Source organism: Cetorhinus maximus, chromosome 1 (assembly GCF_964194155.1).
Source record: "Cetorhinus maximus chromosome 1, sCetMax3.hap1.1, whole genome shotgun sequence".
NCBI lineage: Eukaryota > Metazoa > Chordata > Chondrichthyes > Lamniformes > Cetorhinidae > Cetorhinus > Cetorhinus maximus.
The window spans coordinates 88,629,436-88,701,524 of NC_135879.1; the positions used below are offsets into that span (position 1 = coordinate 88,629,436).

The 72,089-nt window shown below is 44.3% G+C and overlaps 1 protein-coding gene across 2 annotated transcripts; it reads right to left on the reverse strand.

Annotated features, from left to right (window-relative positions):
• Positions 1-24,222: 24,222 nt before the first annotated feature.
• Positions 24,223-54,359, reverse strand: LOC144685245 (interleukin-8-like). Of its 2 annotated transcripts, none has more exons than XM_078549756.1 (4): positions 54,166-54,359; positions 53,778-53,901; positions 53,487-53,566; positions 24,223-24,550 (listed from the first exon to the last, which is right to left on the reverse strand). In XM_078549756.1, the coding sequence occupies exons 1-4, from the start codon at positions 54,224-54,226 to the stop codon at positions 24,531-24,533; spliced, it is 285 nt and encodes a 94-aa protein (XP_078405882.1). In that variant the 5' UTR covers positions 54,227-54,359; the 3' UTR covers positions 24,223-24,530. The 2 variants fall into 2 exon arrangements, with proteins under 2 accessions (XP_078405882.1, XP_078405827.1); XM_078549701.1 differs by lacking the exon at positions 24,223-24,550 and adding an exon at positions 51,725-52,700.
• Between the last annotated feature and the right edge of the window lie 17,730 nt (positions 54,360-72,089).

Sequence of the window (72,089 nt, forward strand, 5' to 3'; positions counted from 1 at the left end):
GCATATCTATCCTGAATTCCAGTGTGATTCCAGAACTCGAAGGTCTACAATTGAATGATCTTCTCAGTCTGGCAGCTGCAAAAGAAATGCTGTGAGACAAGGAGACCACTATATATTGTCTTCATTGATCTCACCAAGGCATTCAACCATGTCAGTAGAGGCAGTCTGTTTAAGCTGCTGGAGAAAACTGGCTGCCTGCCAAAGCTGCTCAATGTGACCTCCTCTTTCCATAACAATGTGATGGGTATAAAGTCAGCTATGACAGGGCAACATTGGAACCCTTTGAGATCTGTACTGGGGTCAAACAGCGTTGTGTCCTGGCATCAACATTCTTTGGCATAGCCTTTTGTTTGCTGCTGTCACATGCCTTCAGGTCATGTACAGAGGGTGCCTACTTACATGCCAGAACTGACAGATACCTATTCAGCCTTGCTCGCCTGATGTCCAAGACAAAGGTGCATTAAGTCCCTATGAGAGATTTGCCCTAAGGAAATGATGCCACACTAACATTCCATACTGAGGGGCACCTCAGCAGCAAATGGACAGACTCTCTCATGCCTGTAAAGAGTTTGGTTTGACCATCAGCATCAGGAAAACAAATGTAATGGTCCAGGATGTTGCCATACCACCATCTATCAGCATTGACAATGTGACACTAGAGGTTGTTGATAGCTTCACATATCTAAGCTCCACAATCACCAGCAATCTGTCACTTGATGCTGAAATCAGCATACGTATCAGAAAAGCTGGAGTTGTTATGTTCAAGCTGAGTAACAGAGTGTGGAACAACAGAAACCTGACTGAGAACACCAAACTGTGAGTCTACAAAGCCTGCATCCTCAGCGCGCTCCTCTATAGTGGTGGGTCTTGGGCAACATATGCTAGGCAGGTGAAAAAGCTGAACAGCTTCCACCTTCGCTGTCTCAGACATTTCCTCAGTATTTCTTGGCAGGACAAGGTCACCAACTCAGAGGTCCTGGAGCATGTTATTCCATTAGCATACACTCATTGTTAAGACAACGATGTCTGCATTGGCTTGGCCATGTTCATCAGCTGGACGACAGCGTATATACAAAGACCTCCTGTGCAGGTAATTGGCCATTGGATCATGATGAGGCGGAGGTAGGGACGGGATGGGGGTTGGGATGTTACTGCCTCATTAACACCAGGCGAAGGCACTCAAACTAAACCCAGTCTGCGCTAGCAGAGAGAAGGTTTGGTTTCACTGAATTTTGTGAGTCAATTCTGTTGATTTAAAATGACACAGGGAGTTTAATCAGCAGCATGGTTTGCACTGGCTGTGGGAAATCTGATGATGTAATAGCCCTGAAAGCTATTGACCATTAAAATGGATGGGGAGATTTTGTTGTGGTGAAATTTATATTTGCAAGAAAAGAACATCAGACACCTGCAAGAATAGCTGAGCACAATCCCAAACTATCTGGAAACCCAAATGTGAGGAGACCTTCCCTTGCACACACATATCCCTATGTGCGAAGTACTTAAGGAGATTTCTGAGTGACATTAAACTCTTGATTCTGCAAACCTTCATCCGACAGAGCTTACTGTTTTGGAAATTCCACAGGGGCGTGACACTGACTCCTGTCCCTCCTCCTCACTAACCTCCTGCCTCATCTCCCACTGGGTATCTCAATTAGCCCAATCTCATGCACCCCCTCTCAACCCAGCAGATCTACAACCTCCATTCGCACTAAGCTTCAGGATCCCCCTCTCAGTGCTGATTCCAGGACCACTCTGCTAGTCGTTCCAAGCCGTAGAGATTTAGTGCTCCCTAGTTCTACCCAGGCAATGAAATGACCTCAGGAATTTCTATTTTTTACATCCCCTAGTTCCACTCCAGTGTTGCATGAGCCATCATGCTCCTCACACCTGGGACCCTGCATCCCAGTGCTGACTGAGCCAAGTGAGCAAATCACCACATTCCCAGAGTCGTGGACATTAGCACAATGCTGTCAAAAATCTGCCAACTTAATTCAGCACCCCACTGCATCCAGACCCTCTTACATTCACGGTATCCCATGCAGTTGCATACACAGCAACATATCACTTGATTGGCACCCCATCCACCACCTTCGACATTCATTCCCTCCACCACCGATGTACATTGGCAAGCAGTGTGTACCATCTGCAGGGTGCACTGTTGCAACTCACCAAGGCTCCTTCAACAGCACCTTCCAAACCCTTGACCTCTACCACCTAGTAGGACAAGGGTAGCAAGATGCATGGGAACACCATACAGCAACCTGACTTGGACCGAAATCACCAATCTTTCACTGTCATTGGGTCAAATTCCTGGAACTCCCTCCCTAAAAACACTGCAGCGGTTCAAGAAGGAGGCCTAACAGCAGCTTCTCAAGGGCAATTAGGGATTGGCAATAAATGCTGGCCCAGCCAGTGATGCCCACATCCCATGAAATAATGAGAAGAAACAGTGTTAGCCACCTCTGCGTGCTGTCAGAACCTGGAATCATTTCTATTTCTGGATCTCCCTGAAATAATCTAGAATCTAGTACTCTCCCCAGCCTGCCAGTTCCAAGTATTGGTGAGGAGGGAATGAGGTGATCCCTTGAGTACTGTGAGTATGGTCGAGTAAGTATTTATTACTTTTATCGCTTATAGTTTTTAAGGTCTTATTTTGTGGTTCATTGTTTGTAAGGGCTATATTCTGTAACAACAAGGAGCAGGAAAGAAGGGCCCTAGAGTAATTGATATTATTTGATATTAAGTATCTTCCAAAATAATAATTTTATTTAAAGGGGTAAGTCATGGCAGGAGAGCTCAAAGCCATGGTGTGCTCCTCCTGCTCTATGTGGGAAGCCGGGAACATTTCCAGTGCCCGGGGCCAGCATGTGTGTAGGAAGTGCCTTCAGCTGCAGCTCCTGGAAGCCTGGGTTTCGGAACTGGAGCAGCAGCTGGGGACACTGTGGAGCATCCGCGAAGCAGAGAGTATCGTGGATAGCACGTATAGCGAGGTGGTCACACCGCAGGTTAAGAGTCCACAGGCAGGAAGGGAATGGGTGACCACCAGGCAGAGCAAGAGGACTAGGCAGGCAGTGCAGGAATCTCCTGTGGCTATTCGCCTGCAAAACAGATATACCACTTTAGATACTGTTGGGGGGAATGGCCTCTCAGAGGAAAGCAGCAACAGCCAAATTCTTTGCACCACGGTTGGCTCTGCTGCACAGGGGAGGAGCAAAAAGTATGGGAATGCAATAGTTATAGGGGATTCAATTGTAAGGGGAATAGATAAGTGTTTCTGTGGCCACAAACGAGACTCCAGGATGGTATGTTGCCTCCCTGGTGCGAGGGTCAAGGATGTCTCAGAGCGGCTACAGGACATTCTGAAGGGGGAGGGTGAACAGCCAGTGGTCGTGGTGCACAATGGCACAAACAACATAGGTCCTAAAAGCAGGATATAGGGAGTTAGGAAGTAAGTTGAAAAGTAGGACCTCAAAGGTAGTGATCAGGATTACTACCAGTGCCACATACTAGTCAGAGTAGAAATAGTAGGATATATCGGATGAATATGTGACTGAAGAGATGATGTGAGGGGGAGGGTTTCAGATTCCTGGGACATTGGGACCGTTTCAGGGGGAGGTGGGACCAGCACAAACTGGATGGGTTACACCTGGGCAGGACCAGGGCTGATGTCCTAGGGGGAATATTTGCTAGAGTGGTTGGGGAGGGTTTAAACTAAAATGGCTGGGGGATGGGAACCTATGCAAGGAGTCAGAGGAGGGGGAATCAAGGACAAGGACAAAAAATAGAAAGGGGAATAAGAAAAGTGATAAGCAGAGAAATCAAGGGCAAGAATCAAACAGGGCCTCAGTGAAAAATAGTGGGACAAGTAATGTTAAAAAGACAAGTCTTAAGGCTTTGTGCCTTAATGCGAGCAGCATTCGCAATTAAGTGGATGAATTAACCATGCAAATAGATGTAAACAGGTATGATATAGTCGGGATTACGGAGACATGGTTGCAGGGTGACCAGGGATGGGAACTGAACATCCACGGCTATTCAGTATTTAGGAAGGACAGACAAAAAGGAAAAGGCGGTGGAGTTGCATTGCTGGTTAAAGAGAAAATTAACGCAATAGTGAGGAAAGATATTAGCTCTGACAATGTGGAATCTGTATGGGTAGAGCTGAGAAACACTAAGGGGCAAAAAACGTTAGTGGGGTTGTATATAGACCCCCAAACTGTAGTGGTGATGTTGGGAATGGCATTAAACAGGAAATTAGAGACATATGCAATAAAGGAACATCTGTAATTATGGGTGACTTTAACCTGCATATAGATTGGGCAAATTAAATTAGTAACAATACTGTAGAGGAGAATTCCTGGAGTGTATACGGGATGGTTTTCTGGAGTAATACGTTGAGGAACCAACTAGAGAACAGGCCATCCTAGACTGGGTATTGTGTAATGAGAAAGGAATAATTGGCAATCTAGTTGTGCGAGGCCCCTTGGGGATGAGCGACCATAATATGATTGAACTCTTCATCAAGATGGAGAGTGACGTTAGTTGATTCTGAGGCTAGGGTCCTGAATCTTAATAAAGGAAACTACGATGGTATGAGACGCGAGTTGGCTATGATGGATTGGGAAATGTTACTTAAAGGGATGACAGTGGATAGGCAATGGCAAACGTCCAAAGAGCGCATCGGTGAACTGCAACAATTGTTTATTCCTGTCTGGCACAAAAGTAAAATAGGAAAGGTGGCCAAACCATGGCTTACAAGGGAAATTAGAGATAGCATTAGATCCAAGGAAGAGGCATACTAATTGGCCAGAAAAAAACAACAGACTTGAGGATTGGGAGCGGTTTAGAATTCAGCAAAGGAGGACCAAGGGATTGATTAAGAAGGGGAAAATAGAGTACCAGAGCAAGCTTGCAGGGAACATAAAAACTGACTGTAAAAGTTTCTATAGATATGGAAAGAGAAAAAGATTGGTGAAGAAAAATGTAGGTCCCTTACAGCCAGAAACAGGGGAATTTATAATGGCGAACAAAGAAATGGCTGACCAACTAAATATATACTTTGGTTCTGTCTTCACAAAGGAGAACACAAATAACAAACCAGAAATGATGGGGAACACAGGGTTTAGTGAGAGGGAGGAGCTGAAAGAAATCAGTATTAGTAGGGAAATGGTGTTGGAGAAATTGATGGCCGATAAATCCCCAAGGCCTGATAATCTACATCCCAGACTACTTAAGAAAGAGGCTCTAGAAATAGTGGATGCATTGGTGGTCATCTTTCGAGATTCTATAGACTCTGGAACAGTTCCTACAGATTGGAGGGTAGCTAATGTAACCCCACTATTTAAAAAGGGAGGTAGAGAGAAAATAGGGAATTATAGACCAGTCAGCCTGACGTTGGTAGTGGGGAAAATTCTAGAGTCCGTTATTAAAGATTTAATAGCTGAGGAAAACAGTGGCAGAATCGGACAGAGTCAGCATGGATTTACGAAAGGGAAATCATGCTTGACAAATCCACTGGAATTTTTTGAGAATTTAACTAGTAGAGTTGATGAGGGAGGAACCAGTGGATGTGGTTTATTTGGACTTTCAGAAGGCTTTCGACAAAGTCCCACATGAAGGGTTCTCAAAATTCCCACATTTTTCATATCATCAACAAGGATATGACTTTTGGACTTTTACCTGAAGTCAGAAAACGAGAGGAGACAGAATAAGCATTCTTCCCTTTAAAACAACCAACACGAAACTAAAGCCCATCAAAATCTTGCATAAATAATCACTACTAACTACAGGGACAGAAAGACCACAATCAATGCAATTATGCAAACCCATCAATACTCCACACATACAATGGCTTTCAGTTCAAGACTAGTTACGGGGGCAGGAAGACAATGATCAACATCATGCGAGCCCATTAAAAACAATGAGACATCAATCACCTGGGGAAGCCCACCAAAATCAAACAAAGTACTAACCTTGATTTGGATTGAGATAAGAAACTCGAAAAAAACAGTATAACTGGGCCAGCAGATCTGAGTGTGAGCAGTTTTGAAAGCAGTTTTGGGCAGTGGGCAGGTTTTGAAAGCAGTTTTGGGCAGTGAGCAGTTGGCAGCGGTTTTGCAGAGTTTAAACAGGAAGCTGAGCCAAGCAGAGGAAGGAGATCTGGAGGTTTTCAGGCCCGCAGGCAACATCATGGCGAGGGGCACGGGGAGGCAGGTTCAACCGAAGACAACAAGGCCGCAACTGCAGCCCTCCACGAAGATCGATCACCCACAACCGCGCCCTCCACCCAACTGAAGAACCTTCGCAGATTCCACAGACCAGGACCACGTGGGGACGGCAGGCCCCAGAGGACACAAAGAGCGTACCCCAAAACTGCAACCGGCTTACCTGGCTGGATTTTGAACTGTCAAGGAACCCTGGTTGGTGAGCATGATCCCTGACCTCTCCTAGTTCAATTTAGTTAGGTTTTGGGGATGGGACAAGGGTAAGGGGATTAGTAGCGTGATTTTCCCTCGTTATGTCGTGTGTTCCCCATTCTTAACGAAGTGTACTTTGTAAATCTGTATAATCTCAGTGTAATCCTAATGTTATAAATTCATTTGTGACATCAATAAACTCAGTTTTTGTTTCTTGCACCAAAACCAGTTGTCTGCTGCACTTTGTCACAACCCCCAAATAAGTCTAAGGTCTAGAATCCAGGGAGTGGGAGCGATTCGAACCGCTCAGGAGTCAGAGGTGGAGCTGACACACACCACCACCACCCCCTACACACATAAGAGATTAACGTGTAAAATTAAAACACATGGGATTGAGGGTAGTGTATTGAGATGGATAGAAAACTGGTTGGCAGATAGGAAACAAAGTGTAGGAATAAACGGGCCTTTTTCCGAATGGCAGGCACTGACTAGTGGGGTACCGCAGGGATCGGTGCTGGGACCCCAGTTATTCACAATATATATTAATGATTTAGATGAGGGAGCTAAATGTAATATCTCCAAATTTGCAGATGATACAAAGCTGGGTGGGAGGGTGAGCTGTGAGGAGGATGCAGAGATGCTTCAGGGTGATTTGAACAAGCTGAGTGAGTGGGCAAATGCATGGCAGATGCAGTATAATGTGGATAAATGTGAGCTTATCCACTTTGGTAGCAAAAACAGGAAGGCAGATTATTATCTGAATGGCTATAAATTGAGAGAGGAAAATGTACAATGAGACCTGAGTGTCCTCGTACACCAGCCGCTGAAGGTAAGCATGCAGGTGCAGCGGGCGGTAAAGAAGGCAAATGGTATGTTGGCCTTCATAGTGAGAGGATTCGAGTACAGGAACAGGGGTGTCTTGCTGCAATTATACAGGGCCTTGGTGAGACCACACTTGGGAATAGTGTGTGCAGTTTTGGTCTCCTTATCTAAGGAAGGATGTTCTTGCTATAGAGGGAGTGCAGCGAAGGTTAACCAGGCAGATTCCTGGGATGGCAGGACTGACATATGAGGAGAGATTGAGTCGGTTAGGATTATATTCGCTGGAGTTCAGAAGAATGAGGGGGGATCTCATAGAAACCGATAAAATTCTAACAGGACTAGACAGGGTAGATGCAGGAAGAATGTTCCCGATGGTGGGGGAGTCCAGGACCAGGGGTCACAGTCTGAGGATATGGGGTGGACGATTTAGGACTGAGATGAGGAGAAATTTCTTTACCCAGAGAGTGGTGAGCCTGTGAAATTTGCTACCGCAGAAAATAGTTGAGGCCAAAACATTGTATGTTTTCAACAAGGAGTTAGATAAAGCTCTTGGGGCAAAAGGGGTCAAAGGATATGGGGAGAAAGTGGGAGCAGGCTATTGAGTTGGATGATCAGCAATGATCATAATGTATGGCGGAACAGGCTCGAAGGGCCGAATGGCCTACTCCTGCTCTTATTTTCTATGTTTCTGTTTTTAAGTATTCGCCTCCCATAGTGTTAACAGACACTAATACCTCCTCCCCTGTGCTTGTAGACCTTGGAACAAACCCCACTCTGCAGAGCGGTACTACCCTCTACGCCGAAACAGCTTCCGGACCCTGGGAATCACCTGCTAAACCAATCCCCACATTCTGCAATCCCACTGATACCAGCTCTAAGGTACCCCTCACCAATGTTTTCAGATCCAGGTCTTACAGCCCCCTCCCCCACCCAGCCATGGTAACCAGAGAAACACCACGAGAGATTGGCTACGGATGTATGAAAACTTTTGCAGGTATCATTCTTTTTGCTTCAATAAAAGTTCACCACAGTCACTGTTCACAGGAAAGTCAGTGATGAAATAAAAGCTTCAGTGGATTCTGGAACTGATTCAAGTTTCAGCTTATGATTTGGAAAGGGCTGAGGCTGCAGTTATGGTGACTCCTCCCCCTGGGTTTGTACAGTGGTTAAGTCCCAGGGTCAGATTTCATTCAAACAGCAGCCTCTGTTGTCGAATATATGTGAATTCCAGGAAATCAGATTATTTTATACTCCAAGTAACTCTTTGGGTGAATGTTTGAGCTTGCTCCAGTGTAGTAGTGGGCAAGGTGGAGTGAAGGGGGCCTTACACACAGCCAGAAGAGAAGCACTCTTTGTTAGTCTGTTATGAATTCAAATACTTTTGACTGATAATACTAATACTCTTGACTTGCCTCCCTAGATATGGTTGGGGGTGGGGCGGTGGGGGGAGGGGGTGCGAACTTGGGGAACTTTCTATTTTTGAAACTAAATACCGCGGCGAGCGGACTCCGCAGCACGTTTCCGGCTGGCCGGAGTGGCACGTATCTGTGCCCAATTCCACGCTTGGAAGCCCAGTAATTATGCACAGGCAAATATCTCACCGAATCATCGGGCAGATCGGAAGCTGATTTGTCTGCTTGCCGTTACCTATTGGGGCCGAAGGACCAGACCCCATATTTAAGCACCACTCGAGCACACACGTATCTCTCTCTCCAGCTGAGCAGGCTCCAGGAGACCTTCAGAGATGCCTGCCAACCAGGAGAAGGCTGCAAGCCAAAAGAAGAAGGCTGCCCCCTGCTTCTGCCCCGACACCATCCAGGCCTTTATCAGAGGAGCAGGACAGCATTATCGATGTGCTTTATCCCAGGGACGACTCCAAGAAGCTTCTCACCTCTCCAGCCTGGGAAGCTATAGCAGAGGAGGTCAGCATGGCTTGTCACCACACCCACAATGCCATCCAGTGCAGGAAGAGGATGAATGATCTCATGCGCTCTGCCAGGCTAAGTCAGCTTTCAACTCCCTCCAATATCAAACATTCATCATAGCATCATGTACTCAAAGGGCTACTGTCTTCAGGGATCTCACACATCCGTTAGCGGGGGACACATATCGCCACTGATTGTCTCACAGAATCTTTCACATCATCACCATCTCAGCTATCATGCTGCTCACACTCATCCTCAGCCCCTTCTGGAGGGCTCACAACACACAGGGGAAATTCATCTTTCCCAACCTCTGCTCCATCTCTTTTCATCACATTCCTTTCTTTTGTCTTCATCCAGGACAAGCTAGCCCGCAACAGACCGGAGGAGGGACGGCCAACATCATGCCCCTTGCCAAGTTTGAGAAAGATGCTGCCAAGCTGGCTAGAGAGCATAGGGATCACTCCTGTGGGGGAGGGGAAATCAGCTTGTCTCAGCAACCTAGTATGGATGACACCTCCATGAGTTCATCACATCCTGACATTCACAATGAGTGACAAGCATTCTTGTAACCTGCCTGCTCATGAACTAAAACTACCTTCTCTCGCTTATAGGCACCAGCAGATCTCGGCACAGCAGGAGGGCCAACGTAAGCCCAGCCCCAAACCAATCAGATGAAGAAGCTGAGGAAGCCACCAAGGAAGACACACATCTCGATGGGTCATAGCTCTAGGTTAGGCTCGGGGTCACCTAATGGAGAACACCTCACTAACACATCTCTGCAGCAGTCGGAGGCAGGGACAGCCCAGGTCTCCAGCACTCTGAGGGTTGTTGGAGATTAGCCACCCGCTGATTCCAAGTCAGATGATGAGCCTCTGCGTGTGGCCGCTGAGACAATGCTGGAGATGCAACGATAGGCAGGGGAACATCAGGCAGAGATTCGGAAGTCACTCAGGAGACTAGAGTGGATGATGGAGGAGCCTGTCCGTGTTTTGTCAGATGTCGTGGCTCCAACATGCGAGCTCCTTGAGGTCACCATGGGAATATTGACAACCACCATGTAGACCTTGGCCCGCAGCTTTTGGCAGATTTGCGCTCAGCCCTGGATTCCATGGCCACACGCACTGCTGGGCACCATCACTGTCTAGGTGAGAGGGGGACAAGGCTCCTTGACCTCCCTCCATGTGCCCCTTCTCCTCAAGGAGTCAGGGAGGGGCCTCTGACACACACAGAGAGGATGAGCATTAGCCGGACACCTGGGAGCCCCTACTCAGGACACTCCAAAGGTATCCAGCTGCTCTGAGTCCCCTCTGCCCATGACCCCATCCACTCCAGCTGCTCAAGCCGATGAGTGTGCATCTGCCCCTGAGCAAGAGACCCTTATGAGGCCGGTGCTATTCAGGCCTCAGGCCACCAGAGGACGTCCGCTAAGGTCATCACAGACATCAGGACGCAGCGGTCAGCTGGCTGCCTCCACCTCTGCTGCGGATGTTGGGGCTGCACCCAGGCATAGTGACGGGGTTAAAGGAGTTAAGAAATATTGAAATCACTTTTGGGTCACAGGTGTGCAATCACTGTAAAAATATTACACTTTTGTTAATACATTTGATGTTAATGTGATTAGCTTGGTCAACTGAAGGCATTGTGGTTATCTAAAAATGAATCCTCTTAGTTCAAGGTTAAGCTATCCTCCCATTCAGTGATCATCTCCCTTTCTAAGAATCATGTTAATGTGATGTCAACCTCACTGAAGATAGTTTCTGCACTCTTGTGTGATGTCATAGAGATGTGTTAAAATCGTTATTGGGAGTGTGTGATTAAAGCGCTTGTAACCTTGTTCCTCATGAAACAATGCTGTGTGAGGGCAGCTCAGCAGCCGTGAGGGATTAGCGGCAGTTGTGTCTCCTCAATGGCAGTGCCAAAGGACAAGACCTGGAAGGGAGTTTGATAACCCCAAACATGTCCTCATCTCACTGGCCGCTGTCGTTTCTCATGAATGTGGTGACAACTGCATCAAGTAAGTTGCCTCAGTGTTCTCACTGTTGTGTCAACTTTCACTTTCCAGAGCAAGCGCATACAGGGTGCACCACTGACCTTCTTAGAGACCATGGCCTGGTGAATCATAGGACCAGGAGGTGTAGGTCTGAATGCTGAACCTGCTCTCGATGTGACTGGTTGGACATCCCTTTCAATGGAATGGAATGACATTTAGGGCCAGGAGAAATGTGGCCAATTCCTGTTGCCTTCATTTTCCTCCTCCTGGAATCTGGTAGCAATTAAATTGGCACGGGCACATCTTCCACATCGTGCTTCCTCGATGCCATCGTCCCGTGGAAGCTGACCCGAATCACTCTCTTGAGGTTCCTGGGCCTCCTGCTCATCATCCTCTAAGGAGCTCTCATCCTCCTCCATTTCACCCTCTGGCAAGGGATCACCCCTTTACAGAGCCAGGTTGTGATTGGCACAACACACAAAGATGATGTGGGATACCCTATCTGGAGTGCATTGAGGTGCCCCACCTGAGAGGTCCAAACAGCGGAAGCACATCTCCAGAATGCCAATGGTCTGCTCGATTAGGAATTGTGTGGAGCTGTGAGCATTGTTGTACCTCTCCTCCAAAGCAATCTGAGACCAATGCAGGGGTGTCATGAGCCACTGTTTCAGTGAGTACCCGTTATCCTCAGGCAGCCATCCTGTAGACACTCCGGCCCTTCGAGTACCTGAGCCGCCTGAGAGTGACTCCGGATGTGTGAGTCAGGGTACCTGGCATAAATGTGCATTATGTTCTTCCAATGATCGCAGACCAGTTGAACATTAATGGAAGAAAGCCTGTACAGTGGATAAACATTAGGGGCTGCTGCCATGGAGCCCTTAAAGCCACATGGGTACAATTGATAGCACCCTGCACTCTTGGGAAGCCTGAGATAGCTGCAAAGCCATTGAATCTCACAGCCTTCATCGAGTGATGTGCTTTGCTGTCGAGAGCATCTGTAATCATGATACGCCTATGTGTGGTGGACTGTGAGATGCCGCACTGATCCTCTGTGGATCCCTGGAACGATCTGCAGGCAACGAAGTTTAGCGCGGTGGTGACCTTCAAGGCCACAGGCAGGGAATAGCCCCTGGCTCCACAGAATGTTAATTTCTCCCGAGGAATGTGGAAAATGCGCTCCACCAGAGCTTGGGTCAAGTGCAGGCGTGCGCCCCATTGTTTCTCACTCATTTACAAATAGGAGAAGCTTCTTCGGTGGACCCTTGGTCTAGCAAGTCACCTCCGTGGCCTGGGTCCATCCTCCTGATCCTCATGTTCTTGCTGTGCTTCTCCTGCACCATGGACTTCCTCCTGAAGCTGTACTCAGCTTCACCTGTCCCTTCTTCTCCTCTTCCATTCCATTAGAATTCTCCAGAAGGCCGTGAATCCATAATTGTTTTGGTCTGCGCTATTATTTTAGACCAGATGCTCCCTTTCCCACTGTCTGTGTACCAGAAATTTACCTGCCAACTCATGATGTGCAGGCCAAGCTCCCTACTGTTATTCTCCAGCCTCTCCCAGTAATGCTGGATTCCATTGTTGTTGTGGTCAAGGTCCTTATCCTCCCCACTGAGTCCATCACTGTTGACGTACCCATGCCCCATGTGGACCCCACCTCTCCCCATCTAGAGGCTGTGTGCATGGCCACCTACAGAGGGGACACTCGCCACCCCCACTCCCTCTCAAAAAAGCTTCACATGCACCACCCCACCGCACCGCCCCCCCCCCCCCCCCCCCAACCCTGTTTATTACATTTTCCCAAATACAAGCTTCAGATGCTTCCCATAACCATTACTATCTCATCTGTAGACCAGTACAGAGCCAGAGAAGCCAATTTCCTGCACACCAAACTGTGCATTATCCCAATTGAGCACATGGCCCTTGCCCCCATGGAGTGGGAGTACAACAGGCGAGCCATGCATAGCCCTGTGTCAAGGCCCGCTGCATCCCTCCCACTCCAGACTGTGAGCCCAAGCAGTGTCTCTGTTCTCTGACTCTGATCTGCTGGCCCCAGACCAAGGATTTTCAATGAGTTCTCCACTGTCCTCATGACTGAACACTACACTGTTTCCCTTCCCATGCTGCCCACACCCCCATTCCAGTTGAAATGCTTGTGTCTGTTTGAGGGTATAGCCCTGTCTGAGTACCGCCGCACAGGGCTGTGCTCCAGGACTACAGAGGCGATCACTGGGAGGAAACCAATCTCCACCCCCAACAGTGTGACATTCCATTGGCATCACAATGACACTGGCGCAGAGCTTCACAGGCAGACTATGAATGTACATTTACCTCAAAGTTGCGAGTGAAGTGAGGTCCGACAATTGTACGCCACTCTTTTTCGGACATATTCAGACTGGCTGATTTCCCACTCGTGTGACGCAAGATTGGAAAGCGAGAAGCATATTTAATCAGCATTCATGAGATGGTAATGAAGGCAAATGGTGTTCACGTCAGCCGGATACGCGACCAGCCATTAACCTGCCATCGGGAGAATTGCAAACTGTTTTCACACCGGCGGGATTCCCATTTTTTGGCTCCCACTAGATTCTCTGCTCCCACCCAACATGAAACCCAACATGAGCAGGATGGGAAAATTCCATCCACCCACTGTGAATTTGACGGAGATAATGAAGGATTTTCTAGCTGTACGTCTGACAATCGCACCATTCTAAACAGGCCATTCCTTCCATGTCAGTGCATGAAAGAAGCTATGACATGAAAATCACGCCAACCATTCCTGCTGAAATGGACACATAACTGGGGATGGTTGGTTGCCTTCCTGTCTCAAAGTAATGCACGGGTAAATGCCAAGCTGTGCTATCAGCTGAAAAACTACCAGCAGCTTCCATGCAACACAGAGTTTGCACCTGTACAGGGACGATTATAGTTAGCCACACTGCTCTGCCAATCTATGAATGAGTGGAGTGGCACTGAGGGCAGTGCTTATCCAAGCATTGGTTGCAGTACCATCCTTGATTCAGTTACAACCGGTCCCCAGACCAGGTCCTCAATTTGTTAAATTCATGGACAAGATCCCCAATTTTTTACGGCCAGGACAGGACCCCAATTTGTTATGATCCGGAGTGAGTAGGCATGAACTGGCTCCCCTTTTTATTCAACCCCCTTGGTTGGTCGCAACAAGGTTCATTTAAATATTCTTTCCCCATGGATACCTTGTCCCAGTCCAAATGTATTTACTTTTACTAAGGAACCAATTTAACCAGGTTTTCTTGAGTCTAAGAAAGTGTGAGTTTATTCGTTACCCAAACCTGAGAAAAATAATAAAATACAACATACATACACACAGAGCAGAAATGAGAAGTTAACAGTCAAATAAAAGTTTTTTAAAATATGCAAATCATTGTTTTGCTTCTCCATGAGGCGTAGAGTTTCAATCGTTAAGTCGGGTGATTCCAGTGGAGCTGACTTTGGCAGATTCACAGTCAGTTGGAAACACTTGGTTCTGCAGGGTAGCTGAAGAGGCTGTCCTGTTTCCTTTTTTGTGACTTATGCTGAGCCTTGCCTCCAACAACAAAGAGAGAGAGAGAGACTGCCTGCAAGCTGCAGGGGTGACTGGTTGGTGTTTCTTCTTATTTCTGTTACTCACACACTGGTCTGCAGCCAGTTTTTAACTCATTTGTTCCTGTATATCCCAGGAGAGGAAATAATCATCTTACATTCACCTTAAAACTATTAACACATTCTGAGAAATAAATCAACAAGAGATGACTGCTGAGATATGCAAATCAGTCTTTTGTCTCCACAATTACAAGAGATTAAAGTACAGTCTTTTGTACCTCTCCTATCACCCTTTCAAGTGTCCCTGCTTGAAAAAGGCCATGATATCTTTTCAGGTGTGACATTCCATGTTTTCTCAGGAAAGGCCTGTCAGTATAATCCACATAGGAATTTTCCAGAAAGTGGTTGCTTTACATTATCAACCACCTTTTGCTCAGTGTCTTTGCTTGTATTTCTTTAAAAACGCCCAGATCTTCCTTAAAAAGTTCAATATGCCCGTAAGCAATTCATGGCTCTAATCTGCTTTTCATGACAATTTAGTGGCCATCATAGAGGAGTTGGAGGTGCTGGACTACAGAATCATGACTGCACACAGGCTTCTTTAACCTTAGCAATGATTGCTGATGAATAACGATGACATTTAATGCTCTCCAGATTTTTGTCTGCCACATTTTAACAAACCCCTTTAATTCTCCCATCCCTTAAAATTTGACTTGTTCATAATCCTCTGCTCTTAGCACTTCGTTATGGACAGAGGGAGATGATAGGATTGTTTTTGCTTTCTCCACCTCTTGTCTGACCACGTATAGATGTATTTTAAAGAACAGGTGTTTTAACCCTTTAAATGCTGTGATTCCGAAGAACAGACAAAAGACAGGTTTACTCATAAGTTTAAAAATGAAGGATAAATGTTTATTTCGCAACACCTGAAAGAAATCGCAACAGCACCCACTCACACGTGCACAGGGACAAACTCATACACACAAGAAAAGATTATTACAAAAGAGGTAGCATGCAGTCAGGCCTTGAAAGTCCAAAAATTCACTTTTATACTTGAGTCTCTCAAGATGGAAGCCTGAAACATTGCAGATCCTGATGATTTCCTTTATGGTTCACTAAAGAAGTGGAGGTTGGAAGTTTTCGCTGACCTATTCACAGTTGCTTACTGCTTGCAGCAGCAGGTTTCTGGCTGCACTCCAGACAAGTTGCAGGTGAACCCCTGTAATGAAGATTTGATTTGGTTCTTCTAACTGGTACGTAAAAGCTAGCCCTAATCCTTTGTCTGCTGGTGGATTTTATGTAGGGACCTTCTTTTGCTGCTCTGCCTCTGTCTGCCAAGATTGACTCACTAGGGTTGCTCTCCAAATGTTAATAAATGTTCCTTATCACAACCTGATTTTTATCAGGTGACTACAGTGTCTATTTTTCCATTGTCCACACAATTGGTACTTGATGGCTTGAGCATTGACACACAATAGTGTTTGAGTTTCATTCATTTCTATCTCCTTCTGATAGAATGGGTTTCTTTTCACAACCATTCTGCTGAATGGAATTCAGCAGCTTAGAAGTCTGCAAGCCCATTGTGTCCTTGGCTTCAAAAGTTACTTGGACAAAGGCACCTACAAAATCCACAGGAAAGGTCTGTTGTATTTTAATATCTTCTCAATTAAATGTTCCAAAAGGTTATTTGCATTTTAATGTCCTGACCAGACAAGCAGGCTAACTTCCAGCCTTGTCTAGTTCCATGTATATTGGCAGAAATGTAAAAAGGTCGCCTGACCTCTCAACTCCATTTTGTTTTTGGAAGTAAATAGTTCATTTTCTATAAATTCATGAATATAACTGCATGGGCATGTCAACTTGTGTTTTAATGCAGTGCTAACCAAATTAGAACTAATTTTGTATCTGGCCAGGAAATTTACCATTATAGATCTATTACTTTCTTTTTGGCAGTGGACAAAATATTGAAAACAATTGTGTGTGAACATTTGGAACAACAACAATATATATGTACATAATGTTTTTAATGCAATAAAATGTCCCAAGGTGCTTCACAGGAACATTAAAAAACAATATATAGCATCAAGCCCATGTAGGAGATATTAGGTCAGATAGCCAAAAGCTTAGCCAAAGAGCTAGGTTTAAGGGAGTGGCTTTGAAGAAGAATGTCAGGTAGAGAGATAGAGAGTTGTAGGGAGGGAATTCCAGAGTTTACATCTGAGGCAACTGGAGGTGCAGCCACCAAAGGTAGAACAATTAAAATTGGGGATGCTCAAGAGACAGAATTAGAGGAGCCCAGAGATCTCTGAGGATTATGAGGCTGGAGAAGATTAGAGAGATTGGGAGGGATGAGGCCATAGAAGGAATTGAAAACAAAGGTGAGAAATATTGTTATCAGACTCATAGCCCAAGATTTTCATAAAAGCAAAACACTGCAGATGCTGGAAATCTGAAACAAAAACAGAAAATGTTGGAAAAACTCAGCAGGCCTAGCAGGATCTGTGGACAGCGAAACAGAGTTAATGTTATGAGTCCGTATGACCACATATGGACTCGTAACATTAATTCTGTTTCCCCCTCCACAGATCCTGCTAGACCTGCTGAGTTTTTCCAGCGCTTTCTGCTTTTGCCAAAGATTTTCACTTTGGGCAAATACTGTTGGAGTGCTAGGAGGGCTGGGATAGGAACCATCCTACAACTATCGCTCCTAGCACTGATCAATTTTCCAGGGTCAGGCCACAATTGATGCTTTAGCCATTGGGTAGTCACCAAGGAAGAGTTTGAGACTTGATAATAGCTGGTCACAGGTTCCTGCCATAGTCTGGTCTGACTGGTATCCTCCACTGCTGCCCCCAAACCAAGAAGCAATTATAAATCACCCTAACCATGTTAGTCTTTGAAATCCCTTTCCCTGTGCTCACCTACAGGGACTACAGTGAACTTTTACAGTCTTCCATGCTGCCCTGCTCCTTGAAATCAAGATGCTAGAAGTGTCATTTGCCAGTCGTTAGAATTGACATGCACATAATCGAGTGGGGATAATTTCCATCCCCATCAGTTCTGATCCAATATCCCAGAAGTGGATGGGGGCTTGCAGGGAATCAAGTAAATTACCTCCTAAAAATCTCCCCAATCCTCACAGCTGGAATCGACATAACAGAATTGGGAATCCTGGCCACACAGGGATAACAATTCACTGGCACCGATCTTGGTACACATCGGGAGAACTTACAAGATACATAAGATTTATGACACAGAAGGTGGCCATTGAGCCCATCATGTCTATGTCAGCTGAGAAAGAGCCATCCAGCCTAATCCCACTTTCCGGCTGTTGGTTCACAGTCTTGTAGGTTACAGCACTTCAAGTGCATATCCAAGTGTATTTTTACTTTCACAGGGTTTCTGTTTCAACCAAACTTTCAGGTTTCCCAACTCCCATTCACCGAGTGAAAACATTTCTCTTCAACCCTCCTCCAATCCTTCTGCCAATTACTTTAATTTATGTCGCTTGATTATTGACCTCTCTATTAAGGGAAAGAGGTCCTTTCTATCCACGCTTTTTAGACCCCTGATAATTCTGTACAACTTAATTAAATCTCCCCTCATCCTTGTCAGTTCATAGGAAAACACCCCTAGCCTATCCAATCTTTCCTCATGGCTAACATTCTCCATTCCTGACAACATCCTCATAAATCTCCTCTGTAGCCTCTATAGGGTGATCACATCCATCCTGTAAGGCAGTGGAGTAGTGTCAATTTTTGAGGTGCAGGGGCTGTAAGAAAATGTGTTGCCCATATTATTTCTAAACCCACTATTATGTTGTTTTCCTATGTATTAATCATTTGAGTCCCCAAACATCAGTAAAACTTTGCTTTTTAAGTGAAAAATATTAGTGCCGATAGGCATTTTATTTTGAACTATGTGGTATTTTGAATCATTAGTCTTTAACATAGTTAGAATTTTATTATGCAACTGTTTAATTATTTAATTCAAACCTATTAAAAGCATGAATTACAGAAAACTTTACTTCTGACGGGGGGATGGTATATAGAGGGACTACTGCTTTTCTTGATTTATATTAATAATGTAGACCTGTGTATACAGGGCATAATTTCAAAATTTGGAGATGATGCAAGACTTGGTAATATTGTGCACTGTGAGAAGGATAGTGATAGATTTCAAGAGGATGTAGAGAGGCTGGTGGAATAGGCAGACATGTGGCAGATGAAATTTAACATAGAGAAGTATGAAGCGATACACTTTGGTCAGAAGAACAAGGAGAGGTCACACAAAATAAAGGGTAGTAAGGTTTCTAAAGGAAATGCAGGAGCAGAGAGACCTGGGTTAATATGTGCATAAATCATTGAATGTGGCAGGACAGGTTGAGAAAGCAGTTAATAAATTATACTGAATCCTAGGTTTTATAAATAGGGGCACAGAGCACATAAGCAAGTGAGTTTGAACTTTCATAAAGCACTGGTTCAGCCTCAGTGAGAAGGATGTGAAGGTTTTAGAAATGGTGTAGAAAATATTTATGAGAATGGTTCCAAGGATCAGAGGCTTCAATTATATTTTTTTAATTTTATTGTGAATCTTTTTTTTCAGGTTTCCAGCATCCGCAGTATTTTGCTTTTCTCTTCAATTATGTGGGTAGTTGGTGAAGCTGAGGTTGTTCTCCTTGGAGAGGAGAAGGTTGAGAGGAGATTTCTTAGACGTGTTCAAAATCATGAGGGGTCTGGGTAGCATAAATGGGAAAAACTGTTCTCATTGGCAGAAGGTCAAGAACCCTAAAGTGATTAACAAAAGAACCAGAGGTGACACCAGGAAAAACTTCTTTATGCAACAAGCAGTTTGGATCTGCAATGCACTGCCTGACCATGTGGTGGAGACAGATCCAATTTTGGTTTTCAAAATGGAACTGGATAATTATCTAAAGAGAAACCATTTTAGAGGGCTATAGGGAAAATCTTGAGGAGTAGGACTAGCTGAGTAACTGTTGCAGAGAATTGACACAAAGGCAATGTGCTGAATGGCCTCCTTCTGTGCTGTAACCATTCTATGATTCCAATATAGATACATACAAGGAGCCTGATAAACACATGAGGAAGAAAGAAGCTGAAGGTTACCCTGATAGTTGAATCAAGAAGGGTGGAGGAGAATTTAAGTGCAAAGAGAGCCATCGTAATGAAAGGTGATTCCCACTCTCCATACATAGTGAGCACAGTTTACTTGCCTTAACACAGGACTCAGACCCATGAAACAAAGTGGTAAATCATTGTTCTTGTTGCAAAGCCTTACCCAAACAAGCTTTTCCTGTTAATCACCCATTGCTTTGATGGTGGTGTTAGGAGGGAAAGTGAAACCGTTCCATTGAATTGTTATTATTCTTTCTGTCATTAAACAGTTCAGTAAGTCATATTTAAATAAAAAAACAAAATGCTTCCAATTAAAGTTGCCCAGGAACTTGCTGAAAATTACGCTTGGTGTGCAGGTGCCCGCCCGAAACGCCTAAGCGTGAAATTAAGCACATTGATGTCGGCCGGGTGTGCCGACGTCAACGCGTACTCTCGCAATAGTTAGTTCAGCAGGCGCGCTCCCAGATCCGACAATTAAAGGGCCTATTAAGGCCATTAAGTAAACAATTGTCCTGAATTTTTCACTGCCCGTTCAACCTAACAGTTGGCAGGTAGGCAATAAGGCTAAGCAGCCTTTGCATTTTTTAGGAAACCTCATCCAAGGGCCGGATGAGGTTTCCTGAAGCAAATAAAAATATAATAAAAATTTAACACTTGAATTAAAAACATGTCCCTGGTCATGTGACAGAGTCACATGAGGTGACATGTTTTATGACATTTTTATTTTCTTTATTCTATTTTTTAAACAGCGCTTCATCTCCCTGAGGCAGCTCCGTGCTCGCCCCCCCCCGCCCCTCCCCCCCCGGGCAGGCAGTACTGAGCACTGTCACTTGCGTTTCATGCTGGACGAGGCTTAATTGGCCTGCCCACGTAAAACCGGCTTCCCAGCTGCCCCCCACCCGCCCCAGCTGAGCACCCCTGCCAAGGGCAAAATGTTCATTTTCTTTGCCCTGCTCCACCGACCGACCCCACCCATGTGAAACGTCTCCAATCAGGACGCTTGCAAACACTTTTTATGGCCAATTCCAGAGCACATGTAACTTTAGGACCTGAGTGTAAAATTGGCGAGGTAAAGAGAGCACAAAAAATATAAGGACACTGGTTTCAACATTAGGTTAAGGAGCCGCATCCTCCTCCCTCCACCTTCAGGAGTAGATGCTGTTAACATGAGGGAGCAAGAGAGACCAAAGGATTCCATGGGGTGAGGTTGGTGTGGGTGGGAGTATGAGGTGGGGTACGGGCTGGTCTGGGAAAATTCTCCATGCCCTTGTGACCAGAAGGAATCATCAGGTAAGATGAATAAAACTGCTTCCCATTGCCACATCTGGCCATCCTATTGACTCCCACAATGCTGTGACTGGTTTGGATGCATGTGGGCTTGTCATCTTCCTGAGTTGATATTGACTGTAGAATAGACCCTGCCTGGCTATTTTCAGGTGAATTACAATGGAAGGAACGTGAACACAATTGTTCCCTCCTCCACCCACCACCCCCCCACCCTGCCAACTGTTGGGCATCTTAACACCCCCTTCAACCCGTTCATAGCAGTGCAAGGGTGGTTGGTTTGGAGGGCTCGGTGGGTGTAATTAGTTAATGACAGCCCATAAATGCCCATTGAGATTTTGCAGACTTTGATCTGAAATCTATCACACTCCAGTTATCTTGGGCCTTGTAGAATTGTTTGAGGAGTATCCTGAACAGGTTGTTATTATTGTCTCTTTGAGAAACATAACTGTTTAGCTGAAGATTGAGAAATAGTGACAACACATTCTTTATAAGAAATCTAGTTTATTTTAAACATTTAAATACATTTGAGGATAAAGGCACAAAAAACTCAAACAATTCATTCACGCACCTTCCAGTCACATGTTCCTGACTGACGCTCATCTTTATACTTAGCACAACTTTTACACAAAACCTTTTGCAGCTTTCAGTCAACAAGGCCTAGTCTATAAATCCCTCAATGCAAATGGTATCTACTGAACACTGCACAGAAATTAGTTTATTTACAAATGTAATTTCCTCCAGTTAATATCATATAATAAGAAGCATTGCCTCCTAAAATGTAAGTACGTTCATCAAAATATCATTTCTATAGAGAACTTGTTTTCACAGACTTCAGTTTTGGATACAACCGAAGATTTGATGTTTTATAAAGAAAATCCCAAGGCTCAGTTAAAATGTCAGTGATCAATAAATACTGCAGTAAAATGACATCTATGTCAATGGCAACCAATTGTTCTTGAATTTTAATATAAAATTTTCATTCAAACTGGAAATATTGTATGCTTGTTCAACAATTAAAAATATGTACCTATCTTGCCATCAATATACCACAGAACTGAAATGGGGGCAGAATTTTCTGCCTGTCAGGCAGGCGGGCCCGACTCAATCTCCGGCGGGCGGGGAGCTGATAACCGCCGGAGAAGTGGGCCCCACCGCCATTTTATGTGGGAGGGCCAATTAAGGCCCACCCAGCGTGAGGTCTGGCGGGAAGCACTATGCGCTTCCTGTGCGGGTGGGGGTTGGAGGGGGGGGGATTCCCCAAAAGCGAGAGTGCGCTCTTTCACGCATGCACACGAAAGAACCACATCTCCCTGAGGCTAAGTGCTGCCTCAGGGAGATCACTGACACTTTTAAAAACATTAAAAATAGAAAAAAAAATCCTTAACATGGTCCCCCTCATGTGACAATGTCACATGAGATGGGACATGTTCATAATTTACACTAAAACTTTATGAAACTTTTTAAATTCCTACATGAAACCTCATCCCGCTGGTGGATGAGGTTTCATGTTTTTTCTATTCCCCGCCGGGGCTCCTGGCCTGCCCACCAACCTTAAGGTTGGATGGGCAGGTCCTTTAATTGTTTTAATGATTCTGTCAATGGCCTCAATTGGCCATTGACAGGTCGGCGGGCGCACAGCTGATTTTGCTGCGCCCCGCCTTCCTGAAGATTTAAATGGGGGGGGATGACGTCGGGGGTTTACCCTCAACGTCATCCCGCGTCATTTTATGCGTTGGCGAACGGGCCCCGCCCCCTGCTCGCCGACGGCAAAACTCAGCCCTAGGACTTCAGCAGCAAAAGGAAGACTGTATCAAATTAGGTTTGCAAAGTAGTTTGAAACAATGTCACATTGCGATAATTCTTCACTTCACTCTGAACTTTCTATCCTCATCCTCCTATACTATTCCAATAAAGCTCAATATAAACTCAAGATTATCATCGTATCTTTTGATTGGTCATTTTACAGCCTTCTGAAATCAACATTGAGTTCAACAATTTCAGATCATAACCTATACACCACCACTTCCCCTCGCCCCCAAACTCCCCCACCCACCATCTATTTGAACAATGGCTGTTAGTGGTGATTCTGCATTTTCCCATTGACACCTCCTCTAAAAAATAGCTTCTGCTCCTTTTTTGTCCCATTACAATCTCTTTTTGCCTTGCACCATTATTGCTTTTGTCACTAAATCTCTCCCAGCTCCAATGCTATGACAGACATTCCGTTTTGTTCTTTCCTGCTCTCATGTCTGCTTTCAAACCTGTTACATTTCTAAGTACTCTCAGTTCTGATGAAGGATCACTGACATGAAATATTAACTCTGTTTCTCTGTCCACAGATGCTGCCAGAACTGTTGGGTATTTCCAGCATGCCCTGTTCTTATTTCAAATTTCAGTATATCGGGAAGCAATATGAGGAATGTGTTTATTTAATTTATTACATCTTTCATTCCATTCCTATTCCAAATAGTTTCAGTTGAAATAATTAAGGACAATTCTACTATATTTGGTCTTATACGGATTGTCACTCACTCATTCAAGGTAAAATGGGTAGAAGAAAGGAGGTATTGTGAGATAAAGAAATCATTAAAGGTTCATTTTGAACATCCCTCCCTAACAGCAGGGTGCCTGTACCTAAACCACAAGTGCAGTGCTACAAGAAGGAAGCTCACCACCACATTCACAAAGGCACTTAGGCGTGGACAATAAGTGCTGGCTTTGGCATTGATGCACAAATCTTGTGAAATAATAAATACATTGCTGTTCCTTCACTGTTGCTGAGTCAGAATCCTGGAACTCCCTCCCTAACAGCTACACCACATGGACTGCAGCACTTCAAGAAGGCAGCTCACCACCACCTTCTCAAGGGCAATTAGAGACGGGCAATAAATGCTGGTCTAGCCAGAGGCACCCAAATCCCGTAAATTAATTTTTAAAAAGCCTTTTAAAAATCAGTTATTCTGAAATTGACATGAGTTTCCATTCTTATTTCAAACATTAAAAACTAACAATTGGCTTTATCTGTTCCATTCAGATTCCTTCAGAAGTTCACAAATCTATGAATATTTCCATTGTATCTGCACCTTTTGATGACTGGAAATTATTTTCCAAAAGAACTGCTAACAAATCACATCCTGTGCAAAGAAAACCTCAATCGTGGTGCAACATTTCAAACTATCAGCCTGCTTTAGGCCATGTGTAAACAATTACAGTATGACAGGGTTAAACAGTGAAATAAGCTTCAGAAACCAATGCAGGGCATCTACTCAAACAACCTATCGGAAGGTGACATCAGAGAGTGAACACCTTGGACAGAGGTTCCTTCATTTCAGTGTTCGTTGTACTGCAGGTTTCCAGGTGTAGATTCAAGTCCATCCCATTGCGGCTTCATTTCTCAGTTCTGTGGTCTGGCACCTGAAATAAAAGTAAGCAAATTATAATTTTCCTGTAACAGCAGGGATTTATTTTAATATCAAGGACAATGTCTTCGGCAACATGATTAGGGGACATTAAATATTGTTACACAGCATTGCTAACAGTTGTTATTTTGCTAATATTTCATTGATTTTACAATATGACTTTAAGGTGAAGGATCCATAGTGTCACCATGGTGAAAATTTAATTCTGCAGAAATATTATGTTAAAGATTAAAATAGGACAGATAAAAAAAGGGTAAAAAGTGATACATTAGGGCAGCTTTCAATGCGAAGAAGAAAATCATGGAGCTGACCATAAAGGAAGGAAGGCAGCTCAAAAAGGAGATGAAAATCATGAAGATAGATATTTACTATTTTATTCTTAAGGTCCCTGTTTGATCACAGTCTGTGATGAATTGGCTGATCTCAGCTGGGCACTAAAGGTATGACAATTGGCCACAACATTGTGGGTAACAGAGCATGACATCAGCCAACATTCCTGCACCCAACTGCTATCCAGTGACAGCCTTGGCTCCTCCTGGATTTACCATGTCAGGATACTGGGTGAGTACACTGCAGGACTGAGTCCTAATGCCAAACGTGGTTGAATAGCTTGCTAACATTCACTTTCACAGTTCAGACATCTGCTTGGGCAAAAAAGCTGTGGGAATGTGCAGCAGAGAGGAGTCAATGCCCTCGACCAAGGAGGGAGGACAAACATGATGATAAGAAAAAAAACAATTCAATGTATTTGCTTTTATTCTCACAAAGTCTGAATCTTGACAAACACCAGACACCAACCTTTTGCAGCTTTGATGATAATCTTCATCCACCCAGCATTAGGATTCACACATAACCTATTCCCATTTTTCACGGTAACACTGTGAAGAGAAAATAAATCTTTAAGATCTGACACACAGAGATTAGATTCTCCCACTGAAAGGTAATAATTGAGTGAAACTATATGAAAAACTCTTTGAATCTGCTTCATAAAAAAATCTATGATTGGTCCAACATGTTTTGAATGAATAGCACAGCTTCTAAATAGACATAACAAAAGGAGAAAGGTTAAAGGTGACATTCTGACACATTCACTCACATTACTTCCAGTCTCTCACAGTGCGATCCTTTGGGAATGTATTTCAAACTCTTGATGTTCTTCGGACTGATAGGATTGGAGGTGGTCTGAGGGCACTGGCAACGTCCTTGAGTACCTGGGATTGGAACACCTGTGAAAAGATTAATTTAAATTAAATTTAGATCTTGGTTGAAGTTGAAAGAATCTTGGCATTTTGGTTCAGCATTGAATTCAGTATTAAAACAGGCATTGTATTCTCAGTAGCATATAGCATGTGTCCATTTATTTGTTCAATGGTTAACTAAAATACACTCTGAGGCATGTATAGCTGGTTAATAAGTCAAAAGAAAGGCTCACTTCCACATAATACAGCGCAATAAGAACTAAAACACAAGATAAAAATTTCAACATACCCTGTGCAGTAAAGGCAGAGAGAAGCAGGATGAGCATCATTACATTGGTTGCTCTGTTCATCTTTGACTTTGTGCTGCTGAATCGATTTCTGCTGAAGGATCTTCTGTCAACCTCAGTGACTCTCTCTCTGCTGAATGATGTTCTGATGAAGAGGGGTCCAATGAGCTCCTATTTATTTAGATCCAGCACTTTCGTTTTGCATAATCACGAGCTGTGAAAGCTGTCAAAATTCTGTGGGAGGGAATTTCCCTGCTCCTGAGTCAACTTTCTTTCAATTTTGCAGTTTTAATTATATTCACAATTTCTTCATAGTTACAGCAGCGACAGACAGGTCATCTGGTTGTTTCACTGGTGAATTATTCATGTCTAGATTTAAACGATTTAGTCACATTTTACAGAAAAGTGGTGTGAAATTCCTCTTTGGCAAAGGTGAAAAAAAGCAGAGAGAGGATCATTCACCCATTATATATCCAGTTTCCACCCCCCACTCCGCGCCCACCACCACCCCGCCCCACCCCCCACCCCCCCCGCTCATAAAGTTGAATTTTACTCCAATGTTTCTGCCTTATTAAGTCAATGATTATTGAATCAAGTCCTTATGGAGTTGCATTCAAAATATCTTTTCTTTACTTTTGGCATAACTTTAAATGGCAAATAATTAAATCAAACCTGCATAATTTTCTGCTTTTTGTTGATGTTCCCCAAACAAGTGGCCTCAGATGTTCTGCAGAATAATCCAATTCTTGATTTTACATCTGACACACTGAACTCCTCACGAAAATAAGAAAAAACACAGAAACCCAGATCTTCCAATCTCTGGATGGTCGGAGACCAGGAGGATGCACTACGGGACCCCCTCAGATGTCCCAATACAAGGACTCCACAGGAAGTGGCCAGGCAGCTTCAATTTCCAATAGGCAATTCCAATGTGCTTGGAACCCTCTGAGAAAGTCTCCACCTCCATGGCCGGAATTTTCCAGCCCACCACCCCCCCCCAACCACGGCGGGTTCCCCTTCGGCGGGGCCAGCAGGCCATTAAAATCTCCATTCACATCGGCAGGGCCGGAAGATCCCGCTGGCATGAGGGCCTGGAAAATTCTGCCCTAAAAGTTAGAGTCGGAGACTTTGGAGGGTTCCAACTTACATATCTGGATGGTTAGCCGGAATATATTAGACAGGGAAAAAACCATGTGTTACTCCTCACTAACTATGGAACTGGCCCCTCCCTAACTCCCCACTGATATGCCCGACTCCCCCCACCCACCGATGCAATCCCCAGTAACCCACCGACTCTCCCCAACCCTCGGGCTTCCCCCGACACTCTGACTCACCCCGAACCTCCAACTCCTCCCCAAACCCCCGCCTTCCCTCTTGGCCTCCAGCCTCTGGTGACCCTTGAACTCTCCCCATTGACCCTCTGAATCCCCCCAAGCCTCTGATTCCCCAACAACCCACCCATTCCCCCCAACCCTCCAACTCCCCCAATCTTCCGACTCCCCCCCCCAAACCTCCAACTCCCAAGACCCAAGGTGACCTGACTTCACCAGCCTAACTCCACTGCCACCCTAACCACCCTGCTACCCTGCCCACCCTGCCACCTTACCACCCTACCCTCCCTGCCACCCTACGTGTTCTGTCACCTTACCCACCCTGCTACCCTACCCACCCTGCCACCTGCCACCATGCTACCTAACACCCTGCCACTCTAACACCCTGCCAGCTACCAGACTGCCACCTACCATGCTGTCACCTTACCCACCCTACCTACCCAGCCTACCTATCACCCTACCATCTATTCATCCTGCTACCCTACTCACCCTACCCATCCTGCTACCTGCCAACTTGCCACCTACCACCCTGCCATCCAATTCTCATGTCACCTACCACCATGCCACCAGCTGACACCCTACCCACTCTACCATCCTTCCACCCTACCACCCTGCCACCCTACCACCCTACCCACTTACCCACTTATCTCACTCACACTCATTTACTAACACACTGAAAAGCTATTTAAATGTCCCAAAGCTTTTCATTGTGTTAGTGCATGAAGATTTATCAAAAGACGGCAGCTAGTGCCATGAAAAGAGGGCATGGCTTGACTTCCCCCGATGAGCCTGCACAATGAAAAGGGCTTACAGAACAGGTACACTTGCATTTCTAAAGAGGTCCAGTTCAGAAGCCTGGGCCACAAATGCGGAGCTCCATCTTAGTGTAAAAAAATAGGAGTGAAGTGGCAATCCAGCGGTGATTGTCAATTCTTGGAAGATTCGGCCCAGAAAGTCAATGGAATTAAAGTCTTTGATCTATAGCAAATTTCTCTTCCTTTCACTGGCTGTACTTTATGATCTTTGCATCTCTTTGCATCTTAATGGTACAGATTTGGAAAGAGATGCAATGGCGCAATTTTGGTTCTAAAGTTGGTTCAAGTTGCTACTTGTAATAAATTTTCAATTTAAGGAAATGGGGTCAGAGGGATGGGAAAATTGCACCATTGCATCTCTTTCCAAACTCAGGGCCATCCTATAACATGATAATACAAATTGCACAGGTAAAGTATATCTTTGGAGTCCGTATGACCCTTCTTCAGAGCTGAAGAGAAGTGGAAATGTGATGAAATTTATACTGTTTAAGGGAAGTGGAGCAGGTGAAGCTGGATAGAAGGCCAGCAATAAGTGAGGACAAAGGAGAGATTAACAAAGGTACGCAAGCTCCAGCAACTCATTGATACCAACGCCCATCCAGGACCCTCCACCCTTTCCCGTCCCTCTGACCCCATCCCGTCTTCTAATCCCAGCCCTTGCCGTGTATTTACCATATCCTCTGGCCTACCCCTCTCTGATGCTGAACAGTCTGTACTCAGTAAAGGACTCAGTTTCATACCCTTACGCCCTCACCTCAATAAACTTTGGGCTCTGCATGATGCTGAACTCTTCTTCCACAGCCTTCATCTCCATGCTTACTTATTTGGCCAGGAGTCCTCCCCCATACCCTTGGTCCTTTCACCTGCCCCCAGTATTCTCTCTCCAACTGGACCCCTCCCTCTGGCCTCTTACCTACTCTCGATCTTTTCATTGAGAACTGTCAGCGTGACATCGGCTCTCTCAATTTCTCTGCCCCTTTCACCCACTCTAACCTGTCTCCTTCTGAACTTGCTGCACTCCATTCTCTTAGGTCCAACCCTGACTTTGTTATCTAACCTGCCGACAAGGGTGGTGCTGTCGTTGTCTGTCGTACTGATCTCTACCTCGCAGAGGCTGAGCCCCAACTCTCAGACACTTCCTCCTATCTGCCCCTGCATCACGACCCCGCCACCGAACATCAAACCATTGTTTCCAGGATTGTCACTGACCTCACCTTCTCTGGAGATCTTCCCTCCACAGCTTCCAACCTCATAGTCTCCCAACCCTGGACAGCCCACTTCTACCTTCTTCCCAAAATCCACAAACAAGACCGATCATGTCAGCCTGTTCCTGACCCACAGAACTCATTTCTTCCTATCTTGACTCCATCCTCTGTCCCCTTGTCCAGTCTCTTCCCACCAATATCCATGATCCTTCTGATGCCCTACGTCATATCAACAATTTCCAGTTCCCTGGCCCTAACCACCTCCTCTTCACCATGGATGTCCAATCCCTCTACACCTCCATCCCTCACCAGGATGGTCTGAGGGCTCTGCGCTTCTTCCTTGAACAGAGACCAGAACAATCCACCACCACTCTCCTCCGCCTGGCTGAACTTGTTCCCTCACTGAACAATTTCTCTTTAAACTTGTCTCACTTCCTCCAAATAAAAGGTATGGCTATGGGTACCTACATGGATCCCAGTTATGCCTGTCTCTTAATGGGGTATGTGGAGCATTCCTTGTTCCAGTCCTACTCAGGCCTCCTCCCACAACTCTTTTTTTGGTATATCGATGACTGTTTTGGTGTCGCTTCATGCTCTCATCTGAACCTGGAAAAATTTATCAATTTTGCTTCCAATTTCCACCCCTCTATCACCTTCACATGGTCCATCACTGACACTTCCCTTCCCTTCCTTGACCTGTCTATCTCCATTTGTGGTGATAGGCTTCCACCAATATTCATTAGAAGCCCACTGACTCCCACAGCTACCTCGACTACAGCACCTCACACCCTGCTTCCTGTAAGGATTCCAACCCATTCTCTCAGTTCCTTTGCCTCCATCGCATCTGTTCTGATGATGCCACTTTCCAAAACAGTGCTTCTGACATATCTTCTTTCTTCCTGAACCGAGGTTTCCCAGCCACTCTGGTTGACAGGGCCCTCAACCGTGTCCGACCCATCTCCCACACCTCTGCCCTCACACCTTCCTCTCCCTCCCAGAACCATGGTAGGGTCCTCCTTGTCCTCATTTATCACCCCACCAGCCTCCGCATTCAAAGGATCATCCTCCGCCATTTCCGCCAACTCCAGCATGATGCCACCACCAAACACATCTTCCCTTCACCCCATCGTCGGCATTCCTTAGGGACCATTCCCATTGGGACACACTGGTCCACTCCTCCATCTCCCCCAACACCTCATTCCGCTCCCATGGCACCTTCCCATGCAATCGCAAAAGGTGCAACACCTGCCCATTTATCTCCTCCCTCCTCACCATCCAAGGGCCCAAACACTCCTTTCAGGTGAAGCAGCACTTCACTTGCACTTCCCTCAATTTGATCTACTGCATTCGTTGCTCCCAATGTGGTCTCCTCTACATTGGAGAGACGAAGCGCAGACTGGGTGACCGCTTTGCAGAACACCTTCGGTCTGTCCGCAAGCCTGACCCAGACCTTCCTGTCGCTTGCCATTTCAACACTCCACCCTGCTCTCATGCCCGCATGTCCGTCCTTGGCCTGCTGCATTGTTCCAGTGAAGCTCAACACAAACTGGAGGAACAGCACCTCATCTTCCGACTAGGCACTTTACAGCCTTCTAGACTTAACATTGAGTTCAACAACTTCAGACCATGAACTCTCTCCTCTATCCTCACCCCTTTTTTTCCCCCTTTTTTCTGCATTCATTGTTATTTTTTAATCCACTTATGTTTATTTGTATTTTTATTCATTTATCCATGCTTTTATCCCCTTTTTTATCCCCCTTCTATCCCATTTTCTAACCTTTTTTTCCATAATCCATCCCCAAAACGGCCATCTGTTACTCGTTCCATGTTGTTCTTTCACACACTGCTACCCTTGCTCTGCTATTATCACATTCTGCTTTCTTACCTTTACACCACTACCAGCATCTTTGTTAGTCCTTACCACTACCGTTAACACTCCCTTTGTCCATTAGTTCATGACATCATTGTCAATCTCTCCTTTGTCCCCACCTATCGCTGACCTTCTGTCCAGCTTCACCTGCTCCACCCTCCTTAAACAGTATAAATTTCATCACATTTCCACTTATCTTCAGCTCTGAAGAAGGATCATATGGACTCAAAACATTAACCCTGTTTCTCTCTCCACAGATGCTGCTGGGCCTGCTGAGTTTTTCCAGCATTTTCTGTTTTTATTTCAGGTTTCCAGCACCCGCAGTGTTTTGCTTTTATCTAAGGTATATTTTTGCTTGGTTAAAAAACTTAGGTCGCAATAGTAAAGGCAATGGTCCAAATGTATATCTGGATGTCACATGCAATGATTTTCCACCTGCAATGCATTTTCAGTCCGATTTTGCAACAGTATATGAAAGGAGATGAAAGATTTAGTATTCCAATTTAACAACATCAGGAAGGTCAGGGCTGAGCATACCTCTGGCATGAGAACATGGGGCACATTTGGATGTTTAGGCAGAGGCCCCTGCCATAAATTCAGCAGGTGAGCTTTGGGGCACCAAAGAGCCAAACCAATGCAGTTTGCTAGATTGAAGCCTGAAAATCAAGCTGCGGAGCTGCTGCCAGCCAGGACAATAATGGAATCTGGGTGGGATTAATTGCAAAGGTTCAAATTTACCTGTGTGGCAACAGCGCAGACAGCCTTTATTGCCACCAGATTTGTATTCCTGCTCTTCCAAAACCCACAAAAAAAACTTACAGCGCCCCCTTTAGAGGGCTTCCATCAGCTGTGCACGACACTGGCCCAATCAGTTCCTAGTGAAAATGACAATGGGTCCCAGTTACATCATGGAAATCTGATTTACATATTAAAAGGGGACGGTCATCTGAAACACGACCTTTGGCCACCTGGCAGTAGGCTCTGACTACAATGGAGCTGGTCACAACAGTGCTGTTAATGGTGTGGGTAGGGGAGTTGGACAACTGACCCCATGTTGACCCCATATACAAAATGGACAGTAAGACCTTCTTTAAATATATAAAAAGGAAGAGAGAGGCCAAAGTGAACATAGGCCCCTTAGACAAGGGGAAATAATAATGGGGAACCAAGAAATCTAGAACATAAGGACATAAGAAACAGGATTAGGAGTAGGCCATTCAGCCCCTCAAGCCTGCCCTGCCATTTAATAAGATCATGGATGATCTACCCCAGGCCTCAACTCCTCTTTCATGCCAGCTCCTCATTGCTCAATGCCCAGATATTTCAAAAATCTATCTACCTCGTCTTTAAATACTTTCAGTATTTCTCTCTGGGTTAGAGAATTCCAGACATTCATTACTCTCTGGGAGAAGAAATTCCTTCGCTTCTCAGTTTTAAATGAGCGTCCCCTTATTCTGTAACTATGTCCCCTAGTTCGAGATTCCCCCAATAGTGGAAACATCTTCTCAACATCTACCCTGTCAAGATCCCCCAGAATCTTGTACGTTTCAATAAGATCGCCTCTCATTCTTCTAAACTCTAATGAATAAAGGCCTAACCTGTTTAGCTGTTCTTGATAAATCAACCCCTTCATCCCAGAAATCAGTCTAGTGGATCTCTTTTGAACTACCTCCAATGCCAGTATATCCTTTCTTAAATTCGTGGACCAAAACTGTACACAGTACACCAGGTGCGGCTTCACCAACATCCTGTACAGTTGTAACAAGACTTCCCTATTTTTAAACTCCAACCCCCTAGCAATGCAGGCCAAAATTCCATTTGTCTCCTTAATTACTTGCTGCACCTACATGCCAGCTTTTTGTGTTTCATGCACAAGAACACCCAGATTCCTTTGTGCTGCACTTTTTTGGAGTCTCTGTCCATTTAAATAATAGTCTGCCTTTTAATTCTTCCTACCAAAGTGCAGTACCTCACACTTTCTTACATTAAACTCCATCTGCCAAGTTTTTTGCCTACTCACTCAACCTGTCTATATTCCCTTGCAGATTCCTTATGCCCTCATCACAACATGCCCTCCCACCTATTTTTGTATTGTCAACAAATTTGGGTACATTACATTCTGCCCCCTCCTCCAAGTCATTAATATAGATTGTAAATAATAGAGCCCCTATGACTGATCATTGTGGCATTTCACTAGTTACATCTTTCCAACCTGAAAAAGACCCATTAATCCCAACTCTCTGGCTTCTGTGTGTTTACCAATCCTCAATCCATGCTAATACATTACCCCCAATACTGTGAGCTCCGATCTTGTGCAATAACCTTTTATGTGGCACCTTATCGAATGCCTTCTGGAAATCCAAATATACTACGTCTGCTGGTTCCCCTTTATCAACTCTGCTGCCATATCCTCAAAAAACACCAACAAATTTGTCAATCATGATTTCCCTTTCACAAAACCATGTTGACTCTATTTGATTGCGTTAAGCTTTTCTAAATATCCTGCTATTTCTTCCTTAATAATAGACTCTAGTATTTTCCCTTGGGTGCAGGTCATCAGGTCCTGGTGACTTGTCTGCCTTTAGTCCCATTAGCTTGTCAAATATTTTGCCCCTTGTCATAGAGACTGTTACATGATCTTTCCTCCCATTAGCTCCTTGCTTGTCTGATATCTTTGGGATGTTTATAGTGTCCTCCACCGTGAAGGCCGATGCAAAATATTGGTTTAAGTTATCTGTCATTCCCCAGTTCCCCACTATTAACTCTCCAGTCGCATCCTCCAAGAGTCCCACGCTCATTTTAGCCACCCTTTTTCTTTTTATATACCCGTAGAACGTCTTGCTGTTTGTTTTTATGTTTCTTGCCAATTTACTTTCATAATCAATTTGCTCCCTCTTTATAAGCTTTTTAGTCATCCACTGCTGTTTCCTAAAAAAATTCCCAATCTTCTGGCCTACCACTAGCTTTCGCCGCTTTGTCTGCCTTAGTTTTTGATTGGATACTCTCCTTGGCCACCTTTGTTAACCACGGGTGGTTTATCCTTCTAATTGAGTCCTCCTTTTTGATCAGGATAAATTTTTGCTGAGCTTTATGAAAATCTGCTTAAATAGCTGCCACTGCTCATCCACAGACCTTCCCTGAACTCTATTTTCCCAGCCCACTTTAGACAATTCTTTCTTCATACCTCTGTAATTGCCCTTATTTAAGTTGAGGGCACTGGTTTGAGACCTGAGGAGAGGAGTTGAATAAATTCTTTGCATTAGTCTTCATATTAGAAGACACTAATAGCATTCCAAAATTACTAAATAATCAAGGGGCAAAAGGCGGGGTGGGGGAGGAAATAAGCACAATAACCATCACTAGGGAAAAAGCACTAGGGAAACTATTGGGGCTAAAGGCCGATAAGTCCCCTGAACCTGATGGGTTGCACCCTACAATATTAAAGGAAGAAGCTGCAGAGATAGTGGATGCATTGGTAGTAATCTTCCAAGAATCCTTAGATCCTGGAAAAGCCCCAGAGGATTGGAAAACTGCCAATGTAACACCCTTATTCAAAAAGAGAGGGAGACAAAAAACAGGTAACTGGTTCTGATGAAGAGTCATATGGAGTTGAAATGTTAACTGTCTTCCTCTCCACAGATACTGTCAGACCTGCTGAGTTTATCCAGCTATTTTTGTTTTTGAAACAGGTAACTATCGGTCAGTTAGCTTAACGCCTGTCATTGGGAAAATGTTAGAGTCTATTAAAAAGGACGTATTAGCAGAGCATTTAGAAATACATAATATAATCAAGCAGAGTCAGCATGGCTTCATGAAGGGGGAATCATGCCTGACAAATTTATTAGAATTCTTTGAGGTAACAAGCAGGATAGATAAATGGGAACTAGTAGATGTAATATATTTGAATTTCCAACAAGTCTTTACTGTCTACCCTATCTAGGCCCTTCATAATTTTGTACCTCAATTAGGTCACCCCTCAACTCCTCTGTTCTAAGGAAAACAACCCTAGCCTATCTAATCTTTCCTCATAGCTGCAATTTTCAAGCCCTGGCAGCATTCTTGTAAATCTTCTCTGTACCCTCTCCAGAGCAATGTCCTTCCTGTAATGTACTGACCAAAACTGTACACAAAATTCAAGCTGTATCAACCTAATCAGCATTTTATACAGTTCCATCATTACATCCCTGCTTCTGTATTCAATACTTCATCCAATAAATGAAAGCATTCCATATGCCTTCTTTACCACCTTATCTAGCTGTCCTGCCACCTTCATGGACCTGTGGACATGCACTCCAAGGTCTCTCATTTCCTCAACCCCTCTCAATATCCTCCCATTTATTGAATATCCCTTGCTTTGTTCCACCTAACCAAATGCATTACCTCACACATTTCCAGATTGAATTCCATTTGCCATTTTTCTGCCCATTCAACCAAACCATTGATATTATTCTGGAGTCGACAACTACCCTCTTCACTATCAACTACATGACCAATTTTTGTTTCACCTCCAAATTCCCGAAACATACCATCCATATTTATGTCCAAATCATTAATATATATGACAAACAGCAAGGGCCTCAACAATGAGCCCTGTGGAACACCACTGGAAACCGTTTTCCATTCGCAAAAACGTCCATCGACCATTACCCTTTGTTTCCTGCCACTGAGCCAATTTTGGACCCAACTTGCCACCCTCCCCTGTATCCCATGGGGTCTCACTTTTCTGAACAGTCTGCCATGTGGGACCCTGTCAAATGCCTTACTAAAATCCATGTGGTGGAGTGCAGCTGGAGATTAAATGTCCATGGCCATGTTTGAAGAACATTTCCCTGGTGTAATAACCAACATTACTCTCTCCAGACTCACATCATTACACCCTCTCCCCTTCACTCACCTTCAATAATTAAAGGGTGGGGGGATAAGGAGCCCAGAAACAGGTGAAGCACCAGGGTCCACGGTTTCTTTCCCTGACCCTGATGATGGAAAGAAGGATTGGTTTTGCTGAATCTCACAAGTCAAACTCTATTGATTTAAAAGAGACAGAGAGTTTATTCAGAAGCATGGTTTACTCTGGTGATTCAGTAGCTCTGGCAGTTACTCATCATTAAAATGGAAGAAAAGTTTTTGTTGTGGTGAAAACTGTGATTACAATAAATGAGAATCGGACATCAGCAAGAGGAGTTGTACATGTTCTACACCATCTGAAAACCCAAATGTGAGGAGACCTTCCCTTGCACACATATATCCCTTTACGTGAAGTATTTTAGGAATTTATGAGAGACATTAAAGTCTTGATTCTGCAAATATTCATTGCACAAAACTTACTGGTTTGGGAATTCCACAGCGTCATGACTCTGACTCCTGTCCCTCCTTCCTTCTGCCCCCATCTCCCACTGGCCGAGTCTGATGCATCCCCACTCCACCAAGCAGACCTCTGCCTCTATTCTCACTAGGCTTCAAGATCACTGTCTCAGCGCAACCCAATTCCATGAGACAATGGAACCAAATACAGAGTCTAACAATGTTGATCTTCTTCAAATACTGTAGGATTTACTTCAGGAGTCACTGGTGACTAAAAACAGGAGTCCTGACAAAAGGGGTTTTATAAGACCATAAAACATAGGAGCAGAAGTTGGCCATTCGGCCCATCGAGTCTGCTCTGCCATTCAATGAGATCATGACTGACCTGATAATCCTCAACTCCACTTTCCTGCTTTGTCCCCATAACGTTTGATTCCCTTACTGATTAAAAATTGGAAAATACTTAACAACCCAGCCTCTACAGCCCTCTATGGTAAAGAATTCCACAGATCAACTACCTTCTGGGGGAAGAAATTCCACCTCATCTCTGTCTTAAATGGGTGACCCCTTACGCTGAGATTATGTCCTAGACTCTCCCACAAGGGAAAACAGCCTCTCAGCAACTACCCTGTCAAGCCCCCTAAGAATCTTATATATTTCAATAAGGTCGCCTCTCATTCTTCTAAACTCCAATGAGTACAGGCCCAGCCTGCTCAACCTCTCCTCATAAGAAAATCCCTCTGTACCCAGGATCAACCTAGTGAACCTTCACTGGACTGACTCCAATGCCAGTACATCTTACCTTAGATAAGGGGACCAAAATTGTTCACAGTATTCTAGGTATGATCTAACTAGTGCCTTGTATAGTTTTAGCAAGACTTCCCTTTTTTTATACTCCATCCCCTTTGAAATAAAGGCCAACATTCCATTTGCCTTCCCCATTACCTGCTGAACCTATATACAAGCTTTTTGGGATTCATGCACGAACACCCCCAAATCCCTCTGTGCTGCAGCTTTCTGCAGTCTTTCTCCATTTAAATAATATTAAGCTCTTCTATTCTTCCTGCCAAAGTATGTAACCTCACATTTTCCCACATTATATTCCATCTGCCAAGTGTTTGCCCACTCACTTAACCTGTCTATATCCCTCTGTAGACTCTTTGTGTAATCCTCACCACTTGCCTTCCTTTTTTTGTGTCATCCGCAAACTTGGTGATAGTACATTCATTTCCCTCATCCAAGTCATTAATATATATTGTAAATAATTGTGGTCCCAGCACTGATCCCTGTGGCACTCCATTAGTTACAGGTTGCCATTCTGAAAATGCCCCCCTTATCCAAATTTTCTGTCTTCTATTAGTTAGCCAATCCTCTATCCATGCTAATATACTACCCCCAACACCATGAGCTCTTATCTTATTAATTTGCTTTATGTGTGGTACCTTATTGAACGCTTTAGGAAATTCAAATATATTACATCGACTGCCTCCCATTTATCTATCCTGCTTGTTACTTCCTCAAAGAACTCTAATAAATTTGTCAGGCATGACTTCCCCTTCATGAAGACATGTTGATGCTGCTTGACTGTATTATGCATTTCTAAATGCTCTGCTATTACATCCTTTATAATGGACTCTAACATTTTCCCAGTGACAGATGTTAAGCTAACTGGCCTATTGTTACCTATTTTTTGTCTTCCTGCCTTTTTGAACAAAGGTGTTACATTGGTAGTTGTCCAATCCTCTGGGACTTTTCCAGAATCTAAGGGCAGAATTTTTCATATGGCGGGTGGGCTCGACGGGAGCAGGCGGGGCCGATGGCCGCCCACGATCAGCTCCACACCACCATTTTACATGGGCGGGCTTCAAAAAGCATAAGACGTGACCGGTCGTGCTCAGTGCTACCTTTGTAGGCAGGGGGAGGAGGGAGAGTTGGGGCCCGTGTTCTTTCGCACATGCACACGAAAGAGCACTTCAATCTCCCTGAGGCATGGAGCTGCCTCAGGGAGATTGAATCAATGTTCCAAAAATTAAATAAAAGGTTTATAAATTGATTTAAACATGTCCTCTCATGTGACTGTGTCACATGAGATGGGACATGTTTCTATATTAATGAAAGTTTTTTTATTTATTTAATAAAAGCTTTAGGAAACCTTATCCCGCTCATGGATGAGGTTTCCTAAAAAACACGAAGGCCACTTGGCCTTTTTGCCTGCCCGCCAACCTTAACGTTGGACGGGCAGTGTTACGAATTACATGAATTACTTTCTTAATGGCCTTAATAGGCCATTTACATATTGGCAGGTGCACAGCCGACTCCGGTACATGCCTGCCAAATGAAATTTCGCAGGTCTCCGGGACGCATGCCCGACCACATCACGCATCATTTTACGCGTCAGCATGTCAGGCCCGCCCCCACACTCCAACTGAAAAATTCTGCCTTAAGGATTCTTGGAAGATTACTACCAGTGCATCCACTCTGTCTGCAGCTACTTCCTTTAATATCCTAAGATGCATCCCATCAGGTCCAGGGGACTTATAGGCCTTCAGACCCATTAGTTTCCCTAGTACTTTTTCTCTAGTGATAGTTATTGCATTTATTTCCTCCCGCACCCCATCCCACCCTTTTGCCCCTTGATTATTTAGTATTTTTTGAAAGTTATTAGTTGTCAAGCAATTTAGTAAGAAGCAAAAGTTGAGATTCAATACATAAGCTAAATGAACAGAAAAGACACATGACTGTAATAATCAGTAAGTACTAGTCCAGGACAGGCAAGATGGTTGTCACATGTAAACAGCTCTTTTCTTCTGTTTCCTCCTCTTTCCCCGGTGTCTCACGTCTTTTCAACTTCTTGACCCACCCAAGATTGTTAGACCAGTGTCATCCCTCCACTGCCTAACTGCACTGAAGCCTTCTAAAATCTCTTCCATTATAGCCTTTTTTAGGGCTGAACGTGGATGGATTATTGACAGGTTCTTGTTCCACTATAATGACTTCCTTTACTGCAAAATGCCCAAGTGTATATTGAGTTATTTGTGTAAACCATGGGGCAAAAATCCATTCTAATGTCATCCACCTGCCATGAGCTTCTACAGCCTTTGCATGTACCCTTTGTCCTTGAACAATAAGGCCTTTATACCACCTTTCCTCTTCTCAGCTCATGCTGTTCCTTCTGATCAGTTTCATCCTCCCAACAAACATTCCACCTCTGGCCTTCAATATAACTTTCTGAAGTTTCATTATTCCTATCTGCTTATAATAAAGTTATTTATGCCCAAACCTGTTAGTGAGCTGTTCGTATGGTCATTCAGCATAGCTGTCCTGTATTTCTTACCAAACTATTGAACAATACTTATTCACTAAATTATCTCTTATTCTAATCCTACTAACCAATAAATGTTTACATTCTAGCAAGCATCATTGCTAATTAAACAAGGTTAAGTGAAAAGCCTACCACAACCTGATGGTATGATTATCAACATATGCATTTACACAGCTGCAGCCCCTTTGCAGGCAAGGTACAGCTAGAATCACCTAAGAATAAGGGTCGTGAGGACTCAAAACGTCAACTGATTTCTTCTCCACCGATGCTGCCAGACCTGCTGAGTTTTTCCAGGTAATTCTGTTTTTGTTAAGAATAATAATTTCACTGGCTTGTTTCCAGAGAAACAAGGCTTTGGCAGATTGCAGGAAAATGAAACTTACAGCACTAACCTATTCCTTTACCTATATCTAAGCATGTTTATAGTTACTAACAATACTCCAGGTCCACTTCAGTGCAAGATACAAAGAAATTTTCTTTTATTTGTTCATGGGATGTGGGCATCGCTGGCTAGGCCGGCATTTATTGCCCATCTCCATTACCCTTGAGAAGGTGATAGTGAGCTGTTTTGAACCACTGCCGCCTGTGTGATGTATGTACCCCAACAGTGCCATTAGGGTGATATCATACTCCCCGCACTATGGGACCCTCCATCCCCAGTGCTGACTGACAAAGGGGACTAAACCACCACACTCCGAGAGTCTTGGACACGCTGTCAACAATATGCCAACTTTTATCAGGTGCCTGATGGCCACTCCCCACTGCATGCAGACCCTCTTACATTCACCCTATTCCATGTGGTTACATTTATATCACCCAGTGTTGGCCACCTCTGAGTGATGTCAGAGTCTGGAATCATTTCTAGTTCTGGATCTCCCTCAAGCCCTCCAGAATCTCTTACTCTCCCCTGCCTGCTATTTCAAAGTATTCACTTCCCGCAGTGTTAACAGGCACCAATACTTCCTCCCCTGTGCTTGTAGACCCTGGAACAAACCCCATCTGCAGAGCTGTACTACCCTCTGCACTGAAACAGCTTCCGGACACTGGGAATCACCTGCTAAACCAATCCCCACATTCTGCAATCCCATTGATACCAGCTCTAGGGGAACCCCTCACCAATGTTTTCAGATCCAGGTCTTACAGCCCCCTCCCCCACCCAGCCATGGTAACCAGAGAAACACCATGAGAGATTGGCTACGGATGTATGAAAACTTTTGCAGGTATCATTCTTTTTGCTTCAATAAAAGTTCACCACAGTCACTGTTCACAAGCAGGGCAGTGATGAAATAAAAGCTTCAGTGGATTCTGGAACTGATTCAAGTTTCAGTTTATGATTTGGAAAGGGCTGAGGCTACAGCTGTGGTGACTCCTCCCCCTGGGTTTGTACAGTGGTTAAGGAAGTCCCAGGGTCAGATTTAATTCAAACAGCAGCCTGTGTTGTTGAATATGTGTGAGTTCCGGGAAATCAGATTATTTTATACTCCACGCAGCTCTTTGGGTCAATGTTTGGCTTTGCTCCAATGCAGTAGCAGGCAGGAAGGGGTGAAGGGGGCCTTACACACACCAAAAGAGATCACACCATCTTGGGTGATCTAACAGGAATGCAAATAACTTTGTAAAGCAGTTAGTTCCTAACATATTCTGGTGGTTTGACTTGCATTGTTAGGTATCCCAGGGATTTAACAATATTCCCAATGTGAATTTGACCATAAGTTAATGGGGGAGACAGTGGCATAGTGGTAGTGTCACTTGATTAATAATGCAGAAGCCTAGGATAATGCTCTGTGGTCATGGGTTCAAATCTTACAGCAGCTTGTGGAATTTAAATTCAATTAATAAAATTGAGAACTAGTCTCAGTAATGGTGACCACATAAACCATTGTTGGTTGCCTTAAATACCCATTTGGTTCACTAATGGAAGGAAATCTTACCTGATATGGCTTACAAATAACTCCAGACTCACAGTAATGTGGTTGATTCTTAAATGGCCTAGCAAGCCATTCAGTTATATCAAGCTGCTATGAAGCCTAAAAGGAGTGATGAATCAACCAGGACAGGAAAGATGGTTGTCACATGTAAACAGCTGTTTTCTTCTGTTTCCTCCTCTTTCCCCGGTGTCTCATGTCTTCTCAACTTCTTGACCCACCCAAGATTGTTAGACCAGTGTCATCCCTCCACTGCCTAACTGCACTGAAGCCTTCTAAAATCTCTTCCATTATAGCCTTTTCTTCGGGCTGAACGTGGATGGAATATTGACAGGTTCTTGTTCCACTATAATGACTTCCTTTACTGCAAAATGCCCAAGTGTATATTGAGTTATTTGTGTAAACCATGGGGCAAAATTCCATCCTAATGTCATCCACCTGCCATGAGCTTCTACAGCCTTTGCATGTACCCTTTGTCCTTGAACAATAAGGCCTTTACACCATCTTTCCTCTTCTCAGCTCACGCTGTTCCTTCTGATCAGTTTCATCCTCCCAAAAAATATTCCACCTCTGGCCTTCAATATAACTTTCTGAAGTTTCATTATTCCTATCTGCTTATTATAAGTTATTTATTCCCAAACCTGTTAGTGAGCTGTTGTTCATATGATTATTCAGCATAGCTGTCCTGTATTTCTTATCAAACTATTGAACAATAGTTATTCACTAAATTATCTCTTATTCTAATCCTACAAGCCAATAAGTGGAGGTGGTGGTGTAGTGGTATTGTCACTGCACTGGTAATCCAACAACCCAGGGTAATGTTCTGGGGGCCCAGGTTCAAATCCTGCCGTGGCAAATGGTGGAATTTGAATTCAATAAAAATCTGGAGTTGAAAGTCTGATGATGACTATGAAACCATTGTTGTAAACACCCACCTGGCTCACAAATTTCCATTTAGGGAAAGAAATCTGCCATCCTTGTCTGGCCTTCATGTTGAGTTTTAAATGCCCCCTAAACAAGGGCAATTAGGGATGGACAATAAATGCTGGCCTAGCCAGCGACATCCCACGTCCCATGAATGAATATGAAGTCTCATGGCATCAGGTTAAACATGGGCAAGGAAACCTCCTGCTGATTACCACCCACCCCACCTTTTCAGCTGATGAATCAGTACTCCTCAATGTTGAACACCAATTGGAGGAAGCAGCACCCCAAGCCAAGCTGTTTGGGCACAGCCATAACACTGGCATCTACCCAACAATGTGTCCACAAAGAGCAGGACAAATCCAAACTGGTCAGTTGCCACCCCATCAGCCTAATCTCGATCATCAACAAAGTGATAGAAGTGTTGCTAACAGTGCCATCGAGCGGCACTTACTCAGCAATAGCCTGCCCACTGACACTGAGTTTGAGTTCCACAAGGGCCGTTCAGCTCCTTACCTCATTGCTGTCTTGTTCCAAACATGGACAAAAACAAGGGGTGGGGTGAGAGTGACCTCAAGGCAGCATTTGACAGGGTGTGGCATCAAGGAGCCCTAGCAAAACGGAAATCAATGGGAATCAGAGGGAAATCTCTCCACTGGTTGTAGTCATACCAGTACAAAGGAAGTTGGTTGTGGTTGTTGGAAATGAATCATCTCAATCCCAGGGCATTGCTGAGCAGTTCCTCAGGGTAGTGCCTTCGGTCTACCCATCTTCAACGTCTTTATCAATGACCTTCCCTCCATCCTAAGGTCAGAAGTGGGGATGTTCACTGATGATTACACAATGCTCAGCACCATTCTTGACACCTAAGATAATGAGGTAGTCTGAGATCATATGGAGTAAGAGCTGGACAATATTCAGGCTTGGGCAGATAAGTGAAAAGTAAAATTTTCATCACACAAGTGCCAGGCAATGACCATCTCCAACAAGGGAGAATGTAACTGTTATAATATGCCTTTAAGGGACATCAGCATGACATCACTCGAAGGGAATTAGGTCATGGGATCTAGTCTTAGGGCGGGATTTTTGCATTGCCCACTGCAGGGATCTTCCAGTCCCGCCGCAAGTCAATGGACTTTTGGCTGGGGCACTGCCTCACCCGCGGCGGGGCTGGAAAATCCTGGCCTTCATTTCATTTTTGTTTTGAGCAAAGCACACATAGAGCTCTGATGCCTTCAAGCTTTATATCTAAGTTCTCATGAGCTTAGTCTTAATAAATGAACCCACAATGTGTTCATGAAATCCCTTTTGACTGATTGATGCCTTGTGTCTTGTGCAGCAAACAAGCCCAAGGTATTATTTCAGTATGACAACACGATGTTGTGTTCAGCAGTGGTCAAACAGCCTGGCTGAAAAATTAAGTGCAGGTATGACATGATGAACAGCCTTAGATCATGGTACATGGCATGAGAAGACCCTTGACATCAGACCGCATTGAAGTTGCAGTGTCGGAGAGTGTTGGAAACACAGCAGTTGACTGCGAAGAAAAGCTTTGAAGACACTGTACCATGATAGTGCTCAGATAAAGAGCTGGTAAGCAGATGGATCATTCATGGTGAGACTGCAGCACATAGCCTGTCAGTTCAGCAAGGGGACAGCATGTCAAGAGAACCAGCACCGAGTTAGTTCAGTCAGGAAAGGTGAGTGACCAGGATGTGGGGCAGATCGATAGTGAGCGAGGGGCAGTCTTATAAAATAAAACCATCATAAAAGGCGAAGGTTGCGATTATAACAGGCTGCTTTGGGAGCTGCTGAATGATAAATTGAATAAAAAGCAAAGACGCCATTGCTCCATGTTGCGTTTCCACCACAACTCATCTTCGTGGGACAGAGCTTCGGAAAAGCTCATGAAAGTGGCTGTAGTGACACTCATCCCAGGTGCTACAGACAAAGGAAGCTCAAAGGGATATTGTCAGAATATCCACAAAATTCCGCAGTTTGAATTGGGATGCAGCTGACCTACTATCCTAACTCAAAATGTTTTAACAGTGTACAGAGATATGGTTTCTTGATTCAGGTATTTCTAAACCAGATAAGCAAACCATAAAAATTCATAAAGGCTCAAGGTTACAATTGTGAGAGTAGATACGAGCCAGGTAACTTGATGGTCACATCAGATTCACTTAGCAGATTGTCTAACCCAGTGAAAACAGAGGGCAAGATCTTACCTGAGTTGGGCGGGCTGGGCAGGAGCGGGCGGTGGTGGGCGTGGAGCTGATCGCCACCCATGATTGGCTGCGTGCCGCCATTTTATATGGGCGGGCCAATTAAGGCCCACCCAACTTGACATACGGCCAATAGCGCTCAGCGCTACCTATGTGGGCGGGGGGGAGGAGGGAGAGTCGGGGCCTGCGCTCTTTCGCGCATGCATGCAAAAGAGTGCAGGAATCTGGATTAAGTTGGTAGTACAAATATTGAATAAAGGAGGAAAAAAATTATTTAAACACGTCCCATCATGTGACAGTGTCACATGAGCTGGTATGTGTTTGCGAATTGTGCAAAATTTAATCAATTATTTTATAAAACCTTCAGGAAACCTCATCCTGCCCATGGATGAGGTTTCCTGAAAAACGCGAAGGCTGCTTGCGCTCTCTCACCCGCCCACCAACCTTAACGTTAGACGGGCAGCGTTGCTAACAGCTTTAACTGTTTTTTTAATGGCCTTAATAGGCCATTGACAGTTCAGCGGGCGCGCAGCCGCCTCCAGCGCACGACCGCCGAGCGAAATATCTAAATAATGCTCAATGATGTCGGGACGCACATCCGTCGTCATCATGCATCATTTTGTCGTCGGCGTGTCAGGCCCGCCCTCACACGTCGACGGCAATATCCTGGCCAGGAGATATATCCTTATATTTACAAGTTGACTTCATTGACATCGGACTTAAAGATGTTCTCCAGATTGATCTGGTACATTCTATGAAACACAAATGCCAGTGGCTACAAGAAGAAATAGCAAAAGATTCTGCACGACAGAATCTGTGGAAAACCATCATCAAAGAATGGCCTGATTCAATTCAGCATGTCCATGAACAACTGAGACCATTTTTGCCTTATTGGGACAAGCTAGGCATCTGCCGGGGAGTCATTTATAAAGGCAGGCAGGTCACCATACCAGAATCTTTGCGACCTGATATTCTTCACATCACTCACACATGAGCATAGATCAGACAAGAAGACTCACAGGAGAGACAGTCTTACTTGCTGGGCATGAACAATGGCATTGAAGTCATTGTCAAGAAGTGTGAGGCATGTCAAGAGCATATGCAAAGTCAGCGCAAAGCACCAGTGATTCCATACCCTACCCATCCATGGTCCAAAATCATATCTGATCTCCATGGCACTGACTTCAACATCAACATCAACATCATTGTCGTCTACTTTAGCAAGTACCTCATTATTCGACAATTGCACAATGCATCAAGCACAGCTGTCATGCATACTCTAAGTGCTATTTTCAGTTTATTTGGTGTACCTAGAGAGGTCATTATGAATAACGGTCCACAATTTATTGGGAAGCCATTTCAGGATATGTGCAAGAATTGGAATATTGATCCAATATTCCTCATTGATCCTCATTCCCATAGATCTAATGGTCTAGCTGAAGATTGATTCGCATGGTGAAACCCCTAATTCTCAAATGTAGACAGATCTAGACATTGCAATGTAACATCTGACAGCAACACCTTTAAGTGTAACTATTACATCACTGGTAATGCTCATGATTGGCGTGCTACTTTACCTACACATACCCATTCTACTCTCTCAGAAAGCTAGAGAGCAACTTTTAAAATTACAGAAGAAAATGACCAACATGCATGATAAAAATGCAGGTGTAGAATTGCCAGGTTTACAGTAGGGACGACATGTTCACATCCAGGGTCCCGCAGAAGGCATGTGGCACCCAGCCGAGTTAGCAAAGATTTGTTCAAAACCAAGGTCCTATGAAGTTGTTATAAACAAAGGCACAACATTGAGGTGTAACCGAGGACAAATCAGAACCATTCCAGCTCCTCACCCAACGTGCAGTCCCAGTGCATCAAGGGCAAGATTTCAAATGCAGCCAAGAACAACATCCAAGAATGAGAATCGAATTCCACAAATCACCGTAAGCAATTAAAGAAAACTCCACACAAGGTTACCATCACAATATCTGGGTGTACTACCAGATTACCTTTACACTTTAAAGACTCATAGATTTATCAGTTCTATGCACTTATGTAATGGTAACTAAATGTGAACATGTATTGTGAATAGTTATACTTCTTTGGAAGGGGGTAAGTATCTTTAAAAAGAAAGGGGGATATTATAATATGCCTTTAAGTGATACTAGCATGACACCACTAGATGGGAAGTGTGTCATGTGATCCAGTCTTAGTTTCACATTTCCTTTGAGCAGAGCACAGCGAAAAGCCCTAATGCCTTCACACTTTATACCTATGTATAACTGCTCTCATGTGCCTAGTCTCAATAAATGAACCCACAATGTGTTTTCCAAATCCCTTATGAGTGATTGGTGCCATGTGCCTTGTACAGTATATAAGCCCAAGGTTTTATATCATTATCATAACATGACGCTAACCATCTCCCCTTCACATTCAATGACATTACCTTGCTGAATCCCCAATATCAACATCCTGGGGGTTACCATTGTCCAAAAACTGAACTGGACCAGCCATATAAATACTGTGGCTACAAGAGCAGGTCAGAGGCTGGGAATTATGCAGAGAGTAACTCCCTAAAATCTGTCCACCATCTACAAGGCACAAGTCAGGAGCGTGATGGAATACTCCCCACTTGCCTGGATGAGAGCAGCTCCAGCAACACTCAAGAAGCTGGATACTGTCCAGAACAAAGCAGTCTGCTTGACTGACACCACATCCACCACCTGAAAGATTCACTCCGTCCACCAGTGACACACAGTGGCAGCAATATGCACCATCTACAAGATGCACTGTAGCAACTCGCCAAGGCTTCTTCAACAGCACCTTCCAAAGGTGCAACCTCTACCTGTCTATGGGCAAGGGCAGCAGATGCATGGAAACACCACCTTCTGCAAGTTCCCCTCCAAGCCACACACCAACTTGGAACTATATCACAGTTCCATCACTGTCGTTGGGTCAAAATCCTGGAACTCCCTTCCTAATAGCACTGTGGGGTTACCTACATACATGGACCACAGCAGTTCAAGAGGGCAGCTCACCAGCACCTTCTCAAGGGAAATTAGGAATGAGTAATAAATGCATGTATTCTGTGAAGGAATAAAAAACATATTCTAACCATCAAGTCTGATCATCAGTCCATTCACAGCATGACATCCCTTCCATGCTACTGCATAAAAGAAGTTATGCCATAAAAATGACACCAAACATTCCTGTTGAAATTGACAAATATACCTGAGGATGGCCCCTCCTACTGCCTTCAGGCAAATTAAGAAGGATGGTGGGGAGACAGTTTCCCATGTCAGAGTTACATAGAATGTCACTTGGATATTGGACGATCTAATTAGAAAGCAATGACAGCGTTTCAGTATGATTATGTTTCCAGGAATAGGTTTGGCTTTCTTAGCAATAATAGTCCAGGAATAGTAGATTTTAAACTACATGGACCTCCTTCAGTTCATTGCTATGTTTAATTGGGAAGCAATCAACATCCTACTACTGAACATCAAAGATCTCTGAACTGGTAGTTCCTCTCTCCACACACATATGATGATGTAACCAGAATATTCTTTCTGACCGGTCCTCACAGAGGAGAAAGTAGCTCTTACAGGAACATGTTCAGCCTGAGAGTTGGAGAAAACTCTGTGGAAAGCTGAGCATGAAGACCATAAGACCATAAGACATAGGAGCAGAAATTAGGCCATTCAGCCCATCGAGCCTGCTCCGCCATTCAATCATGGCTGATAAGTTTTTCAACCCCATTCTCCCGCCTTCTCCCCGTAACCTTTGATCCCCTTGCCAATCAAGAACCTATCTATCTCGGTCTTAAATACACCCAATGACCTGGCCTCCACAGCCTATATGCTGCCCAACTATTTTGAGATGAGTTACGATGGAAGGAGCATGAACAAAACCACCCCACACAACCCACCATTGCAACCTCCACACCAGGCATCTTAACAACTCATTCACCCTGTTCACATGAAGCCTACGTTATTTTAATATGCACCATTTGTACAGTGCAGCACTGTCCCCTGCCCAAAAGCTGTGGGGCTGGTGTCAGGGCTGGTGGGTAGGGCCGAAGGTCTGATTAGGGATTTAAAGCCTCTGAGGTCCCATGGGTACAATCACCGACCGAGAGTTCATGCTGCACTGGGTGAGCTGGTTGAGACGAGATGCTGTGAAGGAGAGGTGAGAAAGAGGCCATGGAGACCCAAGTTCTCCATGGGGTTGGGGGTGGGGGCAGTGCAGTATGGGGAAATTCTCCATATGACCAGAAGGAAGCCTCTGAGGATAAATAAAACTGCTTCTCATGGCCTCATGTGGCTGATTTGCCGACTCCTATAATAATCTGGCCATTCAGTTTGGCCGGCCTGGGCTTATCATCGCCCTCAGTTGACACTGATTGTAGGACAGAAGCTGCCCGACTATTTTGAGATGAGTTACGATGGAAGGAGCGTGAACACAACCACCCACACAACCCACCATTGCAACCTCCACACCAGGCATCTTAACAACCCATTCATCCTGTTCACAGCAGGCTGTGGGGGTGGTCACTGAGGTGGGGGTGGTCATTTAACAATATCCCATAAAAACCCATTGAGATTTTGCAGAATTTGCTCTGAAATCTGTCACACTGCAAACATCCTGCACCTTTTAGGATTGTTCAACCAGTGTCCTGAACAGCTTGTTCTTATTAGTCAGTCTATTCAATATATCTACTCAAGAAATGCACATCTGTTTAGCTGAAGATTGAGAAACAGGGACAACACATTCTTCATAAGAAATCTAGGCCAGAATTTTCGGCTCGGCGAGCAGGGGTGGGGCCCACTCGCCGAGGCGTAAAATGGCGTGGGGTGACGTCGGGCTTGCATCCCCATGTCACCGTGCGTCATTTAGATTTTCAGTTCGGCAGGCGGCCCACCGAACTGTCAAAGGCCTATTAAGGCCATTTAAAAACTAATTAAACTAACAAACTGAGCTGCCCGTCCAACCTTAAGGTTGACGGGCAGGCGAAGAGCCTTCGCATTTTTCACCGGCAGGATGAGGTTTCATGAAGTGTTTCTAACTTGAATGAAAATTTTTATAAAAATTCAATGACATGTCCCAGCTCATGTAACACTGTCACATGAGGGGACATGTCTTACCATCTTTTCTTCTCTTTATTTAAATTTTTAAAACTTAAACTAGCCAGCTAGCAATGCACGCCTCCCGTGAAGGAATAAAAAACATATTCTAACCATCAAGTCTGATCATCAGTCCATTCACAGCATGACATCCCTTCCATGCTACTGCATAAAAGAAGTTATGCCATAAAAATGACACCAAACATTCCTGTTGAAATTGTGGATGGCCCCTCCTACTGTTTGCAGGCAAATTAAGAAAAATGAAAAAACTAATTTCCCCGAGGCACCTCCGTGCCTCAGGGAGATTTCTGCGCTCTTTCATGCGCGCATGTGTGAAAGAGTGCAGGCCCCGACTCAGGTAACTCCCCCACCCATACAGGGACCGCTCAGCGCTTCTGGGCGCATGTCACGCTGAGCGGGCCCTAATTGGCCCGCCCACGTAAAATGGCGGCGCGGACCCAATCGGGGGCACCAATCGGATCTGCACCCACCCCTGCCCGCCCCCGCACAACACCCCAACAGGGAGAAAATTCTCCCCGAGTTTACCTTAATCACTCAGTTACATTTCAGGATAAAGGTGCAAAATACCCAAATGATTCATTCATGCACAACTAAATCCCATGTTCCTGTCTGACACTCATCTTTATATTCAACACAACATTTACACAAAGCCTTCTGAGGCTTTCAGTCAACAAGATCCAGCCAATGAAAAATCTTTCAGTGCAAAACGTTTCTACTCATCAATGTACAGAGATTGGTTTAATTACAAATGTTTTTTCTTTTAGTTAATATCATAAATAAGCAGCATTACCACCTCAAAGGTAACATTTCTACAGAGAACTTGTTTTCACAGACTTCAGTTTTGGAGAGACCTGGGGCAGGATTTTATGCGTCGGCAAGTGGGAGCAGAGCCCACTTGCTGACGCGCAAAATAACGCGCGGTGATGTCAGGTGGATCTCCCGATGTCACCGCGCTCCATTTAAATTTTCAGGATGGCGGGTGCGCAGCTAAATCAGCACCCGCCGACCTGTCAATGGTCAATTGAGGCCATTGACAGAGTCAATTAAGTAATTAAAGGACCTGCCCGTCCAACCTTAAGGCCAGGAGCTCCGGCGCGAATTAGAAAAAGCATGAAACCTCATCCACGGGTGGGATAAGGATCCATGTACGTTTTTTAAAATTTTAATAAAGTTTTTGTGAAAATTATGGACATGTCCCAACTCATGCGACATTGTCACATGAGGGGACATGTTAGGGAAATGTTTTTTTTTTCTATTTTTAGGATTTTTTACATTTACAGCTGATCTCCCTGAGGCTGCATTCGCCTCAGGAAAATGAGTGCACTCTTTCATGCACGTGCGCGATAAAACGCACTCTCGATTTTGGGATTTCCGCCCCTCCCGCACAGGAAGCGCATGGCTTCCAATCGGGAGCGCCGATCGGAAGCACGCCTGTGCACGCCCGCACTTCAACTTCGCCCCTGACAGGGGGAAAACTCAGCCCCCTAAGTTGGATTTTTTTTAGACAATAGCCCAAGGTTCAGTTAAAATGTCACCAATCAATAAACGCTGCAAAAAAATGTTAATGATAAACAATTGTTCTTGAATTTCAACAAAAAAGATTGCATTCAAACTGGAATTGCAATGAGTCAACAATTAAAAATCTTTATTTACTTTTTATCATCAACATTTTACATGGAATACCAATATTCAGCAGCAAAATGAAAATTGCATTAAATTTGAGTTGTAAAAATGTCACATCACAGTAATTCTCCAATCTACTTCCACTCTGAACTTTGTCCTCATCCACATATGCTGCTCCACTGGAGATAAATGTAAGCTCAGGGAACATCATCTCACCTTTTCACTGGTCAATTTACAGCCTTCGGTATCAACATTGCATTCAACAATTTCAGATCATAACCCCTCCCCCAATCCCCCACCATTCATTTGGTCAGTAGCTGTTGGTGTTGATTCTGCATTGCTCGATTTACAGCTGAACTAGACATAGCTTTTGCTCATTTTCTTGCCCCATTACTGTCTCATTTTGCCTTGCACTATCATTAAACTTCCCCTACCTCCAATGCTATCACAATCAAGTTATTCCAAAATTGACATCAATTGCTGCTCTTATTTCAAACATTAAAATTTACAACTGACATTATCTGTTCCATTTATATTTTCCCATAAGTTCACAAGCCTTTTAATATTTCTTTTCTATATCAATTTTCGATGACTGGAAATTATTTTTCAACACTTATAGGGAACTGTTAACAAATTCATTTCAGTCGTGCAGTAACTTGTAAAAATGCCAGACGCTATTCTTAATAATTACATACACCATGAATCACATCCTGTGAAAAAGAATTCAGTTTTGTTACAAAGTTTCACAAAATCAGCCTGCTTTCTTAGGCCATGTATCAACAGTTACAGCGTGACAGGGTTAAACAGCGAAATAAGCTTCAGGAATCAACGCAGGGCATCTACTGGAACAACCTATCAGAAGGTGACATCAGAGAGTGAACACCCTGGACAGAGGCTCCTTCATTTCAGTATTGCAAGTGTAGATTCAAGTCCATTCCATTGCAGCTTCATTTCTCAGTTGTGTGGTCTGGCACCTGAAATAAAATTAAACAAATTATAATTTTCCCCATAACAACAGATATTTATTTTAATATCGATGACATTGTCTTCAGCAACACATTTAGGAGGCATTATCAATTGAGCTGTAACACAGCATTTCTAACAGTTATGGTTTTGTTAACAATTCATTGATTTTACAATATGATTTTAACATGAAGGATCCATGGAGTAACAGTGCAAAATTAATTCTGCAGGAATATTATGTTCAAGAGTGAAATAGAACAGGTAATAAAAGGTTAATAAATTATGCACTGGGGCAGCTTACAATGCAAAGAAGAAAGTAATGGAGCTGACCATAAAGGAAGAAAGGCAGCAGGAAAAGGAGATGAAAGTGGTGAAGATAAGGTCCCCGTTTTGATTTGGCTGACCCTAGCCTGGAACTCAAGGTATGATAATTGGTCACAACATTGTTGACGACAGAGCATGACATCACCAAATATTGCTGCACCAGATTGCTATCCAGTGACACCCTCGCCTCATCCTCGATTAATCATATATAGATACTGGGCGAACACAGTGCAGGACAGAGCCCTGACACCAACTGGTTGAATAACTCATTAACATTCACTCTCACGGCCCACACATAAGTACTGGCCACTTGGGCAAAGTACTAGATTGGACCAAGAGCCTCTGGGAATGTACAGCAGAGGGGAGTCAATGCCTTTAGCCAAGCAGGTGAGGGCAAACATGGCAAAAAAAAATTCAATGTATCTGCGTTTATTCACACAAGGTCTGAATTTTGACAAACACCAGGAACCAACCTTTTGTAGCTTTAATGATAATCTTCACCCACCCGGCATCAGGACTCACACATAATCTATTCCCATTTTTCATGGTCACACTGTGAAGAGAAAATAAAATCAAACTCACTGACACTGAATGTCTCCCACTGAAAGGTGCAAATTCAGTAAAATTATTAAACAAAATACTACGAACTTGCTTCATTAACAAATTGTGATTGGTCCAACATGTTTTGAATGAATAGCACAGCTTCTAAATTGATGTAACAAAAGGAGAAAGGTTAAAGGTGGCATTCTGACACATTTACTCACATTATTTCCAGTGTCTCACAGTGCGATCCTTTGGGAATGTAATTCAAACTCTTGATATGCCTCGGATTGATAGGAGTGGTCTGAGGGCACTGGCAACGTCCTTGACTGCCTGAGATTGGAGTACCTGTGAAAAGATTAATTTAAATTAAATTTGGATGTCGATTGAAGTTGACAAACTTTTGGCATTTTGTTTCAGCATTGAATTCAGTGTTAAAACAGGCATTGTATTCTCAATAGCAGAGAGCCTTGGTGACCATTTAATTGTTCAATGAATAACCAAACAGCACTCTAAGACTTGTATAGCTGGCCAATAACTCAACAGAAAGGCTCCTCTCCACACTTTACAAAGCAATAAGAACTAAAACACAAGATAGAAATTTCGACATACCCTGTGTAGTAATGGCACACAGGAGCAGGATGACAATCATTATAGTGGTTGTTCTGTTCATCTTTGGCTTTGTGCTGCTGAATCAATTTCTGCTGAAGGATCTTCTGTCAACCTCAGTAACTCTCTCTGTTGAATGATGTTCTGATGAAGAGGGGTCCAATGAGCTCCTATTTATTTAGATTCAGTACTTTCATTTTACATAATCATAAGCAGTGAAAGCTGTCAAAATTCTGTGAGAGAATTTCCCTGCTCCTCAGTCAACTTTCTTTCACTTATGCAGTTTTAATTATATTCACAATTTCTGCATAGTTTACAGCAGTGACAGACAGGTAACCTGTTCCCTGGGAGGCAATGAATTATTTATATCTAGATTTTAAAGACTTAATTACAGGCTTCAGAAAAGTGGTGTAAAATTCATCTTTGGCAAAAGGTGTAAAGAGTGTGGGAGCAGATAATTCACCCATTATATATCCTGACCCATTTCTCTTTCAATGAGCTTCTCTGGAAAGGAGATTTAGGCACCTTATATAATGGGTGACAGATCCACCATTGTCCATTTCCGCCACCAGTAAAGTTGAATTTTACCCCAATATTTCTGTCTTATTACTTCAATGGTCATCAAATCAAGTCTTTACGGAGTGGTATTAAAGTCAGACCTGGATAATTTTCTGCTTTTTCTTCATGTTCCCCAAGCAAGTGGCATCAGGTGATCTGCAGAAGAATCCAGTTCCAGATTTCATACTGACCCATTGGGGAATGCACGAAAATAAGAGGAAACGCAGAAAGTCAATAGAACTAAAGCCTGTGATTTAAAGGGAATACCTCTCCCTTTCACTGTCTTGACCTTATGATGTGACTCTTTGGACCTTAATGATATAGGGCTGGAAAAGGCTGCAATAGTGTAAATGTATTTCTACAGTTCTTTCAAGTTGCCGCTTGTAATGAATTTTCAGTTTGAGGATGCAGCAGCTTCAGTTCTGGAGTAGAAATATCTTTAATTGCCTTTGTTATGTTCCTTCTGTCAGGTCGCTTTGCTCAGCGAACACGGTTGCATGCCTATCTACTGGTGGGTGAGTTGGTAAACAAGAAACTGCAGATGTAAAGACCAATAGAAGATGAAGCACATGTTGTTTACTTACACAAGTCACAGAGCACTAACACATATATGCTTCTCCATCCAGTCCCTATTCTAAACTACTGATTAACATTGTAGCCCGCGCTACACAGCAATTGGGTAATGCAATTATGTGGTCAATCTGCTCACATTCTCTTAAAGGTGTATTGCACCTCAGATTCCCACAATCTTAAACCAGCAGAGATGCTTTATTTCACTGTCAGGCATTTCCTTGATTATTTGTTATTCAAATTGTCTTATTGACACAAACTTAAAATGGGGCTGAGAGTCTGCAAGGTATGATTATACATGAATTAATCATCCCCAGAATGAAGTTTCAGATTAGCTATAGAAGTTAGTTCCACATTTTTGTAGCTGACCCAGAAGGCATTGTTACTTTCCAGATTTGGCACTGATCCCTGGGATTATAAGAAAGAGGAAACAAACTCGTGAGCTGAAACTTGTGAATTATAGGAAACAGGGCCATCCTATAACATGATAACAAAAGCTGCACAGCTAAGGTATATCTTTGCTTATTTAGAAAGCTCAGGCAATGATGCAAATATATTTCTGGATGATAAAACAATGATTTCCGGTCCGAGTTTGCAACAGTATATAAAAGAAGATGAAAGATTTAGCGTTCCAACTTAACAGCATCAGGAAGGTCAGGGCTGAGTGTGCCTATGACTTGAGAACATGGGGCAGATTAGGATTTTTGGGCAGTCATGCAAAGAAGCCCCTGTCATAAATTCAGTAGGTGAGCCGTGGGGCAGCAAACAGCAAATCCAATGCAATTTGCTAGATTGAAGCCTGAAAAATCGAGCTGCAGAGCTGCTGCCAACTAGGTTAATGACGGGATCTGGGTGGGCACAATCACGAAGGTTCAGGCTTCCCTATGTGGCAACAGCGCAGATGGTCTTTGTTGCCTCCAGCTTGGAATTCCAGCTCCGGCAAGACCCACACAAAATAAAATCTTAGTTACCTCTAAAAATCCTCTTGCTTTCCATCACATGTGCTGGCCACAACCAGTTTAGGAGGGGTTTGGTCAACAGAGCTCATGTTGAGGCATTTAGTGCCTTGTACATAAGGGCAAGGACACTCAAACTCAACCCCAGTCTGAAGGATAGTTTTGTTCAATTTTGTGAATCAAATTCTGTTAATTTAAAACAGGAAAGGGAATTTAATCAGCAGCATGGCTTGCTCTGGCTGTGGGAAATCTGAAGTTGTAATAGTTCTCAAAGCTACTGACCATTAAAATGGTAGGATAGTTTTTGTTGTGGCGCAACCTATGTTTGCAAGAAAAGACATCAGACGTCTGCATGTGGAGCTGTGCATAATCCCAAACCCGAATGTGAAGAGACCTTGCCTTGCACACGTATATCCCTATTTGTGAAGTACTTTGGGAGATTTCTGAGAAACATTAAAATCTTGATTCTGCAAACCATCGCACAAAATGTACATGTTTGGAAATTCCACAGGGGCATGACACTTACTCTTCCTCCTCCTCGACGCCTTCCTCCTGCCACATCTCCCACTGGGTATCTCAGTTGGCCCAATATAATTCATCTCCTCTCAACCAAGCAGGCCTGCTGCTTCCATTCTTACTAAAGTTCAGGACCTTCCTCTCAGTGTTGTTTCTAGGACCACTCTGCTAGTCCTTTTCAGCAGAACCAAGATTTTAATGTCTCTCTGAAATTCCAAAGGGAACGGTCGTCGATGTAACATTCAATAAGCATGGTTTCTTGTCCTGATAAAGAATTTCCCCAAATATCTTTGATAAAAAGAATGCCATATCAACTGCCTCAAAAAGTGCAAGAGTTTCAGCAGCTAGAGTACTTATTACTATTCTCCTTATTTTCTTGTCTTCCCAAGCCAAGGGACAAAACTTGCCACTTTCTCCTATAAGAAATATTATAAAATAGGCTACACTCAAAAAACCCATCACAAAGGTTTGCATGAAAGACATCACTGAAAACAATCAATGTTATATTCTTGGAGTCACCGAAAGATGGAAATCTCAGTTCACATTTTTCCATCTTTAACTGTTTTAAATGTTTTGTTTGTGCATAAAATGTCCTTGACCTTTGGCTGTTTCATTGCTGTACATAGTTCCAAGACATCAAAACTTGCATCTGGCCTTGCCTGTGCACCCAGCCAATTGAATTGTCCAATTAGGCTTTGCAGTTGCTCCGTCTCAGCTTTGGAAACAGCTGCATCTTTTTGTGAGGACCTGGCACGATTGACTGTGGTAGGGTCAACAATTTCTAAGTAAGATTGGTAATGTACAGTCACATCAGGCCTTACTTCCAACCCGTTGTATTTAAAGGCCGCAGAAACCTAACTCCCAAGCTTAAATTCTGTTCTACCCCTGTCAATAACATTTTTTCGAACTTACTGGTACCACCCCATAAGAACTCGTAAACATGCATCAGAAAAATGCCTGAGAGCTTCCTGCCGCAATACCAATAAAACATGGCAGGATCTGCTTCCAGTTGAACACAGCCCAACTTTAACAAAACAGTCCTAACTGAATAGCACTATAATAAAAGCAGAAAATGCTGCAAAATCCAGGTCTGGTGGCATCTGTGGAGAGAGCAACAAAGTGAGAGGAACAGGGTTAACAGTTCTCGTGAGTACTGAAAATGTAATTTCCGATCTTCAGAAGTTGAGGTAGAAAGGAAATATTAGAAGGTTTGTGAACTTATGGAAAAATGTACATGAAACAGATAATGTCAGTTGTACATTTTAATGTTTGAAATAAGAGTAGCAATTGATGTCAACTTTGGAATAACTCAATTGTGATAGCATTGGGGGCAGGAGAGATTTAATGACTAAAGGGATGATGATGCAAGGCAAAATGAGACAATAATGGGACAAGAAAATGATCAAAAGCTATGTCTAGTTGAGGTGCAAATCGGAAAATGCAGAATCAACACAACAGCTACTGTCCAAATAAATGGTGGGGGATTGGGGGAGGGGTCATGACCTGAAATTGTTGAACACTGAGACACAGAGTGAGAGAAACAGAGTTAACGTTGAGTCTGTTTGACTACTCTTCAGAGTGGTACCATACTCTGAATAGCACCATACCCCTGGAAGCATTGCTCGAACCATAGACACATTTAGTTAACTTCCAAAGTTCCACTTCTACATCTGGCATCTTCTGAGGAGGTTGGAGAAACACTTCCCTCTGGAGGTGATTCCCCTACAGAAATGCAGCTTTTTTGTATATTGACTTACATTCCCAAGAAAATGTTGATAAACAGGCCAAAAAAAAAATTGGAATTACCTTTCCCGCTGTTAGCAAGTCCACCCTGATCTCTTTATCTCCTAAGCATTCTTCAAAACTCCAGGCCACTAACCTAGCTTTGACTTTATAAGGTTTATCCAGTTGGACCTTTTCTGTGCAGATCCATCTTTGCAATAATGCTGGTTGACCACTATCCAAACCTCTTAATACATTAATACATGCCAAAATCTCTCCAAGCTCTAGCTCTTTCTGTTTAGCCTCCTGCATGGCTTTATCCCCTACTTGGCAGCTACAAAAATGTCTCGGTCATGGGGACTTCTATTATTAGTTGGATGGCTCCGCATTCTCCATTCTTCTGTGCTGTCTAGTCGGATTGCAATCTCTACTCACCTGTTGAAGTCTTTCCAGGTTACTACTATCAGATCCCCTGTATACCTGATCTGAGGCCCTTTCCACTGTATGTGAAAATTTCCTCAATCGGGACACATCGCCCAAGCCATTACAGGGACTCAAGCTACACTTCCTCAGATCCCACTCTCACACCCCATTCTGTCAGTCCTCACTTCTTGTCCACCATCCTGGACATCCAACCAATTTTTATATTTTCTGGTAGCTTTCCCTGACCTTCCCAGTACTGTTGCATCCCTCCAGTTACCCAATCCTTCCAGATGGTACATCATCCGGGAACCCACTTTGGGCATTTGGCTTCTAGATAAAATATCTTTTTCCTGCTCATCATGATCATGAACTCCTGATCTACCATATTTTGGCCTTCTGGCCCTACCCCATGAAACATGAGCATGTGATGTGTAAGGTGCTTCGTGATCCTCTGTCACTTTGTCAGTATCTGAAAATTTATAATTCATCCCAATGACTCATGAGGAATGGGCTTTTATTCTTTGAATCCCATGTTGGGTAATCACTGTTTCCCCTCATGCCCTATAACTTTCCTTTCCACTCTCTATGGCTCTCTCTTGTAATAAACCAGATCACCGGAAATAAAGGCCAGAATTTTAAGCTCCACCACCGATGGTTCTTTAGGCAAGGGGGTGGTGGGGGGGGGCATGAAATTGAAGGGGTGGAGTTCCCTCCAGGTTCCTGGCCACCTCAGCTACACAGCGATTTCAGGGTGGGGTGGGCAAAGCCTTGAACACTTAAGGGCTGTTTCCCATCCAGCCTCAAGTTTTAGACATTTCCTACTCTTCCCGCCCTGGGACCACTACAACTTACCTGGGCCTCTAGTTCACCGACTTAGGCCAGGATGTTCAGGGACCACTAGCGTTAGTCATATTCGGTGGCATGAGCGGACAATATGGCACGATCAGTTTCACAACGGCGTGAAACCAGTTTGCAATCATCTGCTCAGCCCAACAATGGCGGGCCGCATTCTCCATCATCAGACATCGGGAATAATACATCTGCATATCATTATAAGGCCAGTCCGCTGGAATTACCCAAGCCCCTCTCCCTGGATTGTCTGCCCACATCAGCGAGAAAACAGCTGGAGCCTGACAGCAACGGCACACTGGAGGAATATCCATGGCATGCTGTGTGGATTCTCATGGACATGGCTCTGCTGAGAAGCAGCTCACAAAAGTTGGAAAGTCACTGTTGATGTTCACAACGGATGATGGTTGAGGGGGTGGAAGGGGAAGGTCTCGGATCGGCTAGGAGAGGAAGAGGTGTCAGGTGGGTGAGTTTGGAAGGGGGAGACTGAAGGTTTTGCGGGGGGAGGTTAGGAGTGGGGAAGTGGGAGAATGGGGGAAGAGGGGTAACAGGGAGAAGATGGTAACTGGGGAGATGGAAGGTGAAAGGGAAGGAGTGCGAAGAGGGAAGAGAGTCCAGGTGGAAGAAGAAGTACGGAAGGGGAGGTAGTCCAGGAGGAGGAGGAGTGCGGAGCAGGGAGGGAATCTGGGGGGGAGGGAGGAAGGAGTGCGGAGAGGGGAGGGAGTCCGTGGGAGGATAGAGTGCATAGAGATGAAGGAGTAAGGGTGTAGGAAGAAGTAAGAGTGGAGGAAGGAGTCAGGAAGGGCCAAGGAGTAAAGCTAGAGGAAGGAGTGAGAGTGTGTCTCAGGGATTCAGGGAGGGGGGAGGGGTAAGGCAGGAGGAAGAAGTGAGGCCGGAGGAAAGAGTCAGGAAGAGGGAGGAACTAAACAGGGGGGGAGTCTGGGGTGGGACTAAGGGAGGTTGAAAGGGCTTCCAGCAGGAGAAGGGGTTCCGGGGAGATGGGGTACAAAGGGGGAAAGTGGTCCGGAGAAGGGAAAGGGTTCCGGAGGGGGGAGGGGTTCGGAGGGGGGAAGGGTCCAGAGGGGGGAAGGGTCCAGAGGGGGGATGTGAAGATGAACAGGCAAAGGAGGAGTCTGATAGATCCATGTCTGCCAACTGGGAACGAACTGAGGGTGGGCGTGGTATGAAGGAATGGTGAGAATGACCAAGGGCAGAGTGAGGTGGCAGGGTAGGAGGGTGAGTGTTCCACAGTAATGGTAGAAGGGATGGTGAGTTTGGTTGATGGGGAGTTGGAGGCATTCACGGATCCTGGGGGTGGGAAGGAGGAGGTCAGGGAGGTGAATGTGGATGGGGGTGGGATTTGCAGGAAGGAAGGGAATATGCACGTTCACCTGGACATCCCTGAAGGAAAAGGGTTGTGGCTGGTAGGTCAAGGAGGGGAGGTGGAAGGTGATGCCAGAGGCAGGGATGGGGTCAACTGTGATGGGGGAAAGGAAATGGGTGACTGGGGGAGGGTAAAGGACGGGGAGCTTACGAAAAGTGAATCAAGGCTACGCTGTCCAAACTGAAAGTAAGTGAAACAAGAGTTGTCGTGGGTGAGATCTGGTGATGCATGAGAGTGTGATCAGAGGGTGGGTGGAGATGCAGGTCAGCTCAGACGGACAACTGAAAGAGAACCCCAGCAGGCAACATTAAACATGATCAGGACATTGAGGATGAGTGTGATACAGGAAGGATCCATGTGCATGGGAGAGTGCTTGCACGAGGCTCCAAGAGGCTCTGCCACACACACACTTCTCCCCCCAGAATCACTCATGGGCCAGCTGCTCCCTATGCGGTGACAGGCAAAGGGGACTCGGAGGGAGAGGACTCTTTGAGATTCCTGAGTGGATGATCCAGGGGTGTCCGGCTGCCGCTCCTCCTCCCTTCGGATGCTCGGGGGCCCCATCTTGACTCCTTGAGTGGAAGGAGCACCTGGGGGGATGTCAAGGTACCCCTTTTCCCTTCCGCATTGCCACTGCAGGAACTCATCCATGACTCCCGCAATGGAGTGTAGGTCTGCACTATCTCTGCATTCTGCTGGACCAGGGTCTCCATGGAATCCACCATCCTCCCCATGGAGACCTCCATACACACACACATGGGCACCACTACATCAGAGAGCAGGTGGATGCACTCCTCCGACTCACGTGCCACTCTGTTGAGGGCTTCCAACAGCTCTGAGTGATGTTCCACCACCTTCTGCTGACTCTCTGGGATGAGTTGGAAGGCCAAATCCAGAGGTTCATCATCTGACTCGGACCTCACAGATGCCTCCTCCACATCAGGCCGCCAAGTGCTGGGGAGTCAGCTGAACCTGCCTCTGCTGCTGCGGACATGTGTCCATGTGGTGACCACCAGATTGTGAACCTAAGCCTGCTCTAGACCTAGGTCCCACCAAGGTGTGTGTCCCTGCACTGGTGGAGGGCGAGGGTAAGCGCTGTGATGGGTCTTCCAGGCTGCTTATTTTCAGCTTTTCAATGGAGGAGGTGTCCTCTTGGCAGGTGGTGAGGACCTGGATGGAGCTGAGAGATTGGCTGGCTGAGGGAGTCAGTCACTTGGCAGAGCTCCCTGTGAACCAAAGTAGAGATAATTAGTGCATGGCAGCAGAGTCAAAAGCAGGAGAGCGGGCACCCACAGTTGCTTTAAGGGAGGGATGACGTGGTGCAGGATCCTTACATAAGTGTTCGCCACCAACCTCAATGTTGCCGCAGGCAGTGTCCACGTCCTCACCAGTCAGCACAATGACTCCATTCTCAAAGTGAGTGAGAAAGTGAGTGAGGGGCCTAATGTGGGCCATTCCAGCCCTGGTCTGGGACCTCTCCCTGCTGATGTGAGCTGGTTTCTCCTGCATGGAAACAGATGGAGAGAGTGTGAGCAGGACACATGGGGTGGTGAGCAGAGCCATGGACAGGGATGTGGATGTGAGCTTGAGAGGGTATGAGCCTGATGGAGATGTGAAGGTGTATGTGAGAGTTCGTGGTGTTGTCCCTTTAGGCATGACATCCATGTGGATGTGGGATGGGCTTGTGAGTGTGTGAGTTGAGAGTGATGAGAAGAGTGAGTTACCCTGGAGGGACAGATGAGACCATTCATTCTGTAATGGCACTGGGTCACTGCCCTCTTTTGCAGAGCATTGGTGCTGACCACTGCTGCCATTGCCTCCCATGCTGGATTGATGATGCCGCTGCCCATCCTGCGGCCAGAGTGGGGGCAGAGGACATCGTGGTGGGCCTCCACGGCATTCAAAAGGCATTCCAGTGACGCATCATTAAACCCCCAAACATTTGCAAAGAATTTTTAGCATGTACCATCCATGCCATGCCTGTACAACTTGCAAGTCGGTTGGTCGGCCAACATCTTACGAACATCTTGTCAATTACTGCATGATTCCACTCACATAAACCATTGCCAAAATTCATCATTTGCAAATTCTCCTCCATTAACGGTCAAAGGTTTTGTTGGCATTCCTAGTCCAGTTCCAACCCATTTTTCCATGACCTTGTTTACGATGACCTGTTTGTCCCTCCCATTTATCACCATAGATAGGCTGAATCTAGTTGCCATATCCACAATGTGTAACAAAAAAAAAACGTTGTTCCTTGGCCCATATCTTTAGATCCATAGCCGCTATGTCATTAAATGTCAAGCCAGTTGAAGACTTACAACAGGACGTATGTCCTCCAGCATTTGAGACATTTTTCGCATTGAGACATAAATTGCTCAATAAGAGTTTCATATTCCCTATCAACTACTCCGGCATCCCTCAGTGGAGCTTTTAAATTCTGTGCTGAAGGGTGTGCGAATTGTCTATGTAATTTCCAAACAATTCTTCTCCTGTAAGCCAGACTCTTATCCCCTGAAGGCAACAATACTGCCTGAACTTCATGTTGAGATACATCTGGTTTCCTCAATGGTGTGCAGTCATGCCCAACTCGAGTGAAATGTAAACCCATGGCTTTTCCAAATACAGGTGCTTTGTTTTTTGCTATATCTAGCTTCACCTGCACTTTTTTCATTGAGGGCTTGCTCAACAATAACTGGAGACCACATCAGAGCTAATGAAGAGATGTGTTCCCGCTATTTTGCATGCAATGAACCCTCTTTTTAAAAACTTTAGTGTATTGTCATCCCCAAATCTAAAGCAGATGGAGCTTTCATACTCTTTAGCCTTATGCCAATCTTCCTTGTCAAGAGATTCCAAGCAGCAATTGAGCCAATCCATCTCGCATACCATAGAGCTGCATTCGTTATCCAAAACCATACAATTGGGTGAATCAGCGACCAAAACACTTATCACCAGATTCGTGGTTCAATTAACCAGTCTAATTCCTTCAGGCCAGTCATCATTAACGTTCTCAGCATCAAAATCATCCATAACATGCGTTACCTCAAAGACTCAATTTTTGCCCTTCAGACAGATCGTTGCGTAATGATATTTGGAATCACAACGAAAACAGCTCATGAGCCTACGGTTGCCATTCCAGTCTCACTTACTGTCTTGATCCACAAATTGGCTAAATGCAACCTTCCTCAGACCACCTATCAGCAACTCTGTCTTTGTACTGACGCCTGCATCTAGTATCCAGGCAGTCTTGAAATTCAGCAATTACAGCATCCTCCATTCTTTGCATCATTGCAGAGCTGCCTGTTTGTGACCTGAGAGCAACTGGAAACAATTGCTTTCTCAAAAAAAATTTTTAGGGCAGCGTCCATTTGGTCTAAAAGAGAATCTGCTCCATGAAATTGAACCCTGTCAGTAGCAGAAGGCTATCTATATGTGAAATCTGCATGCAATCCAATATCTTGAATGCAAGCACAGCCTCAGAGATCCCTAGGCCAAACGTTGTCAATCTCTGATACAACCTATCTAAGTCCATAATATACTCTTCCATATATTGATTGCCTGCCTTCTTAAAATTATCAAAAGTTGACCAAAAGCTTGGCTTGCTGCATTGTTCCAGTGAAGCCCAACGCAAACTGGAGGAACAGCACCTCATCTTCCGACTAGGCACTTTACAGCCTTCCGGGCTGAATATTGAATTCAACAACTTTAGATCTTAAACTCCCCCTAGCCCCATCCCCACCCCGTTTCTCCCCCGCCACCCTTTTTTTTTCAATAATTTATATAGATTCTTCTTTCCCCACCTATTTCCATTATTTTTAAATCTAAAAGTAAAACCTTGTTAGTCTTTTCCACCCCACCCCCACTAGAGCTGTACTTTGAGTGTCCTGTCTTCCATTCTTAATTAGCATTTTTCTTAGACAAATATCACCACCTTCAACACCTTTTTGATCCTTTTGTCTGTGACATCTTTTGATTATCTGCTCCTATCACGGCTTGCTTATCTCCACAATCACCACACCCTCAACTTCTCTTTTCCACCCCCGCCCACCGCACCCCCACCCCCCCCACCCCAACCTTAAACCAGCTTATGTTTCTCCTTTCTCCTAACTATGCTTCAGTTCTGCCGAAGGGCCGTGAAGGCTCGAAACGTTAACTGATTTCTTCTCCACCGATGCTGCCAGACCTGCTGAGTTTTTCCAGGTAATTCTGTTTTTGTTTTTATCTTTCTTGTAGACCTATTCCATAAATTGTAATAGAAGGGCTAACTCCTCTTCAGTATTCAAAACACTCACACCTATTTCCAAAAATACTCTACTTCTAGTCGTACTTTCTTCTGGCAGTGACAACGCCAAAGCCGTACCTGGCTTCCTCTTGGATAATGAGGTAACGTGAGTCCACATTTCCATCTCATTTTTCCATTTTGAATATGGTTCAGACTCCAAAATAAAAAGTGGATAATGTCACGAAAATGTCTCTATTTTCGAATAAGATTTTTTTTTAAACTTTCAACTGACTGAAATTCAGCTCTTTTAAAAAATGAGACAGCAAACTGCTTTAAAATGAGAGGCCACCTTCCAATTTGAAAGTGGGAAAAGCAAACAAGAACCCCCTCCTATGGTTACTTGTTCTACAACAGCGACTGCGAGACATGTTAATTGAATTCCTTTTTGGGAATATACAGGCAGGAGGTTTTTAAAAACTGGTTTTGCCAAGCCAAACACAGATATAAGTCATCTGGGAGAACTGCTGAAGGGAGCAATAAAGAATATCTCTCTCTCGCTTAAGGAACACGCTGTCCCTACAGTGTAGAAATCCAACCCAAGAGATCGCGACTGTCCCTCAGGAGAAACCCATCTATTTCTGGAAAACAGCTCGTGGAATTGAAAGGAAGGAAATTGTTGCCAACAAAGTGCAGTTACCTGCACTTCAATTCAATACATGGGTTTTAGAGAGAACCAGCTAACTTCAAATAGCTGCAACTTTCAAAATCTATGCCTCAAGGACTTAAATGTATATTAAGCTTTTATTTGGACTCTAACTTTTCTTACTTCTGATATGTGGAAGTGAGTGTTGTCATGTCGTTTCTCATTTTTGCCCTTGGGTTTATTAACTAATCAACTTGCTCTTTGATTCAAGAAAACCCAGTTTGATTGGCTCCTTATTAACAAGTAAATACATTTGGATAGGTAAAGGCATCTACAGGGAAAAGAAATTTAAAAACCTTTGTTGCAAACAACTGAGGAGGCTGAATAAAGGGGAGCCTGTTCATCCTCATTACACAGTTGTAACAATGATCAAAGTTGGAGAATTTGCATCATGCTCAGCCATTTTACACCAGAGGCTGCAGGGAGCTGTACTTTTGTCAGAAGAGGAACTAAAATCCATATTCAGCTTCAAACCTCCACAGTTCAATGGTAATCCTCTGCTGCCATGTTAAGTAGCCAAACACCCATCAGGCAAAGGAAGAAGCTGGAGCCAGTCTGTCTTCAAGATGGGTTTATTCACAGAACCCAGTATAACATAACATAACATAACATAACTGCAAACGACCTTTTCCTTCCGCACAGTGCACGTCGCCTTCACAGGTGGAAACTGGTTCTTGTACATGTACCCAAACATTTCCTCAATTCGTATCAACTGCTCTTAATCACAATTCATACACTCAATTGTCACAGCATTTGCAACATTAACAGCTGCTCCGAATGTCTGCAGACCAATTAAAAAGGGTGGAGAGGGACAGTTCCCTATGTCAGGGTCACATGCCATTTGTGATATTTAATAATCTAATTAGAAAGTCTGTAAATCAATGAGAACATTTCAGCACGATTATGATTCCAGGAATTGATTTGGCTTTCTTAGTAATACTTCTCAAGGAAGAGTGGATCTTAACCTGGACCACCTTCAATTCATTAGTTATTGAGGCATTTAAATAGCAAGCAATCAACATCCTACTACTGAACATCAAAGATCTCTCAACTGATGGTTCCCCTCTACTCATACATATGATGATGTAATCAAAATATTCCTTATGACAGGTCCTTAGGAGAAAGCAGTTCTTACAGTGACATGTTTCTCCTGGGCAGCTTGTGAATGGGAGAGAAAATCTGCGTAGAGATGGGCATGAAGCTGGGTTATTTTATTACCTATGCACCTTTTGGTCTCCTGCCCAAAAGCTGTGGGGGTGGTGTCAGGGCTGGTGGGTAGCACCGGGGAGCTGAGTGGGAATTCAAAGCGTCCGAGGTCCCATGGGTGCACTCACCGATCGAGAGGTCGTGTTGCACTCGGGGAGCTGGTTGAGACAAGATGCTGTTAACGTGAAGGCGTACCGAGACCGATGCCACGGAGACCCAAGGACTCCACGGGATTGAGGGTGAGGTGGGACCGGAGCGGTCTGGGGGCATTCTCCATGTCCTTGTGACCACAAGGAATCCTCAGATAAGATAAATAAAACTGCCCGGCTATTTTGTGATAATTAACAATGGAAGAAGCCTGAATTCAACCTCCCTGTGGCTCCACACTGGGCAACCTAACAACCCGTTCATCCCATTCACAGCAGTCCAAGGGGGAGAGTTGGTGGGTGGTAATTTAATTATATCCTGAGATTTTGAAAAATTTGATCCAAAATCTGTCACACTGCAGATATCCTGCACCTTTTCTGATTGTTCATAGAGTGTCCTGAACAGGTTGTTCTTATCAGTCAATCTATTAAATATATCTACTCGAGAGATGCATATCTATTTAGCTGAAGATCAGAAACAGTGACAGCACATTCTACATAAGAAAGCTAGTTTATTTGAAGCACTCAATTACATTTAATGATAATGGTACAAAATACTCAAACAATTCATTCATGAACAATTCAGTTACATGTTCCTGTGTGACACTCATCTTTATACTCAACACAACCTTTACACAAAGCCTTCTGAGGCTTTCAGTCAACAAGACCCAGTCAGTGAAAAATCCCTCAATGTAAAACATTTCCACTGATCACTGTGGAGAGGTTAGTTAACTTACAAATGTCAGTTTTTCAAGTTAATATCATAAAATAAGCAGCATTACCACCTCCAACATAACATTTTTACAGAGAATTTGTTTTCACAGACTTCAGTTTTGAATAGATCCTGAAGTTGAATGTTTTGTAGAGAAAATCCCAACATTCAGTTAAAATGTCAGCCTTCAATAAACACCACAGTGAACAAGAATCAATGTTAATGATAACAATTTGTTCTTGAATTTTAACATAACATTTTCATTCAAACTGGAACTGCAACTAGTCGACAATTAAAAACCTTTACTTGCTGTATATTTTATCATCAATATTTCACATTGAATAGCAACATTCAAGCAGCAAAAGAAAGATTGCAACAAATTTGGTTTTTATCAATGTCATATGACAGTAATTCTCTGCTCTACTGCCAGTCAGAACCTTCTGTCCCCATCACAGAATCACAAAATCGCACATTGCAGAAGAGGCTCTTTGGTCCATCGAGTCTGCACCGACACACGAGAAACACCTGACCTACCTACCTAATCCCATTTACCAGCACTTGGCCCATAACCTTGAATGTTATGATGTGCCAAGTGCTCATCCAGGTACTTTTTAAAAGATGTGAGGCAACCCGCCTCCACCACCCTCCCAGGCAGTGCATTCCAAACCGTCACTACCCTCTGGGTAAAAAAGTTCTTCCTCACATCCCCCTAAACCTCCTGCCCCCACCTTGAACTTGTGTCACCTTGTGACTGACCCTTCAACTAAGGGAAACAGCTGCTCCCTCTCCATCCTGTCCATGCCTCTCATAATCTTGTACACCTCGATCAGGTCGCCCCTCAGTCTTCTCTGCTCCAACGAAAACAACCCAAGTCTATCCAACCTCTCTTCATAGCTTAAATGTTTCATCCCAGGCAACATCCTGGTGATACTCCTCCACACCCCTTCCAGTGCAACCACATCCTTCCTATAATGTGGCGACCAGAACTGCACAGAGTATTCCAGCTGTGGCCTCACCAAGGTTCTATACAACTCCAACATGACCTCCCTACTTTTGTAATCTATTCCTCGATTGATAAAGGCAAGTGTTCCATATGCCTTTTTCACCACCCCACTAACATGCCCCTCCGCCTTCAGGGATCTATGGACACACACGCCAAAGTCCCTTTGTTCCTCAGAACTTCCTATGTCATGCCATTCATTGAATACTTGCTTGTCAAATTACTCCTTCCAAAGTGTATCACCTCACACTTTTCAGCGTTAAATTCCATCTGCCACTTATCTGCCCATTTGACCATCCTGTCTATATCTTCCTGTAGCCCAAGACACTCAACCTCACTGTTAACCACCTGGCCAATCTTTGTGTCATCCGCAAACTTACTAAACCTACCCTCCACATAGTCATCTATGTTGTTTATATAAATGATGAATAATAGGGGACCCAGCACTGATCCCTGTGGAACACCACTGGACACTGGCTTCCAGTCTTGAAAGCAGCCTTCTGTCATCACCCTCTGTCTCCTACAACTAAGCCGATTTTGAATCCACCTTATCAAATTACCCTGTATCCCATGTGCATTTGCCTTCTTTATAAGTCTCCTATGTGGGACCTTGTCAAGGGCTTTGCTGAAATCAATGTAAATTACATCAACTGCACTACCCTCATCTACACATCTGGCCACCTCCTCAAAAAATTCAGTCAAATTTGTTAGGCATGATCTCCCCTTGACAAAGCCATGCTGACTATCCCTGATCAAACCTTGCCTCTCCAAGTGGAGATAGATTCTCTCCTTCAGAATTTTCTCCAATAGTTTCCCTACCACTGACGTGAGACTTACTGGTCTGTGGTTCCCTGGTTTATCTCTACAACCCTTCTTAAATAGCGGAATCACATTAGCTGTTCTCCAGTCCTCTGGCACCTCCCCCATCTTTACACACCTCCGCAAATTGTGCACACATTTGCTCCTCAATTTCCCCCTGACTATCTGGGGGTCTACAGTAAACACCTAACAATGTGGCTGGCCCTTTTTTATTCATAAGCTCTACCCACAATGCTTCATTCGATGCCCGCTGCAAGATATCATCTGTCCTTACTGCAGTAACTGACTCCTTAACTAATAATGCAATGCCTCCTCCTCTTTTACCCCCTCCCCTGTCTCGCCAGGCGGGGGCTCAACCGAATCAGCTGTGCGCCCGCCAACCTGTCAATGGCCTAGTGAGGCCATTAACAAAGTCATTAATGTAATTAGTGGACCTGCCCATCCAGCCTGAAGATTGGCGGGCAGGACGGGAGCCCTGGCGGGCATTGGAAAAAGCATGAAACCTCATCCATGAGCGAGATGAGGTTTTATGTAGGTTTTTAAAAGTTTAATAAGAGTGTAACTAAAAGTGATGGACATGTCCCAACTCATGTGACAGTGTCAAACAAACCCTTGAGCTGAAACTTGTGAATTATAGGATGTTAGATACAATGATTTTACATCTGCATTTTAACCACTAATTAGATTAATGACTTGTTAATGGCCTCAATAGGCCATTGACAGGTCGGCGGGTGCACAGCTGATTAGGCTGAGCCCCCGCTGACCTGAAAATTGAGATGAGGCGGGGTGACATCAGGTGCAAAATCTGGGACTGGATTATTCTTCAGGTCCCCTGATGCTACTTGCTTGGGAAACATCGATAAAAAGCATCAAATTTCCAGGCTTGACTTTGTCAATGTTTAATTGTTTGTCATTTAAAGTTTTGTAAAAATAAAAGGAATATATTATAAAGCAATTCGGAGAACTACAGACCAGTAGTCTCATGTCAGTGGTAGGGAAACTATTGGAGAAAATTCTGAAGGAGAGAATCTATCTCATCTATCTATCCATCTATTTGTCAGATGGAGATCATGCCTAACAAATTTGATTGAATTTTTTGAGGAGGTGACCAGGTGTGTAGATGAGGGTAGTGCAGTTGATGTAGTTTATATGGATTTCAGCAAAGCCTTTGACAAGGTCCCACATAGGAGACTTATAAAGAAGGCAAATGCACATGGGATACAGGGTAATTTGATAAGGTGGATTCAAAATTGGCTTAGTTGTAGGAGACAGAGGGTGATGACAGAAGGCTGTTTTCGTGACTGGAAGCCAGTGTCCAGTGGTGTTCCACAGGGATCAGTGCTGGGTCCCCTATTATTCATCATTTATATAAATGACATAGATGACTATGTAGGGGGTAGGATTAGTAAGTTTGCGGATGAAACAAAGATTGGCCGGGTGGTTAACAGTGAGGTTGAGTGTCTTGGGCTACAGGAAGATATAGACGGGATGGTCAAATGGGCAGATAAGTGGCAGATGGAATTTAACCCTGAAAAGTGTGAGGTGATACACTTTGGAAGGAGTAATTTGACAAGCAAGTATTCAATGAACGGCATGACACTAGGAAGTTCTGAGGAACAAAGGGACCTTGGTGTGTGTGTTCATAGATCTCTGAAGGCGGAGGGGCATGTTAGTGGGGTGGTGAAAAAGGCATATGGGACACTTGCCTTTATCAATCGAGGCATAGATTACAAAAGTAGGGAGGTCACGTTGGAGTTGTTTAGAACCTTGGTGAGGCCACAGCTGGAATACTCTGTGCAGCTCTGGTTGCCACATTATAGGAAAGATGTGATTGCACTGGAGGAGGCACAGAGGAGATTCATCAGGATGTTGCCTGGGATGAAACATTTAAGTTATGAAGAGAGGTTGAATAGACCTGGGTTGTTTTCATTGGAGCAGAGAAGACTGAGGGGCGACCTAATTGAGGTGTACAAGATTATGAGGGGCATGGACAGGGTGGATAAGGAGCAGCTGTTCCCCTTAGTTGAAGGGTCAGTCACGAGGGGACATAAGTTCAAGGTGAGGGGCAGGAGGTTTAGGGGGTATGTGAGGAAAACCATTTTTACCCAGAGGGTGGTGACGGTCTGGAATGCACTGCC

Bases quoted from the DNA above. Each gene is read 5' to 3' on its own strand.
- LOC144685245 (XM_078549756.1), bottom strand. From the start codon at position 54,226: ATGAACAGAACAACCACTATAATGATTGTCATCCTGCTCCTGTGTGCC. The intron at 53,567-53,777 runs GTGAGTAAATGT...TTCTCTTCACAG, and splicing joins TGTGAGACACTGGAAATAAT to TGTGACCATGAAAAATGGGA. The intron at 24,551-53,486 runs GTTGGTTCCTGG...CTTTTATTTCAG, and splicing joins TATCATTAAAGCTACAAAAG to GTGCCAGACCACAGAACTGA.